This window comes from Panthera tigris, chromosome C1 (assembly GCF_018350195.1).
Source record: "Panthera tigris isolate Pti1 chromosome C1, P.tigris_Pti1_mat1.1, whole genome shotgun sequence".
In the NCBI taxonomy this organism is placed as follows: domain Eukaryota; kingdom Metazoa; phylum Chordata; class Mammalia; order Carnivora; family Felidae; genus Panthera; species Panthera tigris.
The window spans coordinates 2,651,317-2,722,794 of NC_056667.1; the positions used below are offsets into that span (position 1 = coordinate 2,651,317).

At 50.5% G+C, this 71,478-nt stretch overlaps 1 long non-coding RNA gene across 3 annotated transcripts; it reads right to left on the reverse strand.

Moving 5' to 3' along the window:
* Nucleotides 1–2,388: 2,388 nt before the first annotated feature.
* On the reverse strand, nucleotides 2,389–25,459 carry LOC122241315. Of its 3 annotated transcripts, XR_006221383.1 has the most exons (5): nucleotides 25,280–25,459; nucleotides 6,396–6,622; nucleotides 5,470–5,669; nucleotides 3,325–3,694; nucleotides 2,389–3,066 (listed from the first exon to the last, which is right to left on the reverse strand). It is a non-coding gene; the product is annotated as an uncharacterized LOC122241315 (long non-coding RNA). The 3 variants fall into 3 exon arrangements; XR_006221381.1 differs by lacking the exon at nucleotides 5,470–5,669; XR_006221382.1 differs by lacking the exons at nucleotides 5,470–5,669; nucleotides 25,280–25,459 and adding an exon at nucleotides 14,567–15,732.
* Between the last annotated feature and the right edge of the window lie 46,019 nt (nucleotides 25,460–71,478).

Genomic DNA, 71,478 nt, shown 5'->3' on the forward strand with positions numbered 1-71,478 from the left:
TTATACTCAAAGCTTTATATATGTGTGTCTCATTTAATCTTCTCAGAAAACCTTTGGGGTCCAGGACCATCACCTTTGGCAGATTGTTAATTATATCCCAGCATCTATTTCCTCCTTTTTCTTTTAGCAGTAGAACTCTGCTGTGGTATTGTGATTTATAATAAGAAACATATACTTGGTCTTCATCCCAGTTCCTGGCACAGAGCTCTTAAAACCCCAGGAATTTCCTAAGTGATGAATGATAAAGGTGTCTTTTGTTATGTTAATGAGGTGGCTTTTGGAAAAGTTCCTAGGTTACCAAAAGATGCTAAGGGAACCAACCATGAGTGGGAAGTTGAAACTTTCCTTCCTACCCCTGCCCTCCTGGGAGGAGAGAGAGGCTACAGGTTGAACTGAACATCAGTGGCCAACAATTCAATCAATCATGCCTATGTCATGAGGCCTCCATAAAAAACCCAAAGTGTTGAGGTTTGGAGAGCTTCCAGGCTGATAAACACATCTGCGTGCCGGGAGGGTGGCACATCTTAGTTCCCCGAGGACAGAAGCTCCTGCTTTGGGGACCCTTTTGGGCCTCTGCCCCAAATAGTTTGCCATTTGGCTGTTCATCTGTATCCTTTATAATATTCTCTGTAATAAACTAATAAATGTATGTAAATGTTTCTCTGAGTTATTTGAGGCACTGTAGCATATTAACCCTTGAGGAAGGGGTCATGGGATCTCTGATTTATAGCCAGTTGGTCAGAAGCACGGGTGACACTCTGGACATGCAATTGGCCTGTGAAGTGGGGGACAGTCTCGTGGGACTGAGGCCGTCACCCATGGGGTCTGGTGCTATCTCCAGGGAGTGCAGAACAGAACCAAACTGTAGGACATTCAGCGTGTGTTGCATCACCTGTGCTTCTGACTGACTGGGGATTATTGAGAAGGGTGAAGAAGAACCCTGGTCTCCAAATGAGCCCTTAGAACAGAGCTACCTACCTGCGAATGGTTGTATGAGAAAAAGGGGAATGTTTGTCTTGTTGAAATCATTGTGGGTTTGGATCTTCTTGTTAGAGCGGCTGACCTTAATGTATATTTTTAAATTTTTTTAAAATGTTATTTATTTTGGGAGAGCGCGCCAGGCAGAGAGGCAGAGAGAATCTCAAGCAGGCTCTGTGCTGTCGGTGCAGAGCCTGATGCAGGGCTCAATCTCACGAACTATGAGATCATGACTTGAGCAGAAATCAAGAGTTGGACGCTTAACCGACTGAGCTGTTGAGTCGCCCCTAGCTGAACCTATCTTAAAGATGAAATAACCAGGACTTGGCAAAGAACCCATAGCTAATAAGATGCGGGACAGGAATTAAATCCAAATAGCCAGACTCCAGAATTTGCCCTCTCGGGATTTCCTCAAACTAGTGCCCTAAACCTACTGATGACAATGAGTCACCCTTGAGAGACAAATCCATAAAAGGGCTGGCCAAACTGTAATGCTTCTGGAACAGTTACCCTGGAAATATCAATGAGGCCTCCTTGGAGAAGAAAACCAGGGACAGATGGTTTGACAGAAAAAGAAAAAAAAAAAGGATAAGGCTTGAAGTTCTGGTGCCACAACCTCCTGGGGACATTACCGGGCTCCTCAGAACATCATCAGTTTTCTCTTCTTTAAACAGGTGACAGGAATGCCTACGTTTCAAAACTCGGAGAAGATTAAGATATGATAGGTAAGGACTTAAAGCAAAACCTGACCTGGAAAAATACGTCTTAAATGACGCTCTTCTTTTCATGAGTGTTACTTTTCCATTAAACCACATGGCTCCCCCTGAAAACTCCCCCTGAGAGAAGCACAGCCCCTGGCACCTGCCGAGGGCGGGTCTCCGAGGCTGGAGCCTGGGGGGTCACCCCAGCTTGCACAGGCGGGGAGCCTCATGTCTGGGCCTGCCGCACTCACCAAGTGCGGGGTCTGAGCTGGCCTGAAAAGACCGCGGTCTCCCAGCAGCTGGGGTCCCAGAGCTGCCACCTCATGACCATCCTCTGGCCGCTGACAGCCGGAGATGGGCAGATCTCAGGAGCCAGGGATGTGGGAGTCTGCCTGCAGCTTTCACTCTCCAAGACAAGCTCGGCTGCCTTTGAGATCCCACCTCCTTCTGCCAGCCCAGGACCGAGCCCGGGAATAATGCAGGTGTGCAGTCAAGGCCCTGCCGGCCTCATCAATGGGTCCGAGGCCCTCAAGACACTCAGACGCACTCAGGGAATGAGATGTAGAGAAACGAGAGGTGAGGGGGAGGAGAGAAGGCCAAGGGAAGAGGCCATCCTGTTCCCCGATCACTATTTATTATCCGGTGTGAAACAGGAAAATTAAAATGTGCGGCCGCTAGCAGCTTAATTTAATTGAAAGCCGAGGAAAAATGAAACTCGGGACAGGGACAGTTAAGGAACAATTTTAAAGATGACTGAGCGGCAGGAGTTATCTTGAACTCCCATGGGAAGGAGCTGTTCATCTGTGTGAAATCGATGCTCGCGGGCGACCTGGGTGCAGGGAAGGCGCTGAGGCCCGGGGAGTGAGGGGGCAGGTGAAGCTGGTCCATCGTCTCTTGCAAGCAGCTCTCAGGATGCGTAGGAGGGAAACCAGACTTCGGCAAGCTCAAAGGCATGTTCCCAGGAAGGGCAGAATGTTCCCGAGGGCAGGGACAGACGCCAGGAAGTTCTGCTGTGCAGAGCCAACCCGGAGTCAGCTGGCCTGCAGGAGCGACGATAAGGCTGTGGGCGCGGGGGGCAGCGGGTGTGGGTGCGGCCGGGCCAGCCGGCTCATCACAGGTCTGCAGAATTGTTTGAGACCCGGAAAAGAAAAAAACAAATGGCTCCAAATGGACAAAGAAAAGTGTAAAGTCGGTATTAATAGTACTTCCAAAGCCAGATTAGGATTCTTCCCCCAGGAAATGTGCAAAGCGAAATGTGGTACTGATGGACGGGAGCTGGGGCGGGGGCAGCGTGGGCCCCGGGGGGAGACGCAGCTCCTGGACGTGGTGGCCGTAAGCGCACACGTGGTGAATCAGGTCAGCCTCTCTGGTGCCCCGTTGTCCTCACCTGCAGGATGGGAATGACGAAAACCGCAGGCTATGCTGGGGCTGAGCTGGCCGAGGTTCTGCTTCCGCGTGCGTGCCCGGCGCGGTTGTTGTCAGATGGAAACCCTGGTTTTGGCCCCAGGGATTCCAGAGCCCTTCAGAACTGGCCCCCCTGCACCACCCCCCCAGGGGACCGCCCGGCTCCCCTCTGATCTCCTCTGAGGAGTCTCCTGGAAATGATGGCCTTCGATGGTGGGGCACCACATCCCCGAAGACCTACTTGCAGAACAGATGACAAGCCAGCGTGAGGCTTAGTGAGACTCCCCTGTCCTTCGGCGGCCAGGGCATAAGAGGGGCCGTGCCCCGGACACAGGCGGCTTCAGGCGTTACTTCGTTCCACGAGGAGACAGAGCCCAGGAAACAGCTGCAAAAGGGCCACCAGAAGGCAGAAAAGGCAGTCTCCCCACCCCCGGCAAACCGTGCAGGGCTAGCTGGTCAGGGTGGAGCTGGGGTTGCAGGGCCTGGACCCCGGGCAGCTCCTGACGGATGGCACACTTCCGCCCGGGACATCGGCAGCAGGTGGAACGTTCAGAAGTTTGAATCTGCTCCTGTGTTTCCTCCATTGGCCCCTCGGGGGGTTTCCATTTCACCTGGAATGAAAACCGAAGGCTTCTGATGCCGCCCTGCTGTGGGAAGGGGGCCTGGTCCCCACCCTCTGTCCTCTGCTCACCAAGAAGGCTTCCCTGCTGGCCCTTTGGCCCTGCCTCAGGACCTTTGCACATACACTCCCTTCCACTTGGAACTGTCTTCCCACAGGACTGTCCCCTTACCCTCTTCAGGTTTTGCTCAGAAGCCCCCTTTACTGGGAAGACTTCCCTGATAGACACATCTTGAATCTCAACTTCCCCGACCTCAGCTCCTCACCCCTGATTTGTACTTTCCTTTATAGAAGCAGTTTTAAAACAGATGGTATATTTTAGCTATTTATTCTATTATTGTCTGCCTCCCTGACAGAATGTAAGCTCCGTGAGGGCAAAGGTTTTTCTCTTTCTCTCTCTTTTTATTTGTTTGTTTGTTTGTTTATTGTTTAATGTTTATTCATTTTTGAGAGACAGAGACAGAGCACGAGTTGGGGAGGGGCAGAGAGAGCAGGGGACACAGAATCCGAAGCAGCTCCAGGCTCCGAGCTGTCAGCGCAGAGCCCGACGCAGGGCTCGAACCGAGGAACTGTGAGATCATGGCCTGAGCTGAAGTCGGATGCTTAACCGACTGAGCCTCCCAGGCGCCTCTCTCTCTCTCTCTCTTTTTAAACTTTTATTTTCCTAGAATTTAGGACAGTGCATGGCATATGGTGGTTAATACATACCAGTCGAATGAATAAACACCCTTGAACTTTTGTCCCCAAGACAAATCCTGTTCTTCTAAACACATTGGCAACGAACGTTCCCCACCTCTGTGGAGAAGGGCCCATGTTTGGTCATCAAGACCATCTCTGTGGGTCAGGAATTCCCGCCCAGGAAGGCATCCTTGGAATGTTAGAGAGAGTAGAGCCAGCCAGGGTGGGGGGTGGGGGATGGCAGGGCCCCATGGAAAAGGCCCTCAAGCTCCAGCCTGGGGTAGACAGGGCACACAGTGGTGCAGGCTTGTGCAGGAAGGAATCTTACTGTCACTGAAGACAAATGTGCCCAAGCAGGATGGGACCTCAGGTCCCTGTTCCCATATGGTCCGGAGCTCCTTGGCCACACCAGGCAGGGAACAAACTCAGGACAGGCTGTGCAGGTGGGGAGCCCGGGGACCCCAGCTGAGGGGGGTGAGCAGGGGCTCCACTGGACAGCTGCCCGCAAGCCCAGGCAGGGGTGGGGGCAAGAAGGCAGCACCAGCCGTGGGGTGGGGAGGATGGGGGCTGCCTGAGCTGGGACCCAGGGAGCTGATTTGACACAGGGTGGACGGCGGCCAGTAGGAGACAGAGGGATTCTAGAGAAATGCATGCGGCCACCCAGTCCAGAGGGTTAAACACAGGGCAATGCCAGAAAACCAAAGGTCCCATCAGGAGGGGATTCTAAACGTTGGAGCAAAACAGTGTCCTGGGCAGGCCCAGGGTGGCCTCTGGAGGTGTCTGGGAGGGAAAACGTTCCTCCCGGCCCTCCTGCGTTGGGATCATCACCCATGACTCCTTCCCGACCGGGCTGGGGGGCGAGGCTGTCACCGCAGCTCCAGGGCAGCTGACCCTCCAGGGATTAGCCGAAAAGCCATGATGACAGGAGACCTAAAGACTCCTGTGCTGTCTTGTCATCTCTGGGCCGCAGCGGCCCAGCTCTGGGCTTCCCTGCTCTTGGCACACGTGTGTGCCCACCGCCCGGCAGGGAGGCCTCCACATGCTAGCCCCCTGGCTGGACAGCTGCCCCCGCCCAGCCCTCAGCCTCACAGGCTTCACCCCGTGCTGGCTGGCTGCTCCCATGGGCCGCCCCAGGAGCCCCGCGTGGCCAGGTCTTCCTGCTGGCCTGTGATGCGTGTGGCCACTGGAAGCTGCTGTCCGTCTCCTCTGTCTGCTGTCAGGGCCGTGCGTCTGCTTTGGGTCGGGATCCCTCCTTCACTGGCAGGGTGACCAGGAGGCCTTCAGAGAGCCTGCAGAGCGAGGTAACAGCAGACTGACAGGGAGGCTGCTCCCCTGACCTGCTTTCTCCAAGGAGAGGGGACCAGAGTGACCGGCCTCCCCCACGTGACTCCAGGGCCACACGCTGCTCCTGTGTCAGCAAGGTCCGGCCACGGCCTCTCCTGCCTGCTCGAGTTTGCAGTTTTGAGGGCAGGACTGGGTTCTCCGCCTACAATCCTGGCACGGGGTTGGGCACGAGACTATCGTCTTAATTAGCAAACAAACAATGAATGTGGAAGCAATTGTCGGACCCCCTGTCCAAGTGCCCTCTGGAACCCCCACCACTGCGATCTCTGGGGGAGGTTTGAAGTCACTGAAAACAAAATAGCAATAGAAAATGCCAGAAGGGGCTTGTATCACCTTTGTTCTCCCAACTCACCATTATAGTTTACAAACACGCACACACACAAGGGTAAAAATAATTGGATACACTGTACTCCCCTGGGGGGGCACAGCCTGGTTAAGGAGGGGCAGGCAGGAGGTCGGGTTACCATTGAAACCTCAGGGTGGCCCCTTAGGTGCTGTCAGCTGCCAGAGACAGGAGGTGAGGCTGTAAGCGGGGGCGGGCGCATGAAGCCACAGCTACTGGGGAGAGAGAGGTGAATCCCAGCGCAGGCTAAGGTTTTCTGCTGATGGGAGTTTCCATTTTCCCTTGTAGGAGCAGAGAGCATATGCGAGAAAACTGGGAGGGAAAATACCTGAGCGTTCATTTTTCTCCCGCGTGGGCCACAGGAAAGATGCGGCGTAATTCCCGACAAAACGTGGCTGGCAATCACAGATCTCTTGCCTGGCTGGTCGATGAGGATGGGAACCTAATTGGGGGACATCCTTAGGGCATTCAGAAGACGCACAGTGGCTGAGCCCCTAGGCACCTGCCCCGGGGAAATGCAGATACGTGCACACACAAGCTGGCGTTCAGGAGAGCCTGAAGGAGAAAACAACCAATTCAATCATCAGTTGGCGAATGAATACACACAAAGGAGGGATATTCAGCCATAAAGAGGAATTTGGATACAAAAACAAGGAAGGACCTCGAAAATATGCTGAGTGTGAGAAGCCAAGCACAGAAAAGCCTCAGGACACAGGATTTTCCCTGTATGTCAGATCTATGTGGGTGGGACAGAGGTTAGCGGCTGCCTGTGGCTGGGGGCAGCGGTAGCTGACAGGCACAGAGTTTCTTTTTGGGGGTGATGCACATGTTTTAAGATGGGTAGGGTGACGGTGGCACAATTCTGTGACTGTGCCAACAGCCACTGGCCTGTGAGCAGGAAAGCCCAGAATTATATGGCGTGTGGATTCTATGCCAATAAAGATATTTAGAATTAAAAAAAGGGGGGGGGGGCGCCTGGGTGGCTCAGTCGGTTGAGCGTCGGACTTCAGCTCAGGTCACAATCTCACCGTTTGTGAGTTCGAGCCCCACATCGGCTGTGTTCTGACAACTCAGAGCCCGGAGCCTGCTTCGGGTTCTGTGTCTCCCTCTCTCTGCCCCTTCTCCACTCGTGCTTTGTCTCTCTCAAATAAATAAAGAAACATTTAAAATAAAAATAAAATGGAAAGGGAAAGGAAAGGGAAAGGAAAGGAAAAGGGAAAGGAAAAGGAAAAGGAAAGGAAGAGGAAAAGGAAAGGAAAAGGAAGAGGAAAAGGAAAAGGAAAAGGAAAGGGGATCGAGGTCTCCTAAAGTCTCCGTGGTAGCTGTGTGTGTGCTGGCGAAGGAAGGGGTCTGGCTTCCCAGAGGTGGTCATTGTCCCAAATGTGGCCCCCCTGCTGGCTGCCTGCCTGATGTCCACCTCTGCCTTTCTGCTGACTAACAGCCACTGCTTTGGCCCAGGGATGGCAGGTGCCCGGGAACAAATACTCCCGTGCCACGGGTTCTCTGGCAACCCCCTCGGTGGTCAGGTGACACATTCTGGCCGATGGGTTTTGGAAGGAAGTCACTGGCATACAGGGGTCCCTTCCCAAGTGAGAGAATAACCAGAATAAGGAAGGCTCTGGTTCTTGTGCTTTTTTTTTTCTGCACAAAACGTGGACACAACACCGACTATCTTTCCATTGCTCATAACCTGTCCACTCCGTGCTCTTGGAGGTGGGGGAGCCCTGGGGAAGGGAGAGGACGGGGTCTCCACTGCAGACCTCAGCACCCCTCCCTACAGCTCCTGTGGGAGTAGCAATACCTCAAGGACCGTGCTCTCATTTCCCACTCCCCAAAGCTGGGCCTGGCCCTACGGAGCCCCCCTCCCCTTCCTCTGCCAGCACGCCCTAAGCTGCTGTATTTGTGGCACCAAACAGAGGAAGCAGCAGCAGAGGTGGCTGGAGGAGGGGCACAGGGCCCTGGGGTCACTTCCCGACTCCTTCTCGACAGGCCGTGCTGGGCAGGCCGGCATGCCGGAGCAGTGGGACAGGAACTCGTGGATCACAGCTGTGAGCCTGCTGCATCCAGGAAGCTGGGGTCCTGGGCAGCACCAGGGACAAGTGTGAATAACTCCAACTGAAGTGACAAATGCTGTCCTGGTGACGGAGCGCTAACATTGGAACACCTAGGGCTCGCTCGCCGGACCACAGCCGTCCTGGACGGGCTGGGACTAGACTAAGAGGAGAGAACGTGTCTCTGGGAGCTGGTGCCTCACTTGAGTGTCCAACCATGTTCTGACCTTGGGAGAAAGAGTCCTTTCCTCAGTACACTGGAGTCCTTGCCCCCGGGACCTCAGAATGTGACTGTATTTGGGGTTCTGGTCTTTAAAGAGGTGATGAAGGTAACAGGAGATCATAGGGTGTCAGGTGAAGGAGAGGAGGGGATGGGGACACAGACACATCCAGAGGGACGCCGTGTGAGGACACGGGGACAGGATGGCGGTCCACACGCCAGGGAGAGAGGCTCAGGAGGAACCGAACTGCTGACGCCTTGATCTGGGCCCTCCAGCCTCCAGGACTGTGGGTGGGGAAACAAATGTCTGCTGTTCAAGCTCCCAGCTGGCGGTACTTGGTGCGGCAGACCTCACACGCCGATGCGGGGGGTATAGAGAAGCACTGAAAGGTCTCCAAAGGGGGACCGCACCCAAAGTGAACATACCCCACAGAGTCAGAGGCCGTGAGCTCAGGGTTCCAACAGAGACCACAGAAGAATCCAACGCCGAGTCCCCACCCGCACCCATGTGCCCCCAGCCCTGTCCAATGTGGTCCGGCTTTGCTTCCTGCCGGTCTAGGAAATTTGGAGCCACGAGTCAGGGCCCCTAAACCAGCCCTGGTGTTTGCAGCCCACCTGAGCCAAGCCAGGTCCCGGAGGGAGGTCCGCGATGGAATGAATCACCATGTCCCAAATCGAATGACCTTCCAGAGGACGGGGCAAGGGGGAAACGGAAAGGAAATCGCCCATCAATCGTTTGGAGAGCTGGGGGTGGGGGGCTTACAATGCCGATTCCAAAATACCATTTGTGACACAAAATACCATTTGTGACATGTTTTCAACCCCATCAAAGAGGAGGGGTTTGGGGAGAACCGGGGGAGGAGGGGAAAGTAAAGAAGAGAATTAATGTGATGGAACCAGTCTGTTTTCACGCATCGTGCTTCTGACTATAAGGTAGCAGACAATTCCTTCAGAGAACTTGGAAAGGACGGTGAAGATCAGGGATGGAGGTAAGATTTCTCACGAACCCACCGAAGACGGCGGCGTGTTTGGGTGCGATCCGCGGTCTGGATAACCCGTGCACGTTCCCGTCACCGAGAATCACGTTGTGAGGACGTCTCTGCCTGGTGATGAAAATAATTCCTCCGAACGTGGGTTCCGCATCTTCGCAACAGCCCGTCCGTGATGGAGCCACAGTAAATGCTTCGTCTGTTTATAGGAACGAGGTTCCTCCTTCATCTAGGTAAGAATGCTGTTAGCGTATTTGTGGTTGGAACTTCACGAGCACCTCTGATCTGTCTGGCAGGGCTGTTCCCAGAGCGGGAGTCGCTGAGCGGCGGACGCTGTGGGGCGCCTCACTCACACGGTCAGAGCACTGATTTGCCCAAGCAAACTCACGGTGTGTGACCCCGCTGTGCACACTGTGTCCGCGGCCCCTCAGCGGACAGCACATTGACATCATGAGTGTGCCATGCACCCCTGCTGGCCGTCCTGCTCGCCACCATTCAGTCACATGAGAAGGGAACAGGATATCTGATTTTTGGTAAACTGTTGTGGGTTTCCTCGGGCTGCCGTGGCAAAGTACCAACACCCGTGTGGCTTAAAAGACAAGACTTTATCTCTCCTGGTTCTCGAGGCTGGCAGTCTGTCTATTCTCCCCTGGTTCTGGGGGCCGGAAGTCCAAGATCTGGGTGCTGACAGGGGCACGCTCTCTCCACAGGCTCCAGGGTACCATGCTTCTCGCGTCTTCCAGCTTCCGGTGGCTCCTGGCATTCCCTGGCTTGTGCATGTGTCACTCTAGTCCCTGCCCCGGTCTTCACTGGCTGTCTTCCCTCCGTGTGGTCTCTTCTTAGAGGGACACCAGTAACGGAATTAGAGCCCGCCCTAATCCATCATGACCTCATCTTAGCTTGATCACGTCAGCAAAGATCCTGTTTCCAAATCAGGTCCCGTTCACAGGCACCAAGTGTTAAGGCTTCAGCGTATTTTTCAGGGGGGGACACACATCAACCCCGCAAAAGCTGTCTGGTGATCTCGCCAGCGCTCTAAAGGAAGAACTCACTTTGCTGTGTAACCCAGACCTTAGCACAGCTGGGAGGTGCCAGCCAGAAAATCCCACCGCTGGCATCTGGACTGCAGGAGGCCAGCAGGAACTGGGGAAATCTGTCTTATTACCTTGCTAGTCCCCAGAAGGCATGCCTGTATTTAAATCCACTTAAAACCAAGCTACCACAAGCTTTCCAGATGATATCCAGAAGGAAGGGTCTGCTCTAAGGAGTAGATAAGAATGATGTGCACTGAACACATGAATTATGAGTATGTAAATGATGCTCCAGAAGGAGAGAAGGAGAAGGAGAGAGAGGAGGTGAGGGATTCCTTCCCCTTCCTGGGGCACTATGGGAATCCTGATCAGTGCATTCCCTGCTTTGGGGGACATTCGTCACAGACTATACAGGGGGAGCTGGTGCCTGTGCAAATAAAGAGGTGCTCTCAGGGAGGTCAGATTGTGTGCATTTCAACAATGCCGGCCTCCAGGCTTCTCTCTGAACCAGCCCAGGAATCTGATCTTCCCACCAAACCCATCCGCAGATCTAAGGGAAGTAAGGCTAGACATCAGACGCTGACCTTGGTGCAGAGCCTGTTACCAGCAGCCTCCAAGCACATTTGGGACCCAAGCCATTTGCCACACGTTTAATTTGCAGCTGGAGCAGCCAATTCATAATTCAAATGTTACTGCCCTAAATTGCACACACATTTGAGCAGAGTGGAGATGGAGAGATTTGGGTGCTTTTAAAGAAAACCCATAAAGCCCCCATTTCTCTCCTATTCTAGTGAGTTCTGCTCTCCTGAGCAACTTTTCAGCTCCCTGAGAATAGCATGTTTTGAGCAAAAGGAGACTGCACAAATGAAAGAAGAAAATTAAATATGAAAATTTAATTAAATCCCTCTTTGATCATTCTTCCTAGAACTGACGGAGGGGCTGTTGCCACTTAGCCACAAATAAGATAACCTCGAAGGCTAATTAGAATAAGGGACCGGCCTCTGAGGTGGGAGGGAGCCGCTTATCACCCGCTCAAATGGGCCATTCTGATGAAAGCGATACTCCGGTCTTCAATTACTTGCCATTTGTCCTTTGTCAAGTCTCATAGATATATAAAGTGTTCTTTGTGCCTCCTATAAGACCTTCCAGCTTTTGTAGGACTCCCCAGAAAGGGCTGGGCGACATCTACGGGGTGAAGGGCCTCAGCAGCTACACGGGAAGTTCTACTCCTTATTTTCCAGGGCTGCGGGGGAACTTAGCCTTTAAAACTAGCCCTGCCCCTCCCATGCCTGGGAGCTGCATTCTTGAAGGGAGACAATGACATAGGTAAATGAAGGACCAAGAAGTCAGGGGGGAACCGGAAGCCACCCCATGTGGGTCGGGACACTAATGTGGCCCCTGCACTCTGACATCCCATATGACGGTAGTCACCTTCCCAGTTAGATGGAGCTTAGGCCAGTGTAAAAAGTGGGTGTGCATCAGGGCGCTTGGGGGGCTCAGACGGTTCAGCACCTGGCTCTTGATTTCGGCTCAGGTCATGGTCTCATGGTTTGTGAGTTCGAGCCCCATGTTGGGCTCTGTGTTGATGGTGCACAGCCTGCTTGGGAATTCTCTCTCTCTGCCCCTCCCCTCCTTGTGCTTTGTCTCTGTCTTTCCCTCTCAAAATAAATAAACATGAAAAAAGTCTTCGCAGAAAGTGAATATGTCTCTGTATACACACATGAACACAGGCACAAACACAGAGACACATACATGTACACACATATGCACACACGGTAGAAATCTGTGTCTGGAGAATATCTTTAGGAAGATACCAAAAATGGTTTGTGTGCTGTCCCAAAGTTAGAAGTCTGATATGAGCCCTACATTTTGGGAAATATGCTAACTTAACAAACTTTGTTCTGGGATGAAAACACCCCCCCCCCCCGCCGCCCCCGGGGGCAGATAAAGGAAAAGAGAGGAAGAGGAAGCTGAGCTCAGGGTCAAACACAGGAAAACATCCCTGATTCAGGCTGTGGTGGTGTGGAATTCCCGATGGCATAATTTATGGGGTGATCAAAGCCTTCCCTGGAACGATTTATGAGGAAGTATTTTGCTAAGCAAATCATGTTGCAAAGGATTTCAGGGGCATTGTTTAAATTATTAACAGAATCCATTGTTTCGCAGCGTTTGGGGAAGAACATTTTCATACAACTAATATGATATTACAAACTATTTTCAACAATTGCTTAAGGACCCTGTCTCCCCTCGCAATTTATTGAACCACATCTTTGTTTAACTTGCTTGAAAAATTACATAATAATTTTTATTATATTTATATTATTATAAATAGATCTGTCTTTAATTCTTTGAAGTTAATTTTTCATTAACTTCGGACTGGTCTTCTCTCTTTGTAGCCCAAGAGGCAGAGAAGTGCTCCGGTGATCCCTCCATGCACCAAACCACCCCAAAATTTGCGGCTTAAAACAAAGATTTAATGCTGGTTGTGATTCTCTGAGCTGACCAAGCAACGTGGTGGCTAGGCTTGCCTGGGCTCACTTGTAAGGGTGGGCTCAGTTCTGGGGTCTTTTGGGGCCAGGATCAGCTGGGACATCTCCATGTGGTCTTTTGTTCAGGCTTCTTCCTGGCATGGTGGTCTCAGGAAGCATTTCAAGAGGGTGGAGGTAGAAGTTCCAAGGCATCTGAAGGCCAAGGATTCTATAATGGCTAATTTCATGTATGAACTTGACTGGGTCATGGAGTGTCCAGACAGCTGGTAAAACATTATTCCTGAGTGTGTCTCTGAGGATATTTCTGGGTGAAACTAGCATTTGAATGGGAAGAATGAGTCAAGCAGGTGGCACTCCTCACTGTGGGAGGGCATCACCCAATCCGTTGAAGACTCAAATAGAACAAAATGGCGGAGGGACATTGGACTCTCTCTCTGCCTGACTCCTCGAGCTGGACATCAGTCTTCTGCCCTTGAAATGGAGCTAGAGCTTCTCAGGCCCTCAGACATCATCTCTCTGTTTTCTCACTGCTTGTCCTGGGTTTCCAGTTTACAGATGACAGATCATGGGACTTCTCAGCCATAATCACATGAGCCAGTTTCTCATAATAAATCCCTTTTTTCTTTCTTTCTTTCTTTCTCTCTCTCTCTCTCTCTCTCTCTTTCTTTTTTTCTTTCTTTCTTTCTATCACCTACCTACCTACCTGTCTCCTACTGGTTCTGTTTCTAATACAGCTCCTAAACACACATGTCATTTCCACCAAACTCTATTGATTAAAGCAAGTCATGAGATCCCTCCCACCCCCAAACCCAGATTCAAAGAGAGTGGAAATAGACACCAACTCTTGATTGGAGGAGTGGTCTTATTAATCTACTATAAAATATTACTAAAGATTGTTGATTCCTGTGGTGGAATAAAAGAACTGTGGGGGCATTTCCCTTTTCTGGAAGGCAGAAAATATATCAAAGGAAGTCATGCAGGCACCTCTTCAAGAGCAATAGGAAAAGAGATTTCAGATGAATTCTAATAAGCCAGAATGTGGACATTTGACAGAAGGATTCAAATACAATAATTTAAAGAAAAAAATGTAGGTCTTTTTGCAAGAAATGATCTTACATGTCAATTCTTATCTCAAATTCCCTCTGTGAATATTGTCAAATGACTACAGAAGACAGACACGTTGAGCACTTTCTGACATCTTCCTTAACCACAAAGAACTCCATCCCTAATGCTCCCTCTTGGATCCACTGGTAACAAAGAAATTTGGCTGAGGTCAGGGGTGGGCTAAGATACTATATTAGTTTGCTGAGGCTGCTGTAACAAAGTACCACCGACAGGGTAGCTTAAACAACAGAAATGCATTCTTTCCCAGTCCTGGAGGCCGGAAGTCCAAGATCAAGATGTTGGTAGAGTTGGTTTCTCCTGAGGCCTCTCCTAGGTGTGCAGATGGCTGTCCTCTCCCCACAGGGACCTCACATGGTCATCCTTCTGTGAGTGTCTGTGTCCTGATCTCTTCTTGTAAGGACCCACCCATACGACCTCATTTTAATTTGATGACCTCTGTAAAGACTCTGTCTCCTAACATGGTCACATTGTGAGGTACTGGTGGTTAGAGATTTAACATATGAACACACTCAACATCTAAATTTGGAGGGACACAGTTCAGCCCTCAACAGACACTATCTTCTCTGCTGGAAAAAGTAAATTAGTCAACCTTACCTTCTTCTTTCCTTAGAATTGAAAGGATGTTCACAGTCCGGGGGAGGACCCACAAGTGAGCAGATTGATTCACGACCTTCCTAGTGATGACAGGGTAGGGGCTACAGCAGCAGTTAGGGTTCTGGTTGACAAGAAACAGACTTCTACCTCCATCTTCGGTTTGTACAAAAGCATTTTGAATTTTTATTTTTATTTGGATGGCTTCATCAAAGCAATAGGATTGACATGCATCCATTTAACTTGGAATAACTTAAAAGGAGTTTGTTAAGTGTCAGACAGCATGGATGAGCACTAAAACGAACAGAGAATTGTTCTCTCTTTTTCCCTCCTGAACCAGGTCCTCATCACCACCACTCACACGCTTTCATCCTCTGATATCAAAGACATTACAGGATGGAAAACCCTTTACAAACATTAATTAATTCTCACAATCCTCCTGTGAAGCATGGGGGATGATTTTTTTCTCTCTTTTAAAGAGGAGACCTGAAACCAACAGGCTAAACGACTAACCTGGATGGAAGTTGCCGGAAAGCTAGAAAATGGAATTTGGTTGAAAATTGGGTATAGAAAATTAATGTTGTGTCCCAAGAAGATGGGAAGAAGTGCAAGTCTTAGTCCAAAGTGGACAGTTCATGGAAGCAATCAGGTGGAGCAAACAGAGCTCTCAAGATTTGGGGATCAAAGGGATTTGGGATCTGAGTTATCACAGGGAATCTGAAAGATAATCTAGTCGAAAGCTTTCTCATTATCAGCTTCCCAATCCTGCCCTGGGCCATCTGGCCAGAAAGGCACATCCTGATTCTACTCATGATTTAGACCCTCAAATCCAGGTGGTGATATTGGTCAGTGATGTTAAAAATCATAGAGATAAGGGCAGGTAGCTTTTTGAGGGTTCGTTTTGGGGCATTTCAGACCCTAGTTCTCTGTGGGGTGAACGGTAAGCTCACAAGAAGCACACTTGCTTTCCCCATGCTGATAAAATTCTGTGGCAACTGTGGATCGCAGTTCAGGCACCCTCCACCTCCATCTGAGGACCAGTGGATACGGCAGCCACTGTCACATCCTCCTCTAGACCAGACCCCTTCTGAGAGAGACTTAGATGCTCACAAGGTAGAGAAAGCCTAACTCAAAGTGGCTTAAACAAAAAAGTCAGTACATTGACTCATGCATCTTAAAAACCCATGGTGTCAGCTTCAAGTCTCAGTGATGTCACAAGAACACCTGACCCAGCTTCAAGTCTCAGTGATGTCACAAGAACATCTGACCTGCTCATCTCCACTTCCCTCTGTCCTGAATTTTTTCTCAGACAACTTTGTTTCCCCTGTGCAGGAGCAATGTTTGATGGCTCTCCAGAAATTTCTAGCCTGGAGGCATTTTAGTACAAGGATGAAGAGCAGAGATACTGGCCCCAAACCACTACTTGGAAACCGTCTGATTATGGACAAGTGGCTTCACTTCTCTGTGTCTCATTTTCTTCATCAGTGTAAGGGGATGATGAGAGCTATCTCCCTCATAGCATTCATAGCTGATTAAATCAGCTCATGTGCATTAAATACTCAGCATGGTGGCTTACCCTACATGAGAAAGTGCTCAGCGATGGTCAGCTATTATTATTACTGTTGATGCTGTTGGCTGATTCTTCAGAACTAGAAGCCCATTGGCCCATAAAACATAATGGGGATCAATGGTGAAACTCACATATTGTTCTGGCAAGGAATGAACATGGTCATCTTGAAAGGGCTAAGAATGTGGGTGCCAAGGCAGGCTGTGTTCCATCAGAGTGGCCCAAGCCTACAATTTCCTGCTCTGTGGCTATAGCTCCATCTGTTAAATGAGAATAATTGTACCTACTTTGTAAGGAGACTGATATTTAGAGAGTGACCAAATGTGAAAAGTTTAGAACAGCCCCTTGTCTATGACAAAACTCCAATAGTGTTACTAACAGCAGTTTACAAGCTTTTCCATGCGTGTCATTGGAGAAAACTAGTCATTCTGCTCTTGCTGGCGCTGTGTTCATTTGCACATTCCTGGCTGTGGACCTCCCATGAGTCCAGTCCCGTGCTGAATGTCGAGCCCACTAGGGACAAGGTAAAAAAGACACATTCCCTGCCCTCCAGAATAACAAAACTCACAAATGCTGAGCACTTAATGCATTACGGGCACCATTCAAGTTCTTTACATCAATGACATTTCATCTCTTTGATCATGATTTTCATTTCCAGCATTTCCATTTGGACCTTACTTATACTTTACTTCTCTCTGCTGAAATTCCCCATCCATTTATGCATGTTGTCTACCTTTTCATTAGATCTCCTAATATATTAACTATAGTCATTTTAAAGGCCCTGTCTGATAGCTGCAAAACATAGGTCACTTCTGGGTCTCGTTCTATTACTCTTCTGTCTCTTGACAATGGGGTGTTTTATTCTGGCTTTTTTGTGTGTCTCATAATTTTTTAAATTAAATTACAGAAACTGTGTGTAGAGAAACAGTGGACATTGAAGTAAATAGTATTTTACTCTCAGAAGTGAGATTTACTTTTTTCCTGTAAGGCCATTGGTGTAAGAGATTGAGGCAACCTGGTCAAGAGTTGAGTTGGGTTGGGTTTTATTGTTGCTATTGTTACCTTTAGTGAGCCTGAGAGCCCAAACTCCTCCTTTTGTGGGCTACTATTACCTTGTGCCCCATCTCAGCCTCCAGTGATTTCTCCCTGCCTGTATCATGGAGGAGGCACCCTTCCCACACTCTGTCCTCTCTCTGTGGCACACTGCCATTTCTTGTTGCCTGTTCAAGATGATGGTGTGGGTATGGACTGGCTGTTCCTTCTTCTCCAGTCTTAGGCAGGCACTGTGAGGCTGGGCCTGGGGGCAAGGGAGGGGGTTCCTAACCCCTTGATCCTCCTCCCTCCATAGCATACACTCTGCCTTGTACCTGTGTGGGGGGGGTCTTGGGTAGGAGAACTTCTCCCATCTATCCCCCAGGGATGGCAGAACTCTGTTTTATACCAGTTTAGGATCTTGGGTCCTATCTAAAGTCTTTTCTGCCCTTCCCTCATGGATGCATAGCTTTTTTTCTACCCTCTGCATTGATCTACCTTGACTGGGACTGGAGCTGAGGGTTCCTGCCCCCACAGCTCCAGAAGATGAGGGCTTTGTCTCATAAGAGTGAAGGGGATGCCTGGGTACCACCAAGGTGGGCATCTCTCCTGGTCTCTTCTTGTCTCCATGACCTTTACAGTGGAAGACCAAGGCAAAGGTCTTGAGAGTTAATATGGATGCTCCTTGTCTCTGGGCTCCCAGATTTTATACTAATCATGCTAGCTCACACTCACTTTTAAGGATTTATTAAAATTTTAGCTATCTTCTTCCCAATCAATTTTATGGTGGCCAACCTTTCTTCCTGCATGTTGCCAAGATTAAAAAGTTCATGGGCCCCATCTCTTCTCTGTCACCTTTTGGAATTTAGTTCACCTGGTTGCCTTGCCACCTCAGCTCTCTCATAGTTTCAAGAAAGATAGATTATTATTTGGTTAGATTACCTGGCTCTTCATGCTTTTCAGTGGGGGAATCAATGCTCTCACACAGCTTTATCTTTCCTAATCAAAGGCAGTGCTTTTCACAGCTAAATACAAATCTATAAGGTCAACAAATCTTTGAGGTCACTATTCTCATGACTCCCATTATACAGATGGAGAATTGGAGTCACTGAGATGTTCAATTAGTTGCCCAAGGTAGCCAGGATCTGATGGGGGACCCCGGACAGGCTGGCTCTGGAGGGCACACATCACTGACCACTACACTGTGCTGCTTCTTTGGGGGCATGAAAACAGCCAGAGAGACTTAACAAGCTTCACTAGTTTAAGGGTCAAGTGCCAAGTATGGTTAAAGACAAAGAATTAAATGCAACTCTAGGGAAGAGGCAATGAATCCACCAAAACACAAGTATTCACGTGTATGTGGGTCTGAGCTGAGCAGGGAGTTAAAATACTCTCAGCCATGTGTTTGAGTCACATGACCATCCCTGAGTAGCTGAGTGACACTGGAAAAGTTAATTAACCCTTTAAAGCTCTTGTCATGTCATTTCTGAAGTGGACAGAGCATCATTACTTCTATCCTAGAGTTGATTAACTTCTCAGGAAGGCTGGGGAACATCAAGGACCCAGCAGGTGAGTGTGGCTGTGCTTGTTGAATGCAGGTACATGATGAGAATATTACCCTTCAGGCGAAAGATAAACACAAAGATGCTGAACTATCTCCAGATGTAACAGACTCACTCCAATGATGCCTGTGTGCTTGCTGCGCTGATAGCTCATGATGAATATGGCGAATATTCATGCAACAATTATTACTTGAGCGTCTGCTATATCCCTGTGGCTGAAAGGCTTGGGGATATAACAGTGAAAAAGGCAGAAATGGCCTCTCCCTATGAAGCATACATTCCAGCAGGGGAAACAGATGATAAACAGATCAACACATAAATTAGAAAATACCAAGAGTTACTAAGAAAACAGAAGAAGATTCCATAGACTGGATGCTTGTGTTTCTCCCCAAATTCATATGTTGAAATCCTAATGCTGGATATGATGATGTTAGGTGGTGGGGCCTTTGGGAGGTGATTGGGTCGTGAGAGTGGAGCCCTATGGATGGGATTAGTGCCCTCCTTGGAGACCCCAGAGAGCTCCCTTTGCCATCCCACCATGTGAGAACACGGCAAGAAGACAGCTGTCTACGAGCCAGGAAGCGGGTTTCTACCAGACACCAGATCTGCTGGCACCCTGATCTTGGACTTCTAGCCTCTGGACCTGTGAGCAATAAATGTCTACATGAGCCCCTGGTCTGTGGCAGGGTGTGACAGCAGCCTGAATGGACTGAGATGAGGTGAGGAGGTGGGGAGTGGAGTTGGCGCAGTGGTGAAGGTACATCTCCATCGGAGTTGCAGGAAAGCCCATGTAAGGAGGTGGTTGAGCTGAGCCTTGGGTGAAGAAGGACGCATCTCTGCCCCCCTGGTGCCAACTCACCTGTCATAGTGACTGGCTTGCTGTCTACCATGCCCCACATCCATTTTCTCCTCCTGATCTCTGCACTTGCTGTTTTCTCCATCTGGGTTTCTGGTTCCTACAGCTGCCTGCCTGCCTCCTCCTTGTCACTTAGGACTTGGTGTCATCTCCTGCACGAACCCTCCATGACCTCCCGACCCAACCGCCTTTTCTCACAGCCCAGATACCCTCTGTCACCTCTTCTGCTTTATTATTTCACAGCACTTCTCACTCTCTGCATCTACCCTGGCCGCAGATTGATTTACTTGTTCATTGTCCATCTGCCCCCTAGCTCTGAGGTCACATGGGAGATGGACTTTGTCTGGTCATGTACCACTGAACCCAGAGCAGAGCTTGGAGCATCCCCCGTTGGGAGATCTTGACCAGACACATGACCCTGCACACACTGCACGTGTGGAGTTGCCAGCAGGCATGGCTCGCAGAGGCTGAACTCAAGCAGATCTGCTTCTAATGGCCTGGGAGGGGGCAGCGATTGGACCAGTCTGGAACATCAGACCACCAGTCATGTTCTCTGTCTGCCAGCAGGCAGTGAGCTCAGTGTGAGCGGGGAGGGGGAATGCTCTGAGGAGCCTGCCATTAAGAGTGACAGCAGAGGACCAGCAGAGCCAGACCTCAGCGGGTGTCAGCTCCCTGCCCCCACCCCAGAGCCAGGCAGGAGCAAAGTGCCCCGATTCCCCCCAAGGTACCAAGTCCCACGGGCAGGAGCTGACTGCTGTCGAATATGATGATGTGAGACTATCTTTGCACAGACTGGAAAATGACAGTCAAGACCACAGCACTTGGTGGCCCATTACACAAAGCTGATCCAGATTAAAGCCTGCCAACAGTTCCCGAGGTGTCATGTGACTGAGAAGGCAGTTCCCATTGGTTCTGGAGGTGTCATGTGACTGAGAAGGCAGTTCCCATTGGTTCTGGAGGTGTCATGTGACTGAGAAGGCAGTTCCCATTGGTTCTGGAGGTGTCATGCGACTGAGAAGTCAGTTCCCATTGGTTCTGGAGGTGTCATGTGACCGAGAAGGCACTTCCCACTGGTTCCCAGAGCTGTCATGTGACTGAGAAGATGGCGCCTCTTGGGTCCTAGGGACTGTGAGGACGGCGCCCCCACTTGCTGAGCTTCAGAGGTGGGGCTGTACTGACTGACCCCTGGCGGTGGTTGGGGGTGTGTTTCTAATTGGGCTCAGTCCTGGGGTTCACTGTGAGCTTTGATAACAAGCTACTCACCCGGGACTCGGACCGTTGCCCGTCTGTGTACCACGTGGCTGGTGTTTGAGCCCCTGATGCTGACGCAACCGCAGGGAACAGCTTTGGCACACCTGCCACTCGAGGGCCTCATACACCCACCAGAGCCTTCGTCGTCTTCCAGTCTTGTGTCCACGATAAAATGTCAAAAGAAAAAAAGGAAGCCGATGTCTGATATTACTACTTTGAACTTTCTTAGCTACAGTCTCTGGAAGCATGACATTTACGGGGGAAAAAGGATCAGAAGGAGGGGGTAACCCTGAGCGTATTGTTCATCATCTTTATCTCTGGGATTTTTGCTTTAATCTTCTGAGCGCCCTTGCACACCAGGAGTCTGGGCCCCGCCTGTGGTTGTCGGTCGCTGCATAACAATCCACTCTGCAACCAGAGAGGCTCAGAATTTTGTTCCTCAGACTGTTCTGGAAGACTTCAGCTGGGGGTCTGTCTCCGGTCCACGGGAGTGGCCAGAGCCCTGGTGGGGCCAAAGCCCTGAGGTTTGATCTCGCTCCACCGTGACTGCATCCAACAGGCGGCTTGGGCTTCCTGCAATACAACAACTTGGTTGGCGGTCAGCTTGATTGCAAGGCGACTGGCTTCCCTCTCAGCCGGAGTCCCAGAGCGACTCTTGTGCACAGCCAGGCAGCTGCTTAGAAGGCAGAATACCCCTTGTGCTGCCTTGGACTGGTCAGGATCAAAGGGCAGGAGCTAGATCCAGCCCTCCGTGAGACTGTGGCCAAGACAGGCAGCCACCTTTAATCCGCCACAGTGGGAGGACTCTTTTCCACTGCAGGGGACTGTGCCCTGGGAAGGCAGCTTCCGGTGGCCCCCTCGGGACCACGGGGAATGTGGCCCACTCTTGTTGAGGGCAGAGATGCCACTGCCCTCTTGTGCAGCCTCTTAGTCATATGCCACATCCAAGAAGAATTGGGTGCTGTCTTCTCTGTTACATGCCCCTCCCACCTGTAACAGGTATTCTCCAGGATGAGCATGGAGAATCGGTGGCATCTCTGAGACCCAGTGCACCTACAGCCTCCTCTGTGGTCAGCACACGCCTGTGACAATGTGACAGACCTTTTGCCGCCTTGGGATATACTGAGAGCTCATCCGTTAGCTGGTCTGCTGCTACTTCTCCCCGGGAATTCACCGTAGGAAACTGTCTCCATCTGGACGCCCTGTGGTCCCCTCTGCTCACACCCTGCACTCAGCAGGTGTGGGTTTGGCCCAGTCTGAGCAGCTGACATGCAGACACAGCACGGATGCCCAACAGCAGCGTGGGAGGTGAGACACAGCCACCATCGCCCCCGAGATGCATGCCACCAGTGCAGTGGGAGGCAGAGGGGACATCCGGGGACTCAGGTGGGACAACTCAGGAGCTCATTCTGCCCCAGTGCTTTTCTCTGACCTTCGGTGAACTCCTAACTGTGCTCCCTCTGGGCCCCCGCTCTATACCTGATGAGGTTTTGGAGTGGTGGGGGTTCAGAGCTGACGGCCAAGAAGGAATTCTGGAGATGTCTTTGGTGCAAAGAAGGTGATGTTATTAGAGCACGGGGACAGGACCCGTGGGCAGGAAGAGGGGCCCTGGGGTTCTGAACACTGACTGGTTATATACTAAGGAGTCGGGGGAGGTAAAGACCACAGGGAGGCCTCCAGAAGGACTGTGATGTGCTAACCAGGACTCCTAAGATACCCGAGGCCTTGCTGTCCTCAGGCTGAGGCTGTTTTCCCTCTGGTGACACACTGACATTAGGACGGTGGGGGGTCCTGGAGAAACGTTCTGCTCTGGATTTGCCTCAAGGATCTGCCAATGGGCTGCGGGTCATAAGGAAATTTAATGTCACCTGCCACTTCCTTCTCACCTCTGTTCCCACGTCACCATGGAGGGGAGAGTGATGTTGGGGCTCCAGGGAACTGAGCCTACAGGTTTCTGGAGATCAGGCTATTGGCAAGATTGCCTTTTTCTTGGAATTTGCTGAGATATTTGTAAACTGATGGAAACTCATGTCCTGCAGGCCTGTGATCTCTATCAGCTACCATTGGATTTCTGTGCTCTCCTTTGTCCTCGGGTGGCCGGGAGAGCCTGAGGAATGTCACACATATCCCACCCAAGGCAAGAGGGGGCTTGAGGGGGTCTCAGCTGGCCTTAATCATCCCTCGTCATAACTTTAGGAGGTAAGTGTTCCTTCAGAACATCTCGAGAGGTCAAATTTGAGGTTGTTTTCCATCTACCAGTAAGACCAGGCCAGCCCCTCCACACCCCTCCCCCTCCCCCAAGGAGAGCCTGGAACCTGCATCCCGCCCTTCAGCCTGCCCGGCAGCTGTGCTGTTGGGAGGATAGGATGAGACATCGTTGCCCAGTTCAGGGTCTGGGCCCACTCCTCACATCATGGCAGCTCATCACACTCCTTCCCAGCCACCTGGCGTGTGTGCTCAGAGTGTCAGGGACCACACCGGCCTTTCACACTGCCTTTGTATTTCTCAGTCCATGCAGGAAATAAGCCCACCGACCCAATCCAGGAGGGACGCGGAGACCTGGAGCAGTGAGGCGAGGTTGTTTAATCAACGTTCTTGCGAGGGTTGGGGGGGGGGGGTGTTGGATGGACGTACACACCCTGGGCAGTTACAGCAGACAGTTTATGTCCTAGCACGTAAGTCCCGCCCCCGGTTCCTCACTGGCTGATCCTGCAGAGGCTGCAGCCTGACCTGGATGTCACCTGTGTCCCTGGAAGCACAAGGTAATATGACTGGAACAAGTGTGCATCCTTTAGCTGATGCGGACACTTTCGGTCCCCCCTCCCTCTGTTCTTTGGCACATGCTCCTTGCAAAGCCTGTGAAAGTAAACCCGCGAAACAGAGAGGGGAAGGAGAACCAGAAAGTGGGGTGTCTAAAGGTTTGGGACTCCACAGTAGGGTGGGGGGCGGGCTCATATATATTCCCAATAGGTTGTAAACCTGTTAACTGGACAACACAGCTTTCATTTGGTATTTCTGAAAATGAATCATCTCCCTTACCTCTCAGTCTACATTCCTTTTCCTTCTTCAAATCCGTACCCCACAGAAGAAGCCCATCCCTCCCCGGCTCCGGGTAGGGCCGTTTCCCTGTCCGTTGGGGTGCAGCCATTTGATCTATATAAGTGAATCCAATTTAGCTGATTCATCTCTCGTGTTTAATTTTTATGTTAACATAACAAGGTTATACAGCTGAACAGGAGAGAGGCCGGGGATGGAATTCATAAGTGCCAGCTTCAGTTTAAAATAAAAAAAGAAAAAAAAGTTCCTGGAGGAAACAGGTTGAGAAGGCGAGTCCTCAGACAAAGGTTTTCTCTTAGGAGCTTCGAAAGCTTTCAGCTTGATTTAAATATAAAATCAAAGCTATTGGCATTTAACAACCTGTGGGTAAAAGTCAGGATTGACTTGTAAATAAGGCCCCGGCTGGAGCAGAAAGATTTCCGAAATAAATACATCATTGGGCTTTATGGATGGGTAGAAAGGAAGGCGTGCGTGTAGTCAAACCTGGGAGGACAGAGCGATTTTTGTGTTGAGTGGATTTTCTAGAATTCACCGTGCTGTTCGTGTGAGTCTCCAGGAGGGAATGCTCATTTGCTGCTCTAAGAGGTCATTTGTGGGTCTTCTCAGGCCAGACTCACCTGCTATTTTGCATCCCTCTTCCCACTCGCAGGGATGGTGGCCGCCCAGTCCTTGGGTTCTTGGGTTCTTGGGGGTCGCCTGCTAATTTGGAAGCGGGCCAGGTCTTGATGTGGGGAATGAAGGCAGAAGGAAATGGCGGGTAAAATTAAATTTCCTTCTAACCTGCAGCCCATTGGCAAAGACTTGAGGCCAGCAGAGTAAAACCTTCCCCCAGGAACTCCCTGCCGTCTTCATGTTTATGCTCTGCCAGAGGGAAAAACAACCTGAGCTTGACCATGGTCAGGCCTCCAGGATCCAGGGAGAGTCTTCAACCCTCAAGTATATGGTCAGTCACTCCTCACCATCCGGTCCGGTGCAGTTCTTCCTGACCACGAGTCCTGTCCCCGTGCTTTCATAAAATCTAACCTTTTTGCACCAAAGACGTCTTCAAGAATTCTTTCTTGGCCGTCAGCTCCGGACCCCCTGTCACTGCAAGACCGCACCGCTGAGACCTGCAGAGGTGGCATCGTGGGCTGGCCCTGCGTCGTCACCAGATTGGGCAACGCAGTCTTGTGAGTCAGAGGCAGTGCCTCCCTCGAGGCCAGTTTTCCCAGTGGGAAAAGAACCATGCGCTGCTCCCACGACCCGTGACTTCTTTAGTTTCCTTACGACTGAGCGGCACTGAGCTCAAGGTGGAGGGACACGGACCTCTGGGGCTCTGGAGGAGACCCAGCTGCAGGATCCCTGAGAGCCGCCCCGCTCAGACCCAGTGGGAGGGTGTCCCCAGCCCTTACCTGGGGACCTTAGCTGCTTGGCATCTTGAGAACAAGAGGACGCGGGCCTGCCACCCCTTGTCCCTCACTGAAGCCACTTTGCAGGGTCCCCTGAGAAGAAGCAGCTGAGGAAGCTGGTGTTTAAACGTTGTGGAGTGGGAGAGACGGTTGTCATGGCAACAGATTGCTCTGACTGAAGAGGCTGGGTCCTGGCGGCACAGGAGGGGGTGCCGGGGAGGCAAGACGATATTTCAGAGGGGCTCTAGCCAGACAGGAATCGCACATTTGCATTTTGGCTCTGATGTCTGGTGGGACCGGGGAGGGAGGTGAGTCTGGCCAACACCTTCCAGAGGGTCGGGGAGTCCGGCCCCCAGACCCACACATGAACCTCCCAGAGAACGCTGCACCCCAAGTTGCTGGAGGAGAGGCAGGCAGTGCGGGCAGTGGTTGGAGCCGGGCCCCGCCGTCCACCTGGTCGGCCTGATGCCGTGTGTCTGGCTGTCGGCCGCCTAAGGAGACCAGCACCAGATGGATTGGCCCTCCCTGCCTCCCTCCCTGTGTTAGCACTGGATGAGCAAAAAGCTTTGTATGTCTAATGGGTCTGGGGTCTCCTTGGGGGGATGCAAATACCGTGGAACGTGCTGGAGACGGTGTTTGCACAGCACCGTGAACGTGCTGAGTGCGAGCTTGCGCATTGCAAAATGGTTCATCGTACGTCGTGAGTTGCACCTCGAAATAAAAATGGCAACGGAAGCCCTGGCAATCCCTGCCATGCCGGGTGTGGGGGCACGTGGACCCCTGGCGGCCCCCAGAGCCTTCCTTCCCCTGAGCCCTGCCCCGGGGGGGGGGGGTGGGGGCCCAGAGCCGGTCATGTTCCAGGGACTCTGAGCGTCAGTCTCTAATCTTAAAGATCTTAAAGAGCACTCACTCCTGGAGTGCCAGCCCCCCTGTGCTAAACCCGTCAACGGACCGACTGACTCAGCAACCCCCAGCATCTCCCCATCCTCCCAGGCCCCGCAAGTTAAGTGACAGCTGAGAGCTCACATCTGGGGAGGAGATGGCATTAAGTCGGGGCCGGGGCGGGGGGGGAACTCCAGAGTCCTCCCAGTGTGTCCCAGGCACAAGACCCATGAGGACATCGGACCCAAAGCAAATTGCAGCTGGCTCGCTGTGACCCCACCAGTGAGGGGTGGCCTGCCCACCACCCCGCCTTCCCAGCAGGACACCACATGCTTTAGGTAGACGGGCTTCCTGGGCTAGTCTGGCCTTGACTCTGGCCATGCCTGGGCTGAGGCTGAGGGAGGCACAGCCAGGCCGGCCACTAGGGAGGCCACGGGCCGCTGGGCATCTGGACCATTGGGCAGCAAAGGTCTGAGGGTGCTTCCCCAGCGGGGAGGGGACAGAGGAGCGATGGGAGGGGAGGGAAGGGGAAGCAGAAACCAAGGGAGAGACATGGTGTGTCACAAGGTTGGTGGTGGTGGCTTCCTGTGGCCCGGGAACTGGGGTCACCGGTGGCGGCCTGTTGCCCTTCCTGTGGCACAGTCCCCGAGAAGTCACGGCTCCCACACTCCCCACATCACCTGAGGGGGGCTTCCCTCTCGTCCCAGGCGTCTCCCCAGCTCCTGCTCTCCTACTTGGCTTGTAAGCCTGTCACCCCAGTCTCTGCCCCCGTCGTCACATAGTGGCTTCCTGGTCCCTGGGTCTGTGTCATCACGTGACATTCGACTGTCTGTGTGTTCTCTCCTCTTTTTATCAGGTCACCTGTCATTGGTTCGGGTCCACCCTAATGACCTCGGTGTAGCTTGTGCAAAGGTCACATCCACAGATTCTGGGCATTCAGACTTGAGTATATCTTTTTGGAGGACACAGTTAGATCCACAACGTAGGCTTTAAATAATCAAAAAAGTGAATAAATGCCCCTGGCACCTGGGAGAAGTGAGGTGGGCCCAGGAGTACCGGAGGATGGGCTTCTGATGGGTGGCCTGTCCGCAGCGGAGTCTGAGAGGCCCCCCAGAGGAGGAGGCATTTGGGATGAGACCCCAAGGAGCTATGGGGATGGAGCAGGGCAGGCTTTCCAGGCAAAGAGAAGGGCATGTGCAAAGGCCCTGTGTAGGAGGCAGAGCTGAGGGGGAGGGAGAGGAAGAGGACGGGAGAAACCAGTGAAGCTGGGGCTTGCTGCCGGTTGGGGGGGTGGGGTGGCCCGGCCAGGCAGGGCGCAGATTTGGGCACTGACCTTGAGAAAAAAGAGCGGTGTATGCAGTTGGCTTGGCTGCCTTGATAGAGACCAAACAGCAGTGGTTTAAGCCTAGAAGAGGGTCCATTTGTCTTTTCTGTAAGCTCCGGCAGGCAGGTGCCCAAGGGTGTGAGACAGCTGTGCTCTGAGGACCACCTGGAGGCCCAGGTTTCTTCCAGCTTGTGGCTCAGCCGCCCCGGAAGTGCCGGGTGGTCCCGGGCGACCCCACCCAGCAGCTCCTGCCAGCTGCAGGGGGGAGAGAGGAAGGAGAGGAAGCGACGGGGAGGCACTGCCGAAGCAGGGCTCTGTGGCCTGAAGTCAACTCTGGTGCTTGCCGGATGTGCCCGCCTGGCTCTGGTCTGTTCTCCAAGTAGCTCGGCCTGCATAGGTTCCCCCAGGGTCAGGGACCTTGGCTCCCTCTGTCGCCTCCCCAGGCCCAGCTCCAGGGAGTGCTGCCTGCCGAGGCTTCTGGGTTGTGTTCCTGGCCACCTTGCAGCTGGTGACTGGGGTAACCAGCATTGCCCCCCAGCAGCGGGCAGGCATGAAAGGCAGGGGGAGGGCCGCTGGGCCGGGGGAGGCCAGCGAGCAGGTGTCTTGCCAGCTTTCCTTCAGGTGCCTGGGATCACCGTGGCCCTTGGAGACACCGGAGCAGGACTCTGTATGTATCACGGCCAGTGACATCTGTGTTGGGTAGAAGATGGTGAGACGGATGTGTGCCCTTGCTCTCAGTCGGGTACGCAAGGTGACTCCAGCCCCACAGCTTGATTCCCAGGCCCTGGAGACGGTTTAAAGCTAAAGGGGGTTCTTTCAGACGTGCCGTGGCAATCTGCTCCTGCCCCACACGCCCTCAGTCTGCGAATCCATCACACGTGCGGGCCTCCCCCTCCCGGTACCTTCACTTCTTCTTTATTCGTGTATGTCCCCCCGCTTTATTGGGATCTCGTTGGCAAATAAAAATTGTGTGTATTTAAGGTGCACAACGTGATATCCTGACATACACTGTGAAATGGCCACGACAGTCAAGATAATCGACATCTCCCTCACCTCCCATAGTTTCCGCTTTGTGTGCGTGACATCCCGTAAGATTTACCGCGTTGCAAATGTCAAGTGCGCTAGGGCGTGCCGTGAGCTGTGGTTCCCCTGCCGTGCACCAGACTTGCTCATCTGAACACCAAGGCCTTGTCCACTTTGACCAGTGTCTCCCCGTTTCTTCCACCGCAGCCCCTGGTAACTCCCTTCCTGGCCTCTGCGTCTAGGAGTTCGGCTCTCTCCGATTCCGTACGTAAATGACACCATGTGGTCTCTGTCGTCCTGTGTTTGGCTTCTCTCACTGGAAACGTCTTCCAGATTCGTCTGTGTTGCACAGGCCACGATTTCCTTCTCTTAAGGGAAATTCTCAGCAACACTTCACCATATATTTACGCTGTCTGTACCGATCCGTTGATGGACGGGTGTTTCCGTGCCTTGACTACAGTGAACGACGTTGCCGTGACCACGGCCGGCATCTCTTCGGGATCTCGTTCCATTTTCTTTGCATCTGCTTCAGTTTTCTGAATTTGTTTATGTGTTCATTACGTCTGATGCTAGAAAGTAAATACCGTACAGACGAGGGCTTTGCTGTTTCTCTAGGTCAGGGCCTAGCACATAGTAGGTGAAAGGGCGGGCCTACACCGGCCGACTCCATCTTGTTCTGTGTCCTTCACCTTGACCACGCCTCCTCCCCTTGAGTAACTTCCTGCTCACCTGCCTAACAAGACTCCGACCCTTCCCCAGCCAATCGGCTGAGGCCACAGCCATTACCTCATCAACTGCCCCTAGGCCCCAATAAAACCTTTGTCCTTTTGAAACTCGCTCTCTCTCCCCGGTATCTCACCGCTGTGTCGGTGCTGGTAGGGGATTGAGCTCGGGCTAGCTCGAATAAAGGCTCTTTTGCTTTTACATCGGACTCGGCTCCGTGGCGGTATTTGGGGATCACGACTTCTGGGCATAACAATAGGTGCGCACTGAGTACCAGTCACAGGAGGAGATGAGCGTCCGATGGAAGAGGCATCGTGCCCCCTACACAGGCAGACTCTGAATGCCGTATGGTTGCTGGACAAAACACAGAACCCCCGGCTGAATTTGGGTTTTAGATAAACAGTGAATAATATTTTAAAGTAAGTATATGCCAGATATCGCGTGGAGACACAGTTACACTAAAAAAGAAATTGGTTCTTGGTCTAAAATTCAAATTTACCTGGGCGTCCTGTGCTTTTATCTGCTGGAGCCCACAGTCCTGGCCCCGGATCACTTCTGCCCGCGAGCGGTGGGTCTGCCCTCCCGCTGCCTTGTTCTTCTCTAAAGTACCAGCACCCAGCCATGTCCTGGGGCTGCTCATCTTCCCTTCCCTTCCCTCACACTCCCTTCCAGGCCTCTCCCTTCTCTCTGCTCCCCCTCGCAGCCAGGCTTCCCTCCGGAGCGATCCTCACATGTTACCTCTGGCTGCTTCCCTCCCACTTGCTCTGACACCTTCCGTTTCCAAGTCACCTCCCCAGTGGTTGGGGGACAGTGTGATCCCACGAGGCCCGAGCCAACAGCCTCGCTTTTGACCTCTCTGCCCCAGACAGCACAGCTGTTATCAATGCTGCTGGCTACCCTCTCCCCGTGCCCCGCGGCCGCCCAGGCCCTGCCCGTGGCCCTCGGGCCAGCTCCCTTCTCTGTTGCCAGCGGCTCTTTCCTCCAAATTCTAAATGCAGAAGGACATTCGAGGTCCCGGGGCCCACTCTGTGTGCACATCCTCACCCTGGGGAATGCAGCCCATGGCCCTGAATTAAACACCATCCCAGATTTACACCAAACGTCCGCATCAGTGCCTCCAACCACCTCCAGGACACCTTCCTTGAGAGTCTCACCCTCACGCTCACCGGATTCAGAGGTAAGCCTTCCACATTCAAACATTTAAACTGTCCCCATCTGAGGTAGCGACATCCGGGCCCCCAAATGCTCCTACAAAAAGCTTCGCCGGGCTTCTTCACCCGCACATCAGTCTTTACTGCCTCTGTGTAGGCTGGGTCATCCAAACCTGCACGTGGCCGTGACACTCCCCTCAGGCCTGGGGTCTGGAGTCTCAGAGGCTAGGTTTCTGCGTCCCTTCTCTTTTTGCCCCAACATTGCACATCTTTGCCCAAAGTCGGGGAAACGTTTCCCTGGACTTCTGGGTGGAAGTCTGCACCAGGAGCTGGGCAGGGGCCCCAGGGCTCCCGGAAGGCGCCTCTGTGCCCGTCCTGGGTACTGCTTCCCATTGGCCTCCGGGCTTGGGGAGCGGCAGATACGACAGCACGATTAACGATCCGCTGTTTCTTCTCCCCCCGAGGCCCCCAGCATCTGGGACTATTTCAGTTCCAAGGCTGGGGCGGGGGCGGGGGCAGTGGAACAGACATCTTCCTCCCTGCTCTTCCCTAGAATGTCCATCTCACTTCCCCCAGTCTGGGCAGCCTTATCTTCATTTATCTTGATCCTTCTCCACCTCCGGGCAAGGCAACAATGAGTCTTTCCTGCTTCCCTCAGTTAGAACGAACTGCTGCTTTCTCTACGTTTCTGCACATTTTCAAGAATGAACAACTTTGTACGAAGCTCAGACAGACATCCTTGCGGTCCCCCCACCAGACCTCAGGTTCCTTGAGGTGGTGCTGGTCCAGATTCCTCCTCCCCCTCACCTGTTAGCCCAGTGCTTTATACCAGGTAGGGGGGCGTCATGATGGGTAGAGACTGGAGGGGAAAAAAAAGAAAACGAAAACCAAGCGATGCATTTCAAAAGTAGAAACAGAGAAAAGAAGCAATGCCCTGACTGAAAGACACGCACGGAATGAACTGGCACAGGCTCGTTATATTCACGAGTGTGTGTCTACAGTTATAAAGTAGGCAATACAGCATCTATTATAAGACAGGGGCTATAATAACGGGATAGTATACATCATAATAAGTGCATAAAATTATCGTGTGTATGTGCTTGAGAATCACTAAGTGCCTTTGAATGGGATAAGCGAGTGAAGATGATATTGATGCTGGGACCAGATGCTGGGAAGTTGATAAAACACACACCGTGGGTAAACTCAAGGTTGCCGTGGCCCTGTTGATTTCCTCTGTTGCTGATGGATCGCTCGGCACGGGGGGGTCGCAGAACTCATGACAAATTGCTGGGACTTGTCACTCACCGGGTCCAGCAGTGGCCCCAGCTCGGGGAGTAAGGACAACGTGAAATGCTTGAAAAGTCATCTTGACACATGAGCGGATAAGGTTCTCCTTCAGTGAGGCTCCCCCCCCACACAACCCCAAGGGAGGCGGGGGCTGCTGCCTCGCGGCCCCTTCGCTGACAATACGGAGAAGTGGAGGGCAAGGTCTTGTTGGATGTGGGAGAATTTCCCCGCCATCCCATTGCAGGTGTGAACACATACGCAGGATCGCTTGTTGCCTTCAGAATTTTGGAACTGATGTGCCAGGAAGTACCACGGGAGCGCGGACCCCCCGTGCGGTCCGGGTTACATTAGAGCATGCCGCCCGCTGGCCCGGAGGGAAGGCAGGGCTGTGCCGGTGTGAGGAAGCCGACACATACGTGTGTGCACACGTGTGCGTGCACGCTCTCTCTCACACACGCGTACACACTCCCACTGGCAATGCGGCGACACGTGGAGTGTGCTACGTGCTCACAAGACGGGGCTTAGCAAGCAAAGGGACGCCAGGGAAGGGCAGCTGATTGGCTGGTCTCCTCGCCAGGGTGACTTCCTGTGTTCCAAGGCGAGGGGCAGAAATCCGGGTCGCGGGGACGTGTGGACTCATCCTCAGTGAAGCTTTCTAAACCCAAGTGATTTGGGGGGCTCCCTCCCCCCACCCGGGATTGCGTTCCCCTCCACGGACAGTAAAGGTGGCCAGACATGTTCCGTTTTTGTCCTGGAAAGCTGTCAGCTTGCTGTTTGAGCGCTCTCTTCTACCCTGGCCTTTGTGATCACACGATGAATTGATTCCGACTTGCAGCCAATCGTTCCAGGTCTGTGCACACAGCTCCGGATCGTGTCTCCAGCCTGGGTTCTGGAGTCCGTGCAGACATTGTGACTAAGTTAGCACACTGACTCACGACCAGCACCCGGTGGGGACACGCACGAATGTCCAAGACACCTCAGCTCTGTTCCCACCCCGGCTGCTATGCTGCAGTGCAGGCTGCCGCTGACCCCCCAGAGCTGGTGCGGATCCCACAGGTCAGGGCTCGTTCTTCCATAAACTGCTGTCTGCACGATTATAGTTTTAGCATAAAGGAAACAACTCAGGAGGCAAATGAGCCACAGAGGGTGAGGTCCGGGAAGACCCCAAACGAGCAGCCGTCCCCGTGGGATCAGGGAGTGTCACTCCCTTGCGACGTCAACGGGTTGAGCAAGCGTGAAGCTACACCCGGCCTTGGTGTCCTGAGTCTTTGCCGGGATTTCATGACACAGGTGCAGTGGCTGACCACATGGCTGAACCCGGTCCGGAGCCCCCTCCCTCCCCAGAGGCCAGGCTGCTGTCACCGGACTCAGAGCCCCATCCTCTAATCACTGGCCTGGTCTTCCTGTGTCCAGCCCCCACCCTATACCATCTCATCTCTTAGCCTAAATTTAGGTGTGATTCCCAGAGGCTCCTAGATAGCAGAGACTTCAGTTACAGGGGAAATTTGAAGGATTTAGTCTTCTTCCCAGAAACTAGAAACAAAGGTGAGCCAAACTCCTTATTATACAATACCCTTCTTAGGAATACTTCTTTTTTTTAAAAAAAAAAGTTTTATTTTTGAGAGAGGAAGAGAGAGAGAGAGAGAAAGGGCAAGCAGGGGAGGGGCAGAGAGAGAGGGAGACACAGAATCCGAAGCAGGCTCTGGGCTCCGAGCTGTCAGCACAGAGCCCAACACGGGGCTCGAACTCACAGACCATGAGATCTTGACTTGAGCCAAAGTCGGATGCTTAACTGACTGAGCCACCCAGGCACCCCACCCATTTTATTTTTGAGAGGGAGAGAGAGACAGAGCATGAGCGGGGGAGGGGCAGAGAGAGGGAGACACAGAACCCAAAGCAGGCTCCAGGCTCCGAGTTGTCAGCACAGAGCCTGACGCGGGGCTCGAACTCACGGACCACGAGATCATGACCTGAGCCGAAGTCGGATGCTCAACCGACTGAGCCCCCCAGGCGCCCCAGGAATACTTGTAAAGAACAGAATTGTCGATGTGACAATTGGGAACAGCATGTGGAGCATAGATCCCAGAGACAGTGAATGGGATCGATTTTGCAGGACGACCTGATGTCCTGTCTCTGACTGTGGAACTAAACGTACCTCCCAGGGGCCTCTGCTGGTCTCCCTACGTCCACGCCGAGCAGCAGGGCAGGACTCCAAGTTCCCTCGAACAGCCTGCTAGGACTCTGGGGCCCCTTCATTGATCAAAACTCCTTCTCTGGCCCGTTTACTTTTAGTACCATCGCTTCTGTCAGTTAATGGTCTGAGGTTGAGTGGGAGCTACTTTTTCCAAGATAGCCTCTTAAGGTCTGGTGGACACCTGCAAGAAAATAGTCCGTAGTTAGCACAATCCGGGCAGAGACGCAGAGAGGGAGTGTTACAGGAAGCGTCTGTCCTCCGTGGCCTAGCCCGTAAATATTTCTATCTTCCCGCGGAAGCCCATTCAGCCCCTTTCCCGTTTGTCGTTCACGCTCTTGGACCTCTCCCCACATCTACGATGGTTTTTCTCAGAGTTAACAAGAACCACTACAAAGCGCAGACGTCAGAAAAAGCCGTGACCTCCAGGGATTTAGAAACAGGTTAAAATCACCCACGACACCCAGATGAGCACAGTGGACGTGTTCGGCAATCAGAATTAATGTAAAGTAAGGCTTTCGCTGCCTCCCAGAATAGCCTCTTCTGCCCCTGGAGGCTTGCTGACTCTGAGGTCTGTGCGTTCTCGCTCAGACGGCACTTTATTGGCTCTCTCCTCCGAACTGCTGGGGTACACGCGGCCTCGTGCTGTACCCTGCCACCTCACTCCGCCTCATCCTGCTCCCAGCCACCCACCGCCACTCAGTATCCACCCTCTTCTCTTGGCTTTTATGTGTTGTCAGCCTCCCCTGTGAAGGCACAACTGCATGTGAGCCTGATTTTATTTATCCCCGGGTCTCTGGCAGCTAGTGTAGACATGCGCTGCTCAGAAAGCACTTGCCAATTCACACGGGACAAATACACCCTGAGCATCCACTCCAGGTCAGGCAGCGTGCAGAGGCAGGCAGATGAGTTTCTGTGATGTCCTGGAGCAAATTCTGAAGTCAGGTCCTGCTTAGAAAACATGGTGTGTGACCCCCCCCCACCCCCAGTTTTGAGGTGCTGAGCTCCCTGGGAGGAGCCTTGCACTCCTGGAAGTCTCGATGAGGTGGGCTAGGACTGCAAAGTGCTGGTTCAATTACCTTATTGGACTTCTATGGAAGGGTCCATCAGAGACGGAAAATCAAAGGATGCTACCCACCGAGACAAGGGGAAGCAGCTGGGTAAGTTTCCAAATCTGGGGTTTCTACTCAAGATGGAAAGCACCCAGACCCCAGTGCCAAGATACGCTTTAGTCCCCATACTTATGACTGCTCTAGAGGAGGAAGTGCATGCTTGCATTTCTAAGGTTATGAAGGCCCTCGAGCTCTACCAGGCAGTGGGACACAGAGTCAAGGAAAGTGACAATGGGGGGATCTCGTAGGTGAATGGATGCGCATCTCCGTGGACTTAGGGATGATCCATCCCAGCATGGCAACTGGGTTCTCGGAGAAGTGACGTAGTGTCGTGGGGAGAGCTAGACTCTGCAGGCAGAGTCTGAGCCCGGGTTCAAATTCAAGTTCTACTGTTCAGTAAGTGGGTTCTTGGGAAAGTTCTGCCCTCTTTGAGCCTCTGGAAATCAGAATAATTTATATATGTATGCAAACACATATAATATACATATATACCATATTATAGTATACACTGGATACCTACTTTATGCATACATATATATTGTATGTATGTAATATATTATATATATTTAATCTTTATGAAATCTTTACTTTTCCCTAAAACAACTGCTGAGATCGTGCACTTATTTATTTGTTTATTGTCTCTCCCACTGTTTATTTTTGTTTTCAATGCCTTTGCTTTTGGAGTCAGATCTAAAATGCCATCGCCAAGGAGCTCACATCTACGTTTCTTCTAGGAACTTTACAGTTTTGGGCCTTACATTTCGCATTCAAGTCCTTCATGCATTTGAGTTCGTGTTTGTGTGTGTGGTGTAAAATAGTCTGGCTTCACTCTTTTGCACGGGGCAGTCCAGTGCCTCCAACACCTCTTGTTGAAGAGACTGTCCTTTCCCCATGGTGTAGCCTTGGCTCCTTTCTCATAAATTAACTGACCGTGTCTGCACAGGTTTATTTCCAGGCTCTTTATTCTCTTCCACTGGTCTGTGTGTCTGCTTTTATGCCAATACCATAGTGTTTTCATTACTATAGACTTGTAATATCGTTTGAAATTAGTAAGTGTGATCATCCAACTTGGTTCTTTCTCAAGATTACTTTGGCTCTTCAGAGCTATCTGTGGCTCCATACAAATTTTAGGATTGTTTGTTCTGTGAAAAAAATATGATTGAAATTTTGAATGGCATTGCATTGAATCTGTAGATTGCTGTGGGTAGTATGGACATTTTAACAATATTAATTCTCTCCGTCCATGAGCATGATGTATCTTCTCATTTATTGTGTCTTCTTCAATTTCTTTTATCCCTATCTTGCAGTTTTCAGTAAACAAGGATTTTATTTCCCTGGTTAAAATGATCCCTAGATATTTTACTCTTTTGGATGCACCTGTAATAGAGTTATTTCCTCCAGTTTTCTTTCTGACAGTTTGCTATTAGTGTATAAAAAGCAACAGATTTTTGTATATTGATTTTGTACCATGAAAATTTACTGAATTTGTTATTAGTACTTATAGTTTTTTTTGTGTGTGTGTCTAGAGTCTCTAGGGTTTCCATATATAATATCATGTAGTCTGAAGGTAGTGACAGTTTTATTTCTTCCTTTCTGATCTGGGGGACTTTCATTTCTTTTTCTTACCTAATTGCTCTGGCTAGGACTTCTTATACTATGTGGAGTAGAAGCGGTGAGTGTGGTCACCCTTGTCTTGTTTCCGATCTTAGGGGGGGAAGCTTTTAGCTTCTCACCATTGAACATGAAGTTAGCTGTGGGTCTGTCATATACGGTCTTTATTTCCTTGAGGTATGTTCCTTCTATACTGACTACGTTGGAAGTTTTTAACATAACTTGATGTTGCGTTTTGTCATGGTTTTCCGGCATCTCTTGGATAGCCATGGTATTTGTCCCGCATGTGTTAATGTGGCACATCACACCGACCGATCTTCAGACTTTGAGCTGTCTTTTCATCCCTGGAATAAATCTGACTCCATCTTGGTGTCTGATCCTTTTAAAACATTGCTGAATTTGGTTTGCTAATACAATACTGTCCATTTTTTCTTTTGCCTTTAACACAATTCCCTATGTACAACAAAAAGTTGCCTCTAGGATGCTTTAATTCTTTTGTAACAGCCTTTAACAAGCCTTGGTTATGAGAACTCTGAACAATCCAGATGCTGTCCAATGACTCCCCCAGAAGTACATGGTCCTGAAAGATCTTGGAAACCTAAAAGAGCCAAGTGCCCAGATCTTGGTTTCTAAATACTGTCCCCTGATCAAAGGAGTCAGGGCCCCTTGGGGAGATGTCTGATTCCAAGTCTGTGGCAGGTGGAGAACAGGGGCCCCTGATTACTTTGCTGTGCAAGGAAATGCAGTGTGTCGAAAGGACACCAGTTAGGGTTAGGGTCGAAAGGACACCAGTGGGGAGGGAATCTTACCAGCCAGATGTAGGACAATCTGAGCATCAGAAAGAATAATGGTGGTGACAGATTATAAGACACTGAGATGAAAAAAAAATCTATGCATCCATAGTGATTCTCAAAAAAGCTGTGGGGGAGAAGTGACAGAAAAACATATTCTTGCAGAAAAAGATATCTAATCAGTGTTAGAAGAATAATCGGATCAAAACATAACCCTCTTGCAATCATTGATGAGAGCAAAGGCCAACTATCGATGCTAAAACTGGGCGAAAGTTGCTGGTGAATGGCACGTCTGCTCTCTCAAGAAGCATCCTGTACAGATTGACTGTGATCACCAACCAGGAGGTGCCTTTATGATGGAGAGATCCAGGGGCACCATTTTAACCAAGAATGAGACAAACTAATATTATGTGCACTGAGAGGTACTCAGGATTTGGACCAAAAACAAACAAGAATGCTTAACCTGACTTTAGCCGCAAGGAAACAGCCCAGAAAAATCCCAGTTGTGGGATATTCCACAAATAACTTCCTGGATACTTCAGAAGTATCAATCCTAAAAAGTGTTACTCAGCCTTTAAAAGGGAAATTCTGACATGTGGAACAGCGTAGATGAAACTTGAAGACATTATTAAAACATTTTTTATGTTTATTTATTTTCGAGAGAGAGAGACAGAGAAAGAACATGAGTGGGGGAGGGGCAGAGAGAGAGAGGGAGACACAGAACGCGAAGCAGGCTCCAGGCTCTGAGCTGTCAGCACAGAGCCCGACGTGGGGCTCGAACTCAACGATCGCGAGATCATGACCTGAGCTGAAGTCAGACGTTTATCAGACTGAGCCACCCAGAAGCCCCAGGAACTTGAAGACATTATTATTGAGGACATCACTGAAGTGAAATAAGCCAGACACAAAAAAGACACATACTGTATGATTCCAGTTATGTGTGGTATTCAAAGGAGTCAGATTCATAGCGACAGAAAGTAGACAGTGGTGCCAGGGGCTGGGGACGGAGATTCAGGACCTTGTGCTTAACAGGGACAGAATTCCAGTTTGGGAAGACAGAAAGGTTCTAGAGATGGATGGTACTGATTCTTGTAACACTATGAATGTACCAATGCCCATGCTAAATTTTTTAAATTATGGATCTGTTACTACAATAAAAATAGAGATAATAAAGCAAAGGAATGTTCTAGACTAACTTAGTAAAAAAGAGACGTGTCAGTGAAATGCGATGTATAATATTTAGTCAGATTCTGATTTAAAAATAAGCTATAAAGGGTATTGGGGAGCCACTGAGAAAATTTAAATTGGAACTATCTGTAATTAATACTTTTATATTCGTGCCAAAAGTAAAAATGACAGATGAAAACCAGTGAAGCTTTGGAGCAGACCCAGCTATCCTTTGTCATCATATTCTGAGCAGGTGACATTTGCATATGTGTTAATGACTTTACCGGCTCGTTTTAGGGTCTATCCACCTGCGGGAGCAGAGGTGAGAGCTGTTTTTTCTCAGTCTCCTTGGGAGTGAGACCCCGGGAGGGCCAGGCCATGGCGTGATGACAGGACCCTCGGATCTTCTTGTTCAGCGGTTTCTCTGTTCCACCCTCCCCCCCAGGGGCTGGTGAAGCGACGGGCGGACCCTGCTGATGTCCATTTCCACACCTGCCCCTGCCAGAGTGGGCCTGTTTCCTTCAGAAGCGCTGGAGGGTTTTCCTTCCACATTCCATTGGAGCAGCCTGGGCCCTCTGACCAGGACCAGCTCCTTACTGGTCGGGGGGGGGGTCTTTTGTTCACCACTTTTGCAGACTTTCAAGCCAGTGTCAGCAGAACACCACACTGGGGCTTAACACCCCCCCCCCCCCCAAACAGGGTGGCCACAGGTCCCTCGTCCATCCGAGAAGCCATCTGGCCTCTGAAGATAACGCCTCCCAAATTCCCTGGCTCAGGTCTCCAGTCACTTCTCCGCGTCTCTGTGAAGTGAGTAGCAAATAGAGCAGTGAGGAAGGACAGGCACCAGCTCTCATGTCTCTCCGCCGTCCTGGCTTTCAAGATTTGAAGTGTGATAAAGACACTAAGTGACAAATGGCGAGAGATAGAGAGAAACCTCTTATCCCCTAACAGCTGCTGCTCAGGGATCCTCAGAACCTCACGGAAGAAATATCAGCTAACCTTCTCCCCCTGAACTCGGTGTCAGCCACAGGGTCCCCCCGGGGGAATAAGGAGCGCCTTGAAGACGGCTCTCCTTGAACGCCTTGTCACATCTAGAGCGCCACCACCATGAACACCCTCAGCTTCGTCCGCAGGGAGAGGGAAATGAGGCAGGCACAGGTGAACAGCTGAGGATTTCATTTCCTGAGATTTTCGGGTCATGAATATTCAGACCCTCCTCCCCGCCTCCCCAGCCTGAACTTGCTCTAGACCGTGTGTGTGCTGTGATGCCCCCACACACAGGTGCTCTGGCTGGGAGGCGTGTCCCCTGACTATAGCTGGGACATTACCTTCCCTGATGGGTGGCCATTTACTTCAGTCAGTAAAGGAACATTTTCTAAAAAAAAATTTTAATGTTTATTTATTTTTGGGAGAGAGAGACAGAGAGTGAGCAGGAGAGGTACAGAGAGAGAGAGGGAGACACAGAATCCGAAGCAGGCTCCAGGCTCTGAGCTGTCACAGGGCTTAAACCCATGAACCGAGAGATCATGACGTGAGCCAAAGTCAGACACTCAACCGACTGCACCACCCCAGTCCCCCTAGTAAAGGAACATTTTCTTAAAAAAATTTTAATGTTTATTTATTTTTGGGAGAGAGAGACAGAGAGTGAGCAGGAGAGGTACAGAGAGAGAGGAAGACACAGAATCCGAAGCAGACTCCAGGCTCCGAGCTGTCACCGGGCTTGAACCCATGAACCGAGAGATCATGACCTAAGCCAAAGTCAGACACTCAACTGACTGAGCCACCCCGGTCCCCCTAGTAAAGGAACATTTTCTTAAGTGACGTGGTGAAGAGTGCACATCAGGGGCTCAGATATTGACTAAGCGGACAGGGACCCCCATGGGTAAGGTGTTTCCTTCCTAACACATTGGCTCCTGCGGGAGTGAGTGTCTCAGCTGGTGGTGAGTCAAAGAAACCAGGCAAAGTGATTCAGACTTTGTATCAAAGAGGAGATGATTGTGAGAGTCTGATCTTTCAGTGGCGGTTGGAAGTTAACCCACAGGCTCAAGGCTCTGGGCTCAAGGTGGTGACTCTTATGTGGAGAAGGAAGCTGGTGCCCAGGGGTTTCCTGCTGGGGACTGGAGGAGCCTGGAAATCTTTTTACTTTGATTGTTATTGTGTTAGGAACACTTAACCATGAGAGCTGCCCTCTTAGCAGACTGTTGAGTGCACACAGCACCTCGCTGACCGCGGTCAGCGAGCCGGACAGCGGGCCCCGGGGCTCATTCATTCTGCGTGACCCCTGTGCCCCCTCCCCCAGGCCCTGAAAACCCGCCATTCCTTTCTTTGCTTTGGTGAGTTTGACTATTTCAGATCCCTCGTATCGCAAGAGCCAGTTTGCAGAAACAATCCAAATGTCCACCGACAGGTGAAGGAATGGAAAAGAAAAGCGGTCTGTCCACACAAGGGGATACTATTCATCGCGAGGACACGATGGCAAATGAAAGAAGTCAGACACAGAAGGACAGATGTCGCGTGATTCCACTTCGGTGGAGGAATCTGCATCTATGGTCTCCGACTGAGAAACGATAGAAAATCTGTGTTTTGGGCTCTACAGCTCATTTCCGGCAGCTCCCCCAGTGACGAGAGAGCTGGGAACCCCTCCTTTCTCATATTTGTACCGGACCCAGAGTGCCTTACTCCCTTGGGGTTTCCTGGGTGACAAGAGCGTCTTTTGTTCTAATGAGGTGACTTCGGGTGGGCTCCCGGATGGGGGTGGCCACCAGAAAGCCAGGCCTTGATTCTTAGAAGCTTGGAAGTGTCATCCCAGCCCCCACCCTCCGGAGAGTCATTCGTGGCTCATGCCCACCGATGAGGCCTCCGGAAAAATCCCTGAAGTGTAGGGTGCGGGAAGTTCTTGGTGGGCAGACACGTCCACGTGGCAGGAGGCTGACGCTCTCCACCTCCATGGGGACAGACCCTCCCAGACCTCCTCCTGTGTATCTCTTTGTCCGGCTGTTCATCTATATCCTTTAAACCCTTTTGTAACAAACTGGTAAAAACAAGGGTTCCCCTGAGCTCTGAGAGCTGTTCTAGCAAATTGTCAAACCTGAGGACGGGGTCGGGGGAACCCCAGGTCTTTAACTGGCCAGCCAGGGGTGCAGCACAGGTGACTACCGGGGCCTTGCAGCTGGCGTGTGGGGAGGGGACTGTGTCTCGCGGGCCTGAGTCCCTAGCTCGTGCCGTCCAGCACCACCTCCAGGTAGAACCAGAGCTGAGCTGAATCGCAGGACGGCTCAGCCGGTGTCGCAAAATCGCTTGGTGTGGAAAACCCCCGGGTCTGGGGTCGGAAGTCGCCAGTGAGCAGGGAGCAGAGGCAAAACAGGGAGCGCCTGCTGGCACTGCCCACGGCCGTGTCCTCCCGTGTGGGCCTCATCGCCCCGCTGGTGAGGGAAGGAAGTCAGCGTAGAGAGAAGGGAGGGGCCGCAGGAGGTCAAACGGTCCGGGATGCCTTTGGACACTCCTGTGAGTTTTCCCCCTGCCCGTCCCCCATCCCCGTCGGAACTGAGCGGTGTCCTTCCTGCCCGCCTGCTGGGGTGAGTGGGGACCGGGGCATCCCTGCCAGGGCACCGCAAGAGGCTGTTTTGCCTCTTGCTTCATTCCTGTGACACCTTTCGGGGCTGATGACAACTGTCTTGTGGGTGGGGGCACGGGGTGATAGGCGGGCGGCAGCATTATCACCCCTCGCAGGAGGTGCCACAGAGAATTCACCTTCCAGGTGGGGAGCAGCCTGGAAGCTGACACCAGGGCCGTGCCCTTTGTCTGCAACGTGGCTGGTGTGAAAGGCGCAGGTAAACAGCCGCGTCAGGACATTTTCCCCCAGACAAAAAAGAAAAGAAGAGAAAAGAGGAAGAAAACCAACGTTCAGCAAACTCTCTGCTTCCAGGTCTTAATGCTGATCCCGACGCAGCCAGCTAGGGGTGTCGAATTGATTTGGGGAGAATTATCAATGGGGCCGCAGAGTCTGGACTCCCAGTGATAAGAACGCCCTTTTCTTCTAGGAAACCGGTGGCGGTTCGCACGCATCAGCTTGTCAGAGCCTCCGCAGGCAGGAAGTCAGACTATGAGTTTTCACCCCACGTTACAAGGGAGCAGCCCAGGGGACCTCGGCTGGCTCCTCTAAGTCCACCACTGGGACCATCCCTCTGGGGCCAAAGGTCGGGGCTCTGACACCTGCTGTGTGCAGAGAACATTCTCGTGAGCGGCAGAAACCTCCTCCCGTCAGCTCAGGCCAATTGGGAGGTTCGCTGGGGCAGCTCTTCAGGGAAGCAAGTGAGAGAACCCCCGCCCCCCTCTCCTGCCTCGCTGCCCTCTCCCCTGCCGCACTCCCGACTTTCTCCAGCCACCCCAGAGCTGCCTCCTCCTGTGGGTACCCCCGTCAGTGTATGAATAATTTCCTTCTCCCCCGACTTCCTCGCTGGGACGAGGGTGTGAAATTGCGTGGCAACCCTCCCTGTGCATCAGACACGCTGCTCGGTACCCAGCGCCTGCTATCTCACTTCTCTCTCTGGAGAAGGCATTATGGAGGATGGCTCCAGGGCCCAGAGAGGTGCAGGACTGCCCGGCGTCACACAGCACACGGGAGGCAGCTTGGCACGACTCTGCCTTCCTTCCAGGCTGGCTGCACCTCCCGGGGCCCAGGACGTGTTTAATTACTGAGAAGGAAGCCTGGGCAGCTGCCCACCTGCCTGTGCTCTGGGCCTGGTGAGTCAGCTCTGGACAGGACACCAGTCTGGACTGAGTTCAGAGTTGCAAGGTAAATAAATGCCCTGGAACTGGCTCCTGTGGGAAGGATCAGGTCGGGGTTTGGAGGTCGTCGGCACGGCCCAGCCGCGGGAGCCCTGGAGCTGGGGAATGGGCATCGTCTGGCAGTCTGCTCGCCTGAGGTCCCCCTGGCTGGCTTCCACCTCTGCGTCTCTCGGCTGGGACTTTTGAGAGAGAATCAGCTGGTCTCTGGCTGGTCAGCGGGGAGGCTTGCACGATGCTGTAGCCTGAATGTTTGTGCCCCCCAGAGCTCACAGTGAGTTCCAGCTCTCAAGGTGGTAGTAGGGAATATACCCATTAGGAGGTGGGGACTTCAGGAGGGCTGCACCTCCATGGAGGGGTCAGTACCCCCCTGGGAGACTCCAGAGAGCTCCCCGGGCCCTTCCACCATGAGGACACAGCCAGAAGATGCCGTCTATGAACCAGGAAGCATTTCGTCACCAGACACCGGATCAGCCAACACCCTGATGGGGACTTACAGGACTGTGAGCACGAAGTAAGTGTCTGCTGTTTATGAGCCCGCGGACTGTGGGGGTTTGTGACGGCAGCCTGAACTAAGGCACGTGGGCTCAGGTGATGTTGCAGGCCCGGGGGATGGGGGCGTGTGGCACTGTGTAGCCACCTCCGCCGAGCAGTGGGGGGTGGGAGATGGTGTGGGGGGCTGGGCAGAGACCTTGAAACAGGTCCCCAACACCCCACGGTGTTCATTCCAGGTAGAAGGCTTCTCCCATCCTTCCTCAGGCCAGAGGAGCCCCGGGCCTTCTTCCTCGCCCAGAACGTTTTACTGGGAAGACTCCAGGACCTGGGGACAGAGGGAGAGCCCAGGCAGGGTCCCCAGGTCAAGCGCACCTGCCTTTCCAGTCCAGAGACCAAGGTCTGAACTTCTCACTTCCGTGAGACAACGTCAACCGAACAGATAGAAAATATCAGCGACGAAGCTGTGGCTTATGAACTTTTAACAGAATGGGAAGAGAAACGAGGCTTCTGGGAGAAACGTATCTGTCTTTGTCCATTTGGGCTGTTTTAACAGAATGCCACCGATGTGGCAGAATATCTGTCTTGTGGTCTGAGGCTGGATGTCCAAGGTCAGGTCTCTGGCGAATTCGGTGTCCAGGGAGGGCCATCTTCCAACTGTGTCCTTACGCAGTGAGAAGGGCGAGGAAACTCTGGGGTCCCTTTTGTCAGAGCACTGATCCCACTGTGGGGCTCAGCCCGTATGACTGGTTACCCCACCTCCTAACACCCTCTTGTGGGGGTGAGGATTTCAACGTGTGAATCGAACATTCGGTCTATAGAAATATCCACACTTCGATATTGATTTCAAAGAGGACAGTCTTGAGTTCTCAAACACACCCTGTGTGGCTTTGGAAGGAGAGCAAGGAGTGTGGACAGGGTCGTCCAGACGCTCTGGGGGCTCTGAGCCAAGAGAAGGGTGGGAAACTGTCAGTAACCTGCTTCACGTGAGCGCCTCCTGGAGGACCTTCCCTGTGCCTTGTGGGCATGTTTCCCCCAAGGACTTGGGGACGCCTGGCTCCAGGGACCTGCAAGGACCTGGTGGCAGGGAGATGAGCCCTGCTCCCGGCTCCAGGCTGAGGGTCTCCAGCCCCCGACGGTCCAACTCCAGGCTGTGTCTGGAAAAGCACCACGGACACACATCTGATCAAGACGTGAGGTGACCAGCCGGGGAGGGACACCTGGTAACCTCAGGGGTCTCCAGAGAAGCAGACCCAGCAGGACACGTGTCAATAGATATAAGAAGGCTTTTGTTATGGGAACTGGCTCATGCAGGCTAGGAACTCCCACCTCCACAAGCTGCCGTCCACAAGCTGGAGACCCAGGGGAGCCGACGGCTTGGGCCAGTCTGAGTCTGAAGGCCCAAGAGCCGGGACCACTGATGCCTGAAAGCAGGAGAGGATGTGCGTCCCAGCCCAGGAGGAGGAGGGGACCACTTTGTTCCCTCTGACCCCACCGGACAGGATGCACCCCACCCACACTGGTGAGGGCCGGTCTCTTTACTGGGTCCTCCCATTCAAATCCTCACCTTTTCCAGACACACCCTTGCAGACACAGCCAGAATCACGTGCGACCGACCATCTAGGCACCCGTAGCCTAGCCACGCTGACGTAAGATTTCTCCCCCAGCACCTCACCACCATATTGCCCTTAAAGGGGTGCCCCTCTCCTATAGCCCCGCCCTCACCCACTGAGCCTTGGGGCGTCACAAACAGCTGCTCCCCCAGACCAGTGCTTTCTGCCCCCCTGGGATCTAGGTAGGAGGACCCAGGAACCCAAGGACGGCCCCACTCGACTCCAGTTTTGTTTGGTGGTGTTAAATGAACTGACGTCTATTCATGCCTGACAACGAGAGGGAAGCAGGACTGACTATGGAAATGTAATTTGCACAGAAAGCTGCAAAGAAGAAGCGGGCAAGGTTTCTGTTACCCAGTCAGTACATGAGCTCTGTCTGTCCCAGCAAAACGGCTTTCCGAAGCGAAGGTAAGAAACAGCCCGCGTGGGGGAGGAGAGCAGGCACAGAACCAGCAAGGCTGATGGAAGGAACTCTCCGCGGGGGGCACTGTGAGGGGCTGGCCTCGCAAAGGGGGGAGGGGGCCTGTTCTGGAAGGGGCAGCGAGGCAGGGTCCCCTCCCTACTTCCTGGGGTGGAAGGCCGCAGGACACAAGCATGCGTTGCCTTTGGGAATGAATGGGTCTGAGGCCAGGGCCCCAAGATGGCCCAGATCAAACCTTCTCTCCAGACAAAGGTTGAGGGGGTTCCCAAGGTCCCTGGGGGCAGTGCCAGGGTCTGGGAGGCAGCTCAGGCCCTCAGAACCTCCCCAGCTTTCTCCAACACACGCCCGGATCCTTCTGTCCTTCCAATGCTTGCAGCGGCTGTGTCTGCTGGGGATGGACCCTGGCCTTGAGCCAGCTGCCCCGTAGGGCTGGCAGGTGTCCCTTTCACACATGTCTCAGTTATTGCCCACGTTCTCAGTACTGCCGCTTCCTCCTGAGGCCCAGGGACCCCTGCCAGCCTGCCTGTCCCTAATCCTGATCCCCACGGACGTCTGTGGATGTCTTCCTTCCACCCCCTTAATCCCTGTCTTAGTCTGTTCCGGTGCCTGTGACAACGTGCCAGACCGGGGAGCTTATGAGCCACAGCTGCATATCCCTCACAGTTCCGCAGGATGCAAGTCTGAGGTCAGGGTGTTGGCTCTGTCCAGTCCTGGGCTCCTTCCTGGCTGCGGACAGCTGCCCGCCCTCTCCTTGTGTGCCCACGTGGAACAAGGGGAAGGGGAGCCCTCCTGGGGTCCCTCTGGGGTCCCTTGTAACCCCATCACGGGACTTCCCCCTTGTAACCACCTCCCAGAGGCCCCGCCTCCTAACACCATCACCTTGGGGCATGGGTCTCAACAGACGAATTTTGGGGGGAACGCAGACATGAAGTCCGTACCGGTCCTCCATCCATACTGCGACCCAGCTTCAGCAGAAGTATGTTGAACGCCCTCACCGGCCCCCGTCCTTCCGCTGTCACTGTTGGTCTATAGCAGGATGGACACGCTTCCTCAGTGGAGGGTCGGATAGTAAATATTTGGGCCGCGTGGCCTCTGTTCCAGACGCGTGACTCGACATTGCGGGGACAGTGGCCTGAGACAGCAGGTAAGTGAGTGGGGTTCGTGTGTGCCCATAAAACTTTATTTGTGGATGCTGAAATCTGACTCCTATCATTTCTTTTTTTTAAATATAATTTATTGTCAAACCGGTTTCCATACAACACCCAGTGCTCATCCCAGCAGGTGCCCTCCTCAGTGCCCATCACCCACTTTCCCCTCTCCCCCACCCCCCATCGAAGATGTGGTTTGTACATACAATGGAATACTACTTGGCAATGAGAAAGAATGAAATCTGGCCATTTGCAGCAACGTGGATGGAACTGGAGGGTATTATGCTAAGTGACTCCTATCATTTCTATGTCACAAAATATTATCCTTCTTTCGATTTTTTTCCCCCCACCAGTTGAAAATGTGAAAGCCATTCTCAGCTCACAGGCTGTGCAGAAACAGGTGGCGGGCTGGATTTGGTGGCAGACCCCCGCCCCAGAAGAATCACAAGAGGAGAGTGAGTGCAGAGGGCGGGGTGGCGATGTGACCTTGGGCAGGGCTCAGGTGCGACGACGCCTCCTGTCACCCATCTTGGGCTGGGAGCAGCGCCGGGCACCCGGTGACTGAAGCCAGCGGCCCCTCCCTCAACAACACGGCTGTTCCAGGTGGGCGACCCTCATTGTCCCCCCCACCCCTGCCCGTGTTTGCACACGCCTCAACTTTAAACACGGAACATTTTTAATGTTAAAGAGCTTAATAAGAAACAGCTAGAGACAGATCTGAAATAGCTTTGGATGGAAAAATTGGGCATATTAATAGCTACCTCTGGTGAGCTGCCTTTTTTTTCCCTCCATTCACAGTTAAAACTCTTGCTGTTTTGAAATGTTGAGTGTTTTTCCCAAGGAAGGCTGCCGATACCTTCCTGGCTCCCTGCTCTGATGGCTGGGAGTAAGGTGCAGTTGGCTGCTCTGTGAGGCCCCGGGGCTCCTGCACTGCCTGCCCCAAGCGTGTTTCTGCTGCAGGGCTCGGGCCTGGGGGGACCTGAGGGCAGAGTTTGCCGGGCAAGTGGCGCTGCTGCGAGCTCTCTCCTGTTCCTGGCCCGGGTGAAGGCAGAGGGCAGGAGGCCAGGGCCAGGGGTGCACTGTGGCATGCAAGGCACTGGCAGGGTGCTGGGTGGGTGATGAGAGGAGGACCTTACATAGAGCAGCAAACATATTGGCTAACAATACTGTTTCTCCGGCAAAGCACGAGATCATCAGAAGCAGGGGCCAGCGGGTGTCTCTCACGACTATTGCTTTTTATTTGCAAAAAGCTGGTTACAAAATTGAAAGCAGATTGCAGAATGTGAGGCCCTTACAAGGCACTCGAAGCTCTCTGCAGACATGCGCTCCCCTGGGTGCTGACATTCACCTGCTCCAGAGGAGATAGGTTATAAACCTGCCAGGCAAGTGCTGTTAAACACAGTCTGACGGGATCAGGGGGAGTCTAAGAAGCAAGAAAGACAAGGGTGAATATTCTAAACCCTTAACCAATAAGGCATTAATCATTCATCCTGAGAAAAACAGTAATTCTGTCAATGCCAAGCTCACGTCTGCCCAAAATGCATTAATGAATCAGATCCCTGACCCCTACCAAGGGCGGGAGGCAGGCAGCCTTGTTGCGGACAGTTGGAGACATTCGCGTCAATTCCTAAACGCACAACGGAAGGTCGATCAGGCATGCGTGAAGCGTAGCGTTAATTCATGCGGGCTGCCTGCTTGCGGTTCTCTTAAATCATCGTCCACTTTGCCGTGCTTAACCCAGACGCTGACCCCTGCTGCCGTAGCTGTCTGCCCGAGCCAGGGCTGGACAGGGTGACTGCTCCACCGGGGCCCCTGGGAAACACAAAGCCTGGCCTGCCAGCCACCGACAGGTCTCTGCAGCTCTGAAAACGCTCAGGTCACAGGTGACGCCTCTGGGGAGCGAAGTGCCTGGCAAGGGCTCCCTGACATCCAAGGACACAGGCCGCCACGATAAATCATCCTCGGGAGGGATGCCTTCATCTGATAGCTCGGTCGTATCAGATGAGCCAGGTTCACCCAGACCCTAGAGCTGGAAGCTGTCAATGAATCTTCCCCGGAAAGATTCCCTGGAAAGTGGTGGGAACAGGAAGGGCAGCGTGTGACAAACTCCACCGACGTCACATCTGCAAGGAACACGGGCTCCTCGGACCTGGGCCTGCCTCACATGTGGTCCCAAGTGCCAGCTGACCAATTCTGACACTCTTTCTCAGCCCAGCTGTCCTGGAGCCTCGGCAATGACCTCAACCTGCCTGTCCAGCCTGTCCTGCCCTCTCCTGGTTCCCCTCCCCGCCACCTCGAGGAATCGTTCTCCATGTTGCTGTCTTTACCCCCAGGATTTCTGGCAGGGGGTGGGGCATGGACCACAACTCCCCATGGTTTGAATCCTCAGCTGTAAGAGCTGGCTGATGTCTCTTCTTCTGGATCATCATTTTGTGATTCCAACAGTCCAGTTTGGGTGGAAAGAAGTTAAAGTCATCAGGCAATAAAAGATCCAGGGAAAAGGTCGTTCACGCCTTCTTTTTGGAAAAAACAGAGTCTACGAGGAAGAACATGAACTTAACTTAGGGGGACACTTCAAATCAGGGGCACGCTAATGAGGTGGCCTCTGCGGAGGCATATGGAGGCCGCGTGCCGGGCTGCTGCTGGGGGCCGGTCGGCCTCGACCTCCCACCAACCTCATTTGCCTCGGCTGGGGTGCCCACCGAGGCTTCTCCCACAAGACCCTTGAGACTGGGCAGCTGTGACTTGTCAGGATGGCAACGGTGTTACAGGTGCTACAGAGAGGAGTTGTGCAGGTGGCCGGTCACAGCATCACACGATGTGTGTACGCACAGACCATCCACCCGAAGCTCTGTCTCCCAGGTCAGTCTGCGCAGGAATTCAGGGCTGCAGGTCTGAATCAGACTGAAGGTCTGATCCACTGTCCTGTTACTGATGCTGGTACCCCTGGGTGTCACATGACACTTCCCACCACCCCCCCCCCCCGCCGTTCCAACTAGCTGCTACTCTTGATCCTGTGAGGTTGTACGTTCAAAGGAATTAATCACCAGACTCTGTCGAAGCGGGTAGGCGCCAGGGTCCCAAGGGGTAAACAGCCCCAAATCAGAGACTGACTCTCTTTAGCGCACAATGAAAAATAAAATCGCCAGCAAGTATTACATTTAAATCTGGCACATTTCACTCCCCACCCACTGCCTCCTTTCCACCTGTATGCTTTCTTGTGACGCGATCTCAGCCAGAGGACCACCCACAAGCCATTTTTAAGAAGGTCATTGTTTCCTATTGATGCGACTTTCATCAGCTGGTTTCAGTGGGTGTTTTCCTGCTGCTGGTGCAGTGCAATTCACAGCAGACTTGTCCCCTGCAGGGAGAGGGCAGTGCGTGTGCAGCCCTGGGCCAAGGGACCCAGTAGTGGGGAGCCCCGCGTGGCCTGGGACTGTCCTGTCAGTCTCCCCTTAGAGCCCTCCGTCCCAGTCACCTTCAGAACTGAGCAGAGGGGGACGGTTTGCCCCCAGCAGAGGGTCCCCTCCCTGCCACGTGCTGCCCTCCACCTGGCGCTAACCCCCCTCCCATGCATGTGAACCTATCACCCTCAAAGTTTGGTAACTTAGCCCTGAAGCCACCTCCCGCCAACCCCCACCAGCAAATTCTGCCGCGAGGGAACTCGGATTCTCTGCAAACACAGCACGAGAGTTGGGAAACCCATTTGTCACAAGAACTTTAAACTCATCCGCGGATCTTCCTATCAAAGCTGAACACCGTGTGGCTTTGAACTGGCGTGCTCCAGGAAGCCCAGACCAAAAGCCTCTAGCTCCAGAGCATCCATGTTCAGCTAGGCCTGTCTTTTGTTAGCAACTGATTTGCGTTGACGAATTGGCAGGTTTGGGGAAGGACACGCTTCAGAAGTAGCTCAGTGTCACCTGTGGAGAGAAAAGAGCTCTAGGCTTGGACTTGCCAGTCAGCTGATCTCGGGGGAGCTCCTCTGCGACCTGGGTCGAACACGGGAGCCGGCTTTGGGTTTGACGATGGCCAAGTCCTGGTGACACCACAGTCCAGTGTGGTGTGATTTGTCTGTGCATATGCTTATCAGGCTTTTTTTGTCTACACAGGACAGACGCCCGACAGGCTTAAGCACAAAAGGGGCATCTGGGTCTATTCATTCATTATGTCAGCTTACAATCCCTGAACTACTGTGTGCCCGGAGAGTTTTAGGCACTGTGGTTGGAGGAGTGCTCCAACCTAATGCTGGCCTCCTGGGGCTCACGTGTAACCATACGGTCTCATGACGGAAAAACCCAGACGCTCCAGGTCTTGGGTGTGAGCGGTATCAGGTCACTTCAGAGTGTTCCTTTTCTCCTGAATGTTCACACAAAATCTCCGACTGCACGTGGTGTCACGAGAGCTACCTGGGTCACGTCCCACCCCTCTATCCACCACAGTGGTTGAGTGCAGGGAGAGGGGGCAAAATGCCCTGATTGGCCAACAGGGGTCATGTTTCTATCCCCAGAACGAATCCCCATGGCTTGCCTGTGGCGAGTGGGGATGCCAAAGGAGTAAGCTGTTGGGTCAGGGCTGGTTCAGTTGGTAGACCTAGAACCTACGGCTAAGTCCGTGCACCCAAATGGGCCCAAGGATTATCAAGGAGAGTAGGTTCCCCAAGGAAAATGTGGGTCTGGTTACTGGCAAAAGGGGGAAAGGTTGCCAGTGGACAAAATCACCAACTGCTCCTTTGTAACGCTTAATTTTATGCGTCAACTTGGCTGCGACATGGTGCCCAGATGCTTGATCAAACACCGGTCTGGATGTATGCAGATAGTTTTTAGGTGACATTAATGTGCAAATCAGTAGCCATTGAGTAAAGTAGATGATCACCATAATGTGGGTGGGTCTCATCTAATCAGCTGAAGGTCATAAGAGAAAAATATCGAGGTCGCCAAAGAGGAAGGGATTCTGCCTCAGACTGCCTTTGACTCAAGATGCAACCTCAACTCTTCCCTGGGTCTCTACCCTGCCAGACTTGCCAACTCCCAGGAGCCAATTCCTTAAAAGAGCTCTTACCCTCTGACATAGATTACATCTACATCTGTATCTGCACACACATCATCTTGGCTTGATTCTTCTGGAGAACTCTGACGCTCCTACGAGGGACCTGCGGGTATGAAGAAGCATGCCACATCACGTACATTCTGGCCATTAGTGCGGCACAACACTCGACGAGTCTTAAATGCCTGGTGGCAAGGCCACCGTATGAGGCCACTGGGCACAGACTGCCCAACCACACACTTAACAGTATAGCAAGTCTCCCGGAAGTTGTGTGGTGTGGATGTTCTGTCTGGTTCTGACCTCAAAGATACCCCTCTGTGGGTCCGTTAGAGCCCATCTTCCCTTCCAGGGTGACCTTGCCCCAATCCCTCAGCTTGTGCTGTACCCTATTAAATTTCCCTGCTATTACCAGTTAGAGTGGGAACAACTTACTGCTTAAATAATTTATCCAGATCCTACACAGAAAGTCTTTTGCAGAGATACATCAGCTAATAAAGAAAATTGATTTTAGAAGCCAAAGTCAATATGAGGTTAGGGAAACGTTCGCCTATTTGCATGTTGCCATCTCCTGAGACTTTCTGTCACTTTGTCTGATGAGAACATCAGCCCGGGCCCACTCGATTGTGAGTGTTTTCTTCATTTGTTATTTTTCAGGTGTGGCTGCACTTTATACGCCTGGAGCTGGCTGGGGCAACAGCGTGGGGATTTCTTTCTCTGGGTGCTCGTTCTGGGTTATTTGCTAGTGTGAGGGTGAAATGTCCGGGTGGGGAGGGGTCCAGGTCAGAGGGTATTTTGTGGGATCACATTCAGGCCTAAATAATGAGGCGACTTGAGTATTCAAAGCGTGTTTCCATGTATCTGCTTTCATCATGGAGGCTCATTTTGTAATTAGAAGAAATGATTTGCATGGAGACAATTAATGTAATAAGGTATCCAAAAACAACTTTTTCCTCTGAATAGCTCTGTGTAATTTTGTTCATCTACTTCATTTGCTTATTAAGCCCTTTGTTTGCAGATAATGAAAAGGTGAATTTCAGCCCAACCAGGAGGAATTCACAACGTTTTGGTTTATTGAGGCTTCCCGCAGCGGCCTGTTCACTTGTCAGCTTGTCACGCATACAGGCGTGCGGAAGCATTGGCGGGGGAAAGGGGCCCGTCCATTTGGTCGAGGACAGAGGTTCCCACACTCTGCCGCACATCAGGATCCCCTGGAGGTTTGTTAAAGCAGAATGCCTAGGCCTCACCCCAGACTATCAGAGTCAGTAGGTCAGGGTGGGAGGGCCCACAAGACCCTGAGGCTGCTGGCCCCAGACCCCAGGCTAAGAATGGTGGGTCTAGAACTCACAGATCCTTGCAAGTCGTCACCTAAGAATGGGTGCATGTTAGTCAATTGTTGTGATTGGCTAAAGCATCTGTAAGTACTTTACCTGGTGAGAAATCACTCAAAACCACACCAAGCTTTAAAATGTGACATTTAGGCTCTTTTCTTACCCTTGCATCCCCCACGGTGGTCAGAAAACCTGCTCAGTGAATTCCTTTGCTCTCATCCTTCATTTGGATAGAAACACAGAATTGGTGAAATGAGTACCCTATTTAACCTTCTGAACCACTTGCTGGCCCTCCTCCACTCTCAGCCCCTGTCCCGCACTGCCAGCATCTAGAAAAGGATGCAGTCCTCATAATGAGCAACCACCAGGGCCACAGGGGGTCTTGGGGACCTTAAAGGGAGGAGTAGGGGGCATTTTCACAGTGGGTAGAAGACGGAGATTTAAGTTGAAAACAAGGAGAATGATGACGACAATCGTGAAGATGATGGTGATGTTGATGGTGATGATGGTGGTGGCACAAATCAAATAGACTGGCACAGGCATCCAGGGGTGCTCAGGGTTGGGCCAAGATATCCATTCTCACTGGTCCTACGCTCAAGGGGCAGAGATTTGCCAAATGTTCTCCCAGAGAAAGTGATGAATTTCGAAATGAGCGCCAGTCTTCACCTGTCTTTTGGTCACACGAGGAGTGGCCAGATGTGCTGTGAAAGCAAAGGAGACTCTTTCACTGTCTGAGGCTGCATTTGGACCTGTGCTATAAGGAGTTCCTGATGGTTTCAGCTGGAGCCACCTAAGCCAGAAGGAAGGTGTGCCCCATGTGTGCCATGGAAGGGGCTGCCCAGGACTCCCTGGGGGGCTCTGCTCAGCGTGGAGATAGCAAAGCCATGGTGAGAATATTCTCAATGTTTAAGCATGGCCTCTCTGCCTGTGCTCACTTACTGCATGGCCTTGGCCATCCTGTTTCACCTTTCTGGGCCACAGTGGCATCTTCCCCAAAGTGGGGATAGTCTTTTACGTTCTCACCCCCTCCCATGCCCTTCCCTCGAGATAATGGTGAGAAATGAAGGTCACTGGGGTCAGGCAGGGAAGTGCTATGGGCCTTAGAGGGTCATGCTGAGCCTTGGCCGTGAGACATGCTCTGTCCCCTTGTTCCTCAGTGCGGCCACGAGACAGCAGTATTGCATCCCCTGGAAGCTCGTCAGAAATGCAGTCTCCTGGGCCCACCCCAGACCTTGGGAACAAGAATCGACCTTTGAACAGTGTCTCTAGTGATGCTGGTGCTTTGAAGTTTGAGAATCTCTGGGTTCACAGCAGGAGCTGAAACTTTACCTGCACCAAGCCCGAGTCAGGTGGACTAAGGGTTGCCTGGTTGGAGGCCACCAGTCAGTCTTTAGGTCACTGTGACTTGGTGTTAAATGCCATTCCAGTGCTGGGATGCATCCCAGACTGAGACGAGCATCATGTCGCCTGCATTCTTGGGCTTGCTAGGCAGCAAATTTCAGGGCCTAATAGGTACAAGGAAGTGAGAAGAGTGAGAGTTGACATGGAGAGGGGCCAGGGGAAGGTCCTCGGGATAATGTGGTCCCTGGAAATGTCATGGATAGACACTTCCTGCTCTTGGGTCTCTCTACCCACCAGCACTCAGTGCCCCAGCCACTTGCAGCCCCCAGTAGGACCTCTGGCTACTCCATCTCCTTGCGTTTTATGCACAGCTGGGAACGGCTTTCATCCCCACCCTTGCTGACAAAATGCTATATATCCTTTAAGAACTGGCTCGGATATCACCGCCTTCAGGAACTCTCTCCAAAACTGGTTGCTCCATGAATTCTCACATTGATTCTGATTGGTTTCCTAGACAAGTGTGTTGGCAAACTATGACCTGGAGGCCGGCTGTCTTTGTAAACAAAGTTTTATTGGAACACAACCACTCCCAGTCCCTTACAAACGGTCTCTGCTGCTTGCACATGACAACAGAGTTAAGTAACGGGGGTCAAAGAGATTCTGGCCAATGAAGATGAAAATATTCACCACGTGGCCCTTTACAGAAAAGGTATGCCTCCCATGTCTTAGAAAACCCTACCCTAGCACACATGACATGCTGTTCTGATTACTGGCTCGGCTGTCTGTCTCATCCAGGGTTCTACGATCCTTGGAACAGGAAGCATGGCTTGGTTGTCTTTTTGTTTCCAGTGCCCCATGGGGTGCTGGGCATCCAAAAGACTGCTAAGTGTATGCTGAACCAAAGCTTGGGGCACAGATGAGAACCCCTTGCCCAACGTCTCACTGCACAAGAAGTTACATGGTGTCTACAGAGGACTCTGCAGAGAAAGCTCTACTGTGTGGCTCCAAGGCACATGTCTGCTACCAGAAGCACCCAATCCTTTTCGATATTGGAATCTGAGCAAGGCCATCGCCCTGAAGCTAGGGCAATCATTATGATAGGGGCGAACGGAGAACTTTGATCAGGTCCTCTGGCAAGAATCTGGTGCTGGGAGTGCCATATATATGCCTTGAGTATTGGCAAGGAAACCAACGAGGAGGAAAATACTCATTTTGCAGTCAGTTCTCGTTATTCACAGTAGTAACGGTCTATAAAGTCACCATGAACACTGAATTAGTGAACACAAAGCCCCTGATTCTAGGAGAAATACAGGGTTAGGTTCCCGTGGGCCTCTGGTCATGGTGTTTTTTTTTTTTTTTTTATCAAGCAATCGATACATGGCCCTGTTTTATGCGTGCTTCTGTTTAAAGACACATTCATATATATTGTTGATTCATGAACATTGAACTAATGGACAATGGCAGCGTAACTCGTGCCTGAACAAAGCTTCCCTAACACACGTATTTTCTCTATAAGGCACTTCGGAGCCTTCGTATGCTTAGAACACCGGACAGCCCCTCAGCTCTATGCTTGGGGACCACTTTAAACAGGAAAACCACCAATAGAAGGTACAGAAATGCAAATGATGTGGGGTGCCTGGGTGGCTCAGTTAGTTAAGCATCCAACTTTGGCTCAGGTCGTGATCTCTCACTTCATGGGTTTGAGCCCCACCTTGGACTTTGTGCTGACAGCTCAGAGCTTGGAGCCTGCTTGGGATTCTGTGTCTCCCTCTCTCTCTCTGCCCTACCCCACTCATGCTCTCTCTCAAAAATAAATAAACATTAAAAAAATTAAAAACTGAGGTGCCTGGGGGGCTCAGTCGGTTGAGCATCCGACTTTGGCTCAGGTCATGATCTCAAAGTTCATCGGTTCAAGTCCCACATCAGGCTCCGTGCTGATAGCTCGGAGCCTGGAGCCTGCTTCGGATTCCGTGTCTCCCTCTCTGTGTCTCTCAAAAATGAATAATCATTAAATAAAATAAAATAGTCTTCTGAAAATAAAAAAGAAATGGCAAATGATGTGGCACTAAATAGGCCACAAAAGGGACGCTCGTTTACAGTCTAAGACCTGAAACAGGCAGGCAGAGCATGGCTTTGTCCAGCCTCAGCCGGGAACGTTCGCATTAGGTGACTCAGAATTGTCCCTGCTCTGCACCTGTCTGAGAATGACCGCAAACGTACTGCTTATTGCTCTGGGGGTTATAAGCAAATTTCAGAGAGGGGATTTTGCAAATCTGGACTCCATGAATAATGGGCATCAACCGTGTATGTTTTTAAGCATCAAAGAGGCAAAGAGGAGTGAAAACCCCTTTGGACTTCCTTGCACTTACTTGATGGTTTAGCGTTGTTCTTATTTTTAATTGCCTGCAGTGAGACAGCATCATTACTAAAGGTCAAAAGCAAGGGGGAAACAGTTCTTCTGTGTCAACGATAAATCTGCCTCCTGCCTTTGGGGGAGACTTCTGGACTCCCCGGTTAGTGTTGGTATGTCTCATCCAATAAAATGGGGGGTGAAGCAGGGTTACTGAGCACCGCGGCTTACTTTACCAGTGACAGTTTTTAGAAACAATGAATTAACAAACAGTTATTGCAAAGTAAAGGTCACAGACCGTCATATCGTGGTTAGCGCTGCCTCCCCTGGAGAGCTTGGAAGATCGCCAAATCCCCGCATTTCAAGAAAGCAGTCAGTAATCTCCTCTTCTTGCTTTGATTTTTTTCATACAATTCCCTTGTTAATGTTCTACAGATTCTAGTCCTGGATCTGCCATGGGGGACCAGCTCCAGGAGAAAAATAAAGCAGAGCCCCATGTGGTGTGTCCCATTTGTGTGGGAGTTTGGTGATACCCAATAAAACCACCTGTAGAGATGCCCTTTGAACCAGAATCCTTCTGCTAGAAACCGACCCTGAAGAGGTACCCAACAATATAAAATCAATACTCACAATATTTCTTATGATAGTGCTCTGTTGTTGAAGAGTATTGAAAACAACCTAGGTGCTCCCACATAGGGCGTGCTGAATAAACCATCGTACGTCCACAGGGTGGAGAGTCGGGCAGCTGTGGGAACAGTGAAGAAGGTGCCTGGGAACTAATAGGGAGTCATTCCAGGGGCAAAGTCTACTGAACACGACCTATCATGTCAATGGAAGAGTGTGGTCTCCCTGGGCCTTTGGGGGGCTGCCCCCACTGGCCCCTCCTCACCTTGCAAGTGGACACCGAGGGGCATGGCCAGGTCACTGGGACTGTGAACTGGAAAACAGGAGTCCAGGCAGGTGTCTTCTCTCCCTTGAGATGCCCTGTCACCCCCAAGGCATCCTGCTTGCATGTGAACTCAGGATGAGTACAGAAGGCAGGCATTGCAGACCTGGGACACAGCCCTTTCTGCCTTATGCTCTGAAACAGGCTGACAGCAAGGACTGGAAAGCTAAAAAGTTAATTAAAACTCCTGTGCCCTTTCCGCCCGCCACCTCTGAGAGAGCGGGGGCTCGTTTCTCTTGTTTAATAAGCAAGCCGGCTGGTTACTGCTGTTAGCCAGCCCTCTGCAAACATTGCTGCTTATAATTTCCAAGAGCCAGCTCTCCCCCTGATTGATATGTCAGCGCAGAAGAGCGGCTGGCAACGCCTCTCCCCTTTGAGCGTGTACACCTGGAATGGGCCAGGGGGGGTGTGCAGGGAAGGTGAGGGGGCCCCTCCTTCCACTGAGCGGTTCTTTAAGGTTTGGGGCCAGGCCTGAGCACCCGGGGGAGGGGTTCACACTTCCTCTGCCTCTGTTGGTGTCACATACTCAGAACCTCGCTAGGTTCCCCGCAAACCTAGTTTTCTCAGTTAGTAAACACAGTGCCCCCAGTAGCCCTGAAGGCTGGGGCTAGCTCTGCCTGGTGCTTGGAACAGAAATGACCGGAAGGCACAGAAGGGACAGCAGCTGGAAGGCCCCTGCCTTTTTCTTTCTTGTGCTAAAGTTATCTCAAATTGGAAGAAATGTTTCCTAAGCGCTTTGGGGGTGGACAGGGGGTGGTGAGGAATCCAGAGTCAATGCAAGCTCCCTCTTCCTTAATCAGGAGGCAGCAAGGTTGTAAGAGAGGCTGTGAAATATGATTAAATTGTTGCCGACCAAGGTCACCTTGGTTCAAAAGGCCCCACCAAGGCCAGCCTTCAGGCAAGCAGTGTCCTGGGCCAAGTTCGGGGGTCTCAGGGACACGGGGACACTGCCGGAGGGCATGACAGATAGAACAATTGTCAGTTTTCTCAAAGAAGCAGAAGGTCCTGGGGATCTAATGCTCCAGGGTGATGGGCACCATTTCCTGGCCTCAGGAAGTTCTCAAAGGAATAATCCTGATATCCAAGTCTCAGGGAAGACTTGGGATAATGAAACGTCCCACAGTCTTTTGGCTGGGAACACTGGAAAAAGAAAAGGCACAGGATAAAAAGAGTCTCAGAAAAAAAATAGGAAGCTGTAGGAAGACATGTGTCTCCCCATTTCAAACGCGCTCGGTAAAAGTAGAAGAGAGAAATTCCCCAGGAAGCTTGTTGGCGGGCCTCGTCGGAGGTCGAGCTGAGGAGACAGACACTGATATGGCCCTCCCAGGCTCTGTCATTCCTGGAGCGTGTTCTTGATTTGTTCAAAGACACAGCAATTATATACGCAAGTTCATCAAGGTTATGGGGGCGCTGGTGCTTATAGAATCCAGTCAAAGCCACTGCTGTGTGATTTCCATAGTGGAGGAGGCAGAGGCCACAGGTCAGTCTTTTCCTCCCCGGCCAGGACTGCACCCCCCGTCACATCTCTGTGGCCCTGCTCCGTCAGACCGCAAAGCTCTGGGCTCCCGAGCTCCTCAGAAGCTCAGTGGAAGATAAGGAAAACGTCTGCCCAACTTCTAAGCCACGGTTCCGTCTTGTTAGGCTTTGCTTTTGTTAGGTTTTTAAGGGAGACGCAAATAATTCTTCCGTCGTGAGAAAATACAGCTCTGAAAGAGGCATGGGAAATCATTTGAGATGTGCAGTCGTGTTGAAACCGATGTTAGTGTCTGAGCTCCTGGTGGTTTGGAAACCAGCAGGCAATTGCTTCTGCTATTGATTTCTCCCTGCAAGGGCTGCTTTGGAGAGCCATGTGCATGCTGCAAAAGGTATAAAAGGTGGGTGAAAAGGTTGAGGATTTAAATCCCGAGTAGAAAACCAAAGGCGGCTCGCGGGCACTTGCTACGAAATTTGTAAGCAATAGTCGAAAACAGGCATCTGTCAAGCGTTTTCCAGATGAGGGCCGTGGGGTAACCCTGAATATAAATGGCCCAAATCCACCAGACTTGTCGGTGCTTTACTAGCACGTTGCCTGTCTGGAAGCTATTTTTGAAAACAACCTCAGCGCTCACAAGTTAGTTGGCCAGCAGAAGCCAGTCTTTGATGCAGAGGTTCTGGCAAATCCCACGTTCAGTAGGAAGCTGGTGAAATACCCTTCTTGTGGCATGAATATTTCATGCGACTGGCGAAGCTGAGGGCAAGGTTATGCTAACTAAGCGGAAGGAGCGCTGTGTATCTTGCGGATGCGTTTGCTGAGAACAGGACACCATTTACAAGGCACCCGCAGCAATCCTGTGAGCCTCTCTCCATCTGGATGGCATCTCAACATTTGCTCAGTTCCCTTAGGATGAGACTGGCCATCACCATTCCTGGAGTCTCTACCCGTGCTAAAATCCCAGCAGAAGATGAACATTTGGAAGCATAAACGGGCTACAGGTCTGAGATCAAAATCGCAAAAGGTCTGATGTGACCTCTCTGTCCCCCATATTGTGACAGGGCAATTCTAAGCAGGTAATACGTGATTGATCTGAGATGGGCCAATCTGAGACCAATCATCAGTTGTATTGGACATAGGGCAGCCGTGTTCTGTATGAACTTGCTCAAGGATGCTGCCCGGGTCTTCCCCTGCACGGCCCTGGGAATCACGTGTCTGGACAGGCTGAGGATAATGACTGCGGTGGAGAAAGCCCCTGTGTTGGTTAATTCCATGTGTCAATGAGGCTAGTCTACCTCATAAACATCTGGGTACCCAGATATTTAGTCAAACGCTATTCTAAGGGCCGCTGGGTGGCTCAGTCAGCTAAGCATCCGACTCTTGATTTAGGCTCAGGCCATCAAGTAACGTCAAGTTCCCGCATCAGGCTCTTCCCGCATCGGGCTCTGAGCTGTCATCACAGAACCTGCTTGGGATTCTCGATCCCTCTCTCTCTGCCACCTTGCACCGCCCCCCCTCAAAACAAATAAATAAACACTTAAAGAAACACTATCCTAGATGTTTTGTGAAGGTATGTTTTGGACGGCATTAACATTAAATCCACAGACTGAGAAAAGCAGATTACTTTCCATAAGGTAGGTGGGCCTCATTCCATCAGTTGAAAGCCTTAAGAAAAAAATTAATGCCCCCTAAGGGAGAGAGAATTCTGTCTCCAGGAAGCCCATGTTCTCTTGAGTGGTTTGTTTCTACAGCTCAAACCCCTGAAAGTCTTAGGGAAAATATTAATCAGGGCTCTGCAGAGAAACAGAGCCAGAAGGGTATGTCTATCTATGTGTCTATTGAGAGAAACCTACTTCACGGAGTTGGCTCACACGGTGGTAGAGGCTGCCAAGCTCAAAGCCTGCAGAGCTGGATGCCGTGCTAAAGACCCGGGGAGGAGCCATCGGTCAAGTCTGAGGACCACCTGAGAACCCGTGGGAAGGGACACACTTCTTTCTCACTTAAGAGCTGCCGTCAGGACTTCTCCCTGGAGTTTCACGGAGGGTGTGAAGAGCCAGGCTGTTGGCGTGGTTCATCGCTGGGCAAGGGCTCAGGTGCAGCATCAGGACGTGCCACCAGCCAGGTGTGACAGTGACAAGCAGCTTCACCTCCCTCAGCCTCAGTCCCTTGTCTATAGGGCAGAGACGGGGAAGCTCTCTTCGTGGCACCTCCGTGCTGTGCACCCAAGGTAGGGAGCACAGTGAGTGTTCAGTAACCCATGATGGCAGTAGCACTGTTGTCCCTGTTGGGTGCCATTAAATCACTGCACCGATGTTGAATCAAGTTGATTGTAATGTACCATTTCGGAGTTTTCTTATTTAAAATAAAGAAAGAGAGGTCCCCGAAGAATAGTGCATCTGCAGTCTGCGCCTGGTGGGCTTCAGGGCTCTGGAGGAGCCAAGGGTCTGGGTGTCTATGCCACAGCATCGTCTTTGAAGAAGGCATCATTTAAGAGCATCCTCTTCGTAGGCTTCCTGGCTCCTGCCTGAGCCTCAGAGGTGCCAAAGGCATCAGGGGCAGAAAGCAGACTGAGGAAGGAAAAGGAGAAAGGGAAAGCACAGTGGGGAAGCTCAGAGAGGGTTGTGAGCTGTGCACTTTTGAGTGTGAGATCCAGCCCTCAACTTCCAACCCTGAGGCACCCGGAGTCGCAGCAGCTGTGAGGGGCTGGGAGGGAAACCCACGTGGGCTGTCGAGGACTGTGTTCATTCCTTCCTTTGCCAGAGGAGTCTCCACTGCGAGCCTTGGCTCATTAGCGGTGATGAGTGGCACTTGAAATGCAGAGTGGGTTTGAGCTCGCTTTACCTCCTCGTCCTGGGCGGGAGCAGTGAGACACATGGTCAAATGCAGCATCTCTTCCCTTCTGGTCAACTGACTGGGTAGGAGCCAGAGAGACTAGAAAACACGCTGGGGGTGGCGTGTGAGAGAGCATCAGCGTGCGTGTCAGCCAGAGGCCCACCCGGGATCAGGGACCGGGCACGTGGCAGCATTAAAAGGACGTTTAAGCAAATCTGGGGTCCAAAAGACAACATCTCAAACAAGGGTTTGTGAGCTGAATGTTTGTGTCCCCACCCCTCCCCCCCAGATTCATACGCTGAAGTCCTAACCTCCAAGGTGATGGTGAGAGGAGGTGGGGGCCTTTGGGAGGAGATGAGTTACTGAGGACGGAGCCCCAGGGATGGGATTCATGTTCCTGTAAAAGACCCCAGAGAGCTCCCTCACCTCTTCCACCATGTGAGAACACAGTCAGAGGGGCACCATCTATGGACCGTGTCTGATCCGACACCAAACCTTCTGGAAGCCTTGATCTTGGGCTGCCAGCCTTCAGAACTGAGAGCAAACCATGTCTGTTGTTTATAAGTCCCCCGATCTGTGGTATTTTTGTCACAACAGCCCAAGTGACTAAGACACCAAGGTAGATTATTCTATTTGGCTTTGCATATTTGATATTTTTCTTTTTCTATTCTCTCCAGCTTTGTCTTTCAGGTCAAGAACAATGTTCCTAAAAGTTAGGAAACCTTGAGATCAAGTCTCAGTGGATCCAGACCCCTGCTGTGTGCACAGAGCATATCTCTCAGCCTCTCTGAGCCTCAATTTCTCCTGGAAAGAACAGCAGATGATTATTTACTCCATCTGGCACAGCTTCCCTGCCAGACGTGTGCTTTTCCTTTCTATGTATAGAAGACCATTGCATATTAATGCCAACCATGTCAGTAAGTGAATTATCTAATTTGGTGGTTGTGGGCCCTGCTCCATGCTGCCTGAAGGTTTTTCAGGGATTTCCGGGAGTGGGGAGGTGTTGAAGGAGGTGTTGAATTAGACCCCAAGAAGCTCCCTATTTATGTTACCTTTTGTGTAAGTCTTTGTGTCAGGGCACATCTTGTGCCCCATTTGACAGCCTCCCAGCTCATGCAGATGTTACCAGCCTTGCACAGGTGTGTGTCCTGTCTCCTAGCCTCAGCAATAAAACACTAGCAACACACTGTTCAAAATAGTACTTCCCTGACGAGGGGCAATATGGCACAATCTGGCAAAATCTTACACGCACATACCCTTTGTCCAAGGAATCTACTTCTAGCATCTATCCCCAAATGCACCAGGAAAAATGTGAAGACACGGGCTTATTCATTAGAGCACTTGCTCAAGGACGGGTCACAACCTAATGTCCACCACCAGGAAATTACTGAATGGACCGTGACCTAGCCATACAACGGATTATTTTGCTTCTATGGAAAGGAATCAGGAATATTTCTTTGGGTGATTTAAACAAATTTGTTTCTAATATTTAGTTTTGAGAGACAGAGTGCAAGCAGGAGAGGAAGACAGAATCCGAAGCAGGCTCCAGGCTCTGAGCTGTCAGCACAGACCCCGACGTGGGGCTCAAACCCATGAACCGTGACATTATGACCTGACCTGAAGTCGGACATTCAACTGACTGAGCCACCCAGGCACCCCAAAAATATTTCTTTTGAAGCAATCTCTTGTATGCAGGGATAAGTGAAAACAGCAAGGTAGTAGATGAAAACAAAAAAAGGTGTATATTTTTCTTGTGTTAAAAAACTTACATGGTCAAAGCTGGAATAGTTTGAGCAACAAAATAATGGTAACATTAGATTATAACCTAGATAACAAAATAAGTATCCATGAGCCTATGCCAGTATGCAAAAATGATTGAATAGATTCATAAAGGAGAGGGAAGGAAGGGGCAGATCTTCCTTACAAAGGAATTCCAATTAATAAATATAGATTACCACCACCACCACCCTCCCGCCCCCGCCGCAGGATTTGGGGCTTCATTGCCCTCTCCTTGAAGGGGGTCTGGGCTTAGAGACCCCCTTCTAAGGTATCAAGGATGGGTAGGATTAACTGGTAACTTCCCAGGGAACTCCAGTAGACATCATCTTAGCCAAGTGGTGGAGGTTAATGTCACCATGTAGGTCATGTTGGCATCATTCATGCACCTTTGGTACCATGTAATGAGCAGGGCATTGGACCGGTGTTCTTCTTCCCCCGAAGCCATCACCTCAGTCTAATGATGGGAGAAAAGGGAGACGAATGGAGCACCACGCTCTAAAATTCCTGGCCAGTGCACTCCCAAAGTGCAAGGTCATGAACAACAAGGAAACACTGAGGACCTGCCACGAATTGTGGGAGACAAAGGACACATACCACCTAAATGCAGCACGGTATCCCGGACTGGATCCTAAAATGGAAAAGTGGTTATCAGTGGAAAACTTTGCAAATCTAAGCAAAGTCTGTAACGTAGTTAGTAGTATTGTACCAGTGTTAATTTCTTAGTTTTGACTTGTGTGCCCTGATTATATAACATGTTAATATTAGGGAAAACTGGAATGAATAATATATGGGGACTCTTTGTACCAGTTTTGCAGCTTTTCTATACATCTAAAATGATTCCAAAACAACATCATTCAAAAACAAGAGGAAGGATAAAATATAAAATATAAAAGAGAAAGGTGACTTGTGGGGTGAGAATAGGGCAAAAGGAAGAGGAACAGAACCAGAAGTCTGAATACAAATTATTTTGTAGGTCTGGCTTTGGAACCACGTAAATATTTTATGCATTTTAAAATAAAATTAAAGAAGAGTGCAACTTCAACGGAATATCCATATGCCAAGAATGAAGGCGGACTGCTCATTCACATCATATGCGAAAACCTACTCAGAATGAATCAAAGACCCAAAACAATCCATGGAAATCTATTGCCAAATGAAATAAATGAATTTAACTATGTATTGACTTGGGTTGTGTAACCATGGAGAACAACTACTTTAGCCGAAGTCGGATGCTTAACCGACTGAGCCACCCAGGCGCCCCCTAGAACAACTACTTTAAATAACTTGAAATTAATTGCAGGACACATCCCTAGCAGGATATATCATGTGTAAGATAAATGTAGAGATACTGTTTTCACAATCGTGTTTTTGGTGGTGGAATGGTTGTTATTTTTCTGAGATGATTATGTGCACCTTCTGGGATAGAGAGAATAATCAGTTATGTCGGTGTCACGAAAACTGGGATTTTCATTGTGAGAGACATAAGATACAGATGTCCATTTGTTTGGTAAATACTGCATAGTTCTGGCTTTAAAATATCCATAGAAACTGATGATGCAGTTTCTCATTAAAAATATTTCTTAGCTTGAACTTGAAATGATGACTGCAGCAATAAGCACTCATGGTGCTCAGACTGTGGTCTCTAAATACCATCGGGATAACTAGGGCTCCATCGATAAAGGGCTTATTTCAACAATGAGGCAGAAAACAAACAAGATGTGCCCAAAGCACCTTGTCATAACAGGAAAGGAGGCAAGGAAGCTTTCAAAGACCACCAGGGTCATGTAATCATCATAATCATTATAAAAACAACAAACATCAGGAGCCACCCTGAAGAGATTTCCACTGGCCAAAGAGGGAACTATTTGATTGTCATTAAGAATAACAACAGTAACAGGAGTGCCTGCGTGGCTCAGTTAAGTGTCCAACTCTTTGTTTCAGCTCAGGTCATGATCTCACGGGTTGTGGGTTCAAGCCTCACATTGGGCTCTGTGCTAACAGTGTGGAGCCTGCTTGGGGTTCTCTCTCTGCCCCTCTCTCTCAGCCCCTCCTCTGCTTGTGGTCTGTCTGTCTCTCTCTAAATGAATAAATAAACTTAAAAAAATAACAACAGTCATCAACTGAAACACATAAAAATGCTTACATTCACAATTTTGTAATGATACAAAGAGCACATAAACGTTAAAATAAAATGGTAAAACAAAAAACATATCTAAAGTTCATGATCATCTTTGGAAAGTATTAAACTTTTGAAAACTTAATACAGGGAAATAACCAGGCACTCTTTAACTCTCCTTTTGATGAAAGGAAGTTTCTTTTCTATAGGAATATTCCAGCTAATAAATAAAGAAGGGAGGAGAAGCATAGAATATCACCATTTTGTATTCCCTGTGAAAAATGGATCTAGGCAGTAATCATCAATGGCCTCCAACACTACAGAGAAAGGATGAGCAGTGTCCTGGTGGAATCCCACTCTGCTGATGAAGTGTTCCAGTCACCTAAATCTGACAAGACTCCTAGATTTCACTACCATTTTACAGGATATACAGGGAACAGAATAACCTGTCATACAACACCATGTGGATGCAATCCACAAAAATCCAGATGGAGGGAAACTATAGCACAACTCAGATTCTAAGGGGAATAAGAGAGAGAGAGGGAAACCCTGAACTGAAAGAGATTGGGGGTCACACCAGCCAACAAGAATGTTTGGATCCCATTTGGAGTCTGATTCGAACAACAACAACAACAAAACTGCAAAAAAGGAGGAAAAAATTTGCACTAAGACTGAATATTTGGTACTATTGTCAAACTTTAGGTATGGTGATGATACTGTGGTATTTTAAAATGAGCCCTTATCTTTTAGAGACGTAAGTAAAACTTAGAAGAATTAGAAACAATACGATGCCTGACATTTGCCTCAAAATGATCTGGGAGAAGCAGGGACATTGGTGGTTGGGTGATGAAAACATGAAGCTCATTATACTATTCTTTCTAATTTTGTATATGCTTGAAACTTTTCATAATGAAGGTATTTTATCTACCAATTTACCTCACTGATTAGATCCAGTTAAGGCACGTGTGAGGCATGGGGACTTGTTCTAGACATCACGAACTGTTAGCTTCTAAAGCAAACTTATGGGGCCCTTCACTTGTGTTGTCAAGAAAAACTGTTATGTGGATTCTTTTGCAGGTCATTTGCCTTCCCCCACCACATGGTTATGCAGCAGCAATGAGCAAAAATGTGGCCACGGTGGATGTGTGAGCGTGGGGTGCAGTGCATTTAGTGGGGACAAGAAGGGAGAGCTTTGTGCTTGGCTGTGGGTGGGTTCATCTTTGAATGTAGTCAATATACATGGGAAGTTTCATGGTCTAACCAAGCAGCGGTACAGAGGCTGAGCACGATATGTTGCATGGGGTGTGGGCTCCGTGGGAGTACAGGGACAGCGCACACACGGATGCATAAGAGCGCTCCAGTTGGTGATGTTTGGGGCCCAGATCACAGAACACAGTGGTGGAGGTGACAGTGGTCCTGGAAGTCCTCTCTGAGGAAGGGCTTCTTGAACTCCAAGCAAACATGAGAAGGGGTCAGCACTGACTACTACTGGGACCCATCCCCTTCTACACACCTCTTGGCTCCCGGGGCTCCATGCATGCGGTCTGCCTCCCAGGTGGTCTTGAGCACAGTTGGCATGTGCAGGGCTCTGCTGGGCACCTGCTGTTCTCTGCAGCAGTTCCCTTTGCCATGTACCTGGGGGACGCTGTCCCTTTTTGCTGAAGGCTCCACTCAAGGGCCATATCATCAGAGTGGCCTTTCTGCTGAAACTCTTTGAGGGTGCACTGCCTAGTCCTCTTGCCTGGCTTTCCTTTCATCAAGCATTTCCCACCATCTGACATATCATAGATTTACTTGTTTATTGCCCCTTGTTGACAGAAGGATGTCAGCTCCAGAAGGGCTGGGATTGAGTCTGTTTGGATATGTGTGAAGTCCCAGCCCCCGAAACGTACTAACATACAGTGTGTACTCAAAACGTAGTTCTTGGACCAATAAACAAGAATACTATAGAAAAAAAAAGTTTGATAGCATATATTAGCAATGAAAATAAAATACAACATATACCTTTGTTGCTTTGGTAAATAGAAACTAAAAAAACAAAAAACAAAAAAACAAACAAAAAAAACCCCAGAAAATAACCCAGGAATACATCTAATAGGAGACATACAGGGATTTTATGAAAAAGATTGTAAAATATTTTATAGAAAACCTAATTTGATGTCATAATTTGTCAAAATAAAAAGTTTTCTTCAAATTAATCTATTAACCAAAATTCTCATCGCTTATAAGCAGGACATTGATGAGGCAATTCTACAACTTAAATGTAAGAGTAAAAGGATATAAAGGACCAAGACAGCCTTGAGCAAACTAAAGAAGGTATTGGGGTATTTTGAAGCCTGATGGGGACACTGCCATACCAGATATCGTAACGTATCATCAAGCTATGGCAGATAAGCAATGTGATGGTACAAGACCAACTGAATGAAACACAGTCCCCAGAAGCAGATCCATGCATGAATGGGAAATTAAAATATGAGAAAAATGTTCTTGGAGACCAGTGGTAAAATAGGCTGTTCAATAAACAGTGCTGGGACAACTGATTATCCACATGGGGAATAAAATGAAATTAGCTCCCGTCTCATTATCTCATGCCACATCCAATATTAAATTCTAGCCACTTAAAAATCTAAATGAGAAAAGCCAAATACTTTCAGTTCAGAAAAAAAAAAAACTAGAATATCTTCAAAATTTCAGAATTAAGGATGTATTTCTTAAGTAAGGTTAAAAAGGCAACAACAGAGAAAATCACTGTTAAATTCAACTACATTAAAAAAATACTTTCAGTCATCAGGAGACGCTATATTAGAAACGCAAGCATAAGCTACGGGTCAGGGCGATCAGGTTACAAAAGGAATAAAAGTCATCCAAATTAGAACAGAAGAAGGGAAACGATGTTTACACCTATTCAAACTGATAAATGAGTCTGGAACACAAGCTCATGAAACAACATCCGCTGTGTTTATGTGTATTAGCGGTGAACAATCCAAAAATAATATCGGTTATAAAACAACCACATTTACAAAGCACGAACAAAGAGTAATACATTCAGGAATAAATGTATCATCACTGAAGGAAAATAAAGAAAATCTGAATGAAGAGAAAGATGTCCCAAGGCCACGGATTGCACCACCCACTCTAGGTAGGACAGAAAAGTCTCTCAAATGACTGACAGATTCAATGCAATATCCACCAAAATACCAGGAGCCTTTTTTGCAGAGATTGACAAGCTAATCTTATGAGATTCATATGGAAACGTCAGGAACCTGAACAGCCAGAACAATCCAGAAAAGTTTCAAAACTTACCTATTTCAAAGCTACAGTAATTAAACTATGTGGTACTGGCTTAAGAACAGACAGACTAATGGAATAGTACTGAGAGTCCAGAAATAAACCCATGCATTTGTGGTAATTTGATATTTGATAAGAGTGCCAAGACGATTCAATGGGAATAAAATAAATAGCCTTTTTAACAAATGGTGCTGGTACGATTGCACATCTATATACAAAAGAATGAAGTTGGACCCCTAGCTCACATCATATACAATAACGAACTCAAAATGGATCAAAGACCTAAATATGAGAGCCAAAACTATAAAACACTTGGAGGTGTAATGCTTAAGAGGCTCTCATTGTTGCAAATCTTTATGACCTTGGATTAGGCAATAGTTTCCTGGCTATGATGCCTAAAGCAACTAAATGAAAAATAAATGAATTGGACTGCATGAAAAATAATTGCCAAATTCAACTACATTAAAGTAAAAAAAAAAAAAAAAAGCAAATCCTATGGGTGCTGTTTATCCCCCCAGTAAAACAAGGGGCTTGGACCAAGCTGATCTCCAAGGGCCCCCCAAGCTCTAGTCTTCTGTTGGCATTGGGACACTTCAAATGGCAAGTGGCTGGTCCACAGACCAGAGCCTTATAATCATTTTTTTTTCTGAGCTCCTTATGACATTTGCCTTTCTCTCTCTGACGTATTTCACTTAATACTCACCAGCTCTGTCCATGTCGTCATAAATGGCAGGATTTCATTCTCTTTCTATAGCTGAGTATATACCATTGCATGTATTGAAGACAGTAATTAATTCTTCTGCAATTTACTTTGCGTATGTGGTGAGGTACAAAGTCGATTTTCCTACCACCAATTTAATGTCACCTCTGTCGAAACCAGAATATACATGGGTGTGTCTGTTTTTGGTTCCATTGCTTTAATTTCTTATCCCTATATCAGTGACATAGTCTTTATTACTGTAATTTTACAATGACTTTGGCAAAGTGACAGGGACAATCACCCATTTTTGTTCAGCTTAAAAAAAATGTTTTGGGGGCGCCTGGGTGGCTCAGTCGGTTAAGCATCCGACTTCGGCTCAGGTCATGATCTCGCGGTCCGTGAGTTCGAGCCCCGCGTTGGGCTCTGTGCTGACAGCTCGGAGCCTGGAGCCTGGAGCCTGTTTCGGATTCTGTGTCTCCCTCTCTCTGACTCTCCCCTGTTCATGCTCTGTCTCTCCCTGTCTCAAAAATAAATAAAACGTTAAAAAAAAATGTTTTGGCCTTTCTTGAACACTTAGTCCTCCACGTCATTTCAATGGTTTTAAACTTTCACAAAACACCCTGTTGGTCTTTTGGAATGCCATTAAATTTACTGATTGGTGCTTGAACCTATTTTATATCTGTGCTTAGGTTTCTCATAATTTGATATTCCGAATGAGAAATTTTCTAAATTATATTTCTAATAAATTTTTTTTAATGTTTACTTATTTCTGAGACAGAGAGAGACAGAGCACGAGTGGGGGGAGGGGCAGAGAGAGAAGGAGAGGCAGAATACGAAGCAGGCTCCAAGCTGTCAGCTGTCAGCACAGAGCCTGACGTGGGTCTCGAACCCGTGAGATCATTACCTGAGCCGACGTTGGATGCTTAACCGACTGAGCCACCCGGGTGCCCCTATATTTTCTAATTTTTTAAAGAAATTCTTATATGACCTTCAAGATATGCAATAAGATGTAAAGAATAATAAATATATGCTCCTGTACCTATTGGCCAGGATGGGGAATAAAGGCTATCACTGTAATTAAATGCTACCAGTTACCCCTTCCTCGTCACCTCTTTCTCTACCCGAGATGTAACCATAATTCTAAATTTGGGTTTTGCCATAACATGCACCTCTTTTCCTTATACTCCATACATGCACATCCAAATGTATTGCTATGCATGCTTTGACCTTTAGATAAGCAACATCACATTGGGCACACTCTTCTGCAAGTTGTGCTTTTAATTTTAA